The sequence below is a fragment of the Cryptomeria japonica genome, chromosome 11 (assembly GCF_030272615.1).
Source record: "Cryptomeria japonica chromosome 11, Sugi_1.0, whole genome shotgun sequence".
In the NCBI taxonomy this organism is placed as follows: domain Eukaryota; kingdom Viridiplantae; phylum Streptophyta; class Pinopsida; order Cupressales; family Cupressaceae; genus Cryptomeria; species Cryptomeria japonica.
The window spans coordinates 284383690-284455778 of NC_081415.1; the positions used below are offsets into that span (position 1 = coordinate 284383690).

Genomic DNA, 72089 nt, shown 5'->3' on the forward strand with positions numbered 1-72089 from the left:
GCGTTCAACCTTCACCACACGATACCAACAACTTCCTGGCCATTAACAGTTTGGCCAATAAGTGCCAAGGCTGGCTCAAGGGGAGAGCAAATGAGAATCCCAACATCGTTCTCTTTCGCTGGATTCTTCTCTTCAACTAAGTTTCCCTCTTTCTTCCAGTCATCCCACCAATGTATGCGGCGCTTGAAGCATAATTTTACATGAAACATAAAACTGCCATAGAAGTTATAAATTTTACCTTCTCCTTCTTCCTCCATCTCTGCTCAAGCCAACATGGCTCTGATACCAATTGTAAAGATTAGAATGAGCAGAGAAAAATACGATAACATAAAAAGAATAACGCAATAAGAAAAGACAACACACGATTTATCGTGGTTTAGCAAATTTGCCTACATCCACACTCAAAGCAAGGAATCACTTCATTAATCAACTCTCTAAATACATGGGCTGCACACAGCCATTATATAAACATATCAGATACAAATTGAAGAGTCTGGAGAAGTCGAACAGTCATGTATCTGTTGGGCTTCACATTCCCAACAGTATGCACATCGCACCCAACAATCCCACTCTGACTACGCGACACAGATCCTCTTCGCTGCCCTGCACACAACAGATACTAACCATGAGTCATATATCTCCAATTGAGATTTCAAAGAGATTCCCACGTAATAAACACTGCAGTAATCAACGGCTTACCCAGTAATCTTTCATTACCACCAGAGGATATTCCTCTTGCTTCCGCATTTCTTGCCACCTCTCAATCAATTTAGGGCTTTCGTTAATGTATACTAAATAACAGAGCTTTAATTTCACTGTTCTCTCCATTTCTCGATCGTCCAAAGTGAGACATGAACACAACTTTAACTGAGTCAAAGACGCGAAAACTTTTGAAATCATCTGGCAATGTTTCTAGATTCTGACAAAAAATTAAGTCTACAATGTTCCAAACCCTGCCGGAAGATTCAGCAAACATCTACAATTTATCAATGTGAAGGTCATTAAGGTGGGCAGTGCTTGAAATCCATCAGGCAGCTCCTCAAGTTTAGAGCAGCCTCTCACGGTCATCTCCTTCAAGGAACTCAGCTGGCCATAGTCTCTGGGAAGCGCTACAAGCATAATGCAATACGTAATTTCCAAGGTCTCTAAAGAGCTCGACTGCACAAAGCTATTGGGAAGAGTGGTTAATGAGTCATAGGAAATCAATTTCAAGTGAGTAAGACATGGCATATTTCCAGTACTTTTGGGAAGCTCATCTAAATTCATCAGTGATTGGAGAGTAAGCAACTGAATTGGAAGCTTCCCAAAGCTTTCTGGAAGTCGCTGCAAGCTGATGCATCCAGTTAGGTCCAACTTGTGGAGAGAAGACAATTCGCACTCAACTCTCCCATGCTCAGCTCTTCGATCGCACTCAATTTTTTTTCCAAATACACACCAGGAATTCACATGTGTTGTAAATGAACATAGACGTGACCAAAATGATCATATACACGTTGGAAATTGTTAGAGATGCATTTCTAGTGAAAATTAGTTTTTCTAGCTCAATTTTGTTGGAAGTTGAAGTTCAATGGACTCTTTCCTTGTTTGCCACCAAAACTCTTGGCTATTCATATTCTTCTTGCAAGCTCTTTAAGAGCTGATTGTAATTCATTTTCTGAAGTTGATTGCCAAAGCTAGTTGCAGCGGTGTATATGTAAACCAGATTGGTGAATAATAAATTGGTTCCCCTGCTTCAAGTGTGAATGTAGGCAATTGCCGAACCACGATAAATCTGTGTCTCATAGTTTATTGTTGTGTGTGTTATTAATTTTGTTTATCTGATGTTTTCAATTCTATTCTTCACCCTAACAATTGGTATCAGAGCGAGGTTAGATCACTGTTTAGATTTTGGTGTTTGAATTTCCAGAATCATAGAAGAAAGTAAGATAGAGAAGTTCTTCGGTCAGAGCTTTGGATTATGGAAAGTGCAGATGGAGTCTTTGCTGATAAAGCAAGACCTTTCAATCACGCTTGAAGGGAAAGCAAAGAAACCAGCTGGGATGGCTGATGAAGATTTTAAAAAATTGGACTAGAAGGCGAGAGCGACAATCTTTTTCTCGATGTCCAATAATGTTCTCTTCAATGTCACGGGTGATGCAACAACAAAAGATGTATGGGATAGACTCTCAGCCATGTATGAAATGGCTTCGACTACAAATAAATTTTTTATTATGAAGTGCTTGTACAAACTGAAAATGAAGGAAGGTTGTGCTATGCCAAACCACATCAATGAATTCAATACATTGATTAGTCAAACAACTTCGGTGGGGATGACACAAGATGATGAAAGCAAGGTTGTTTTGTTACTATGTTCTTTACCAAGTAGCTGGGATGGTGTTGTAATAGTAGTTAGCACATCTATATCCGGTAAAAATAAATTAGTTTTTAATGATGTAGCAGCTACTCTTCTCAATGAGGATTTGAGAAGGAAGAATGATGAACCTTCATCCGGTGAAGCTTTAACGATGGTCAGCACCGATAATAGAGGTAGAAGTCATAATAGAGGCAGAAATAATTACCATAGACGTTCGAAATCAGCAAAGAGATCGAAGTCTAGAAATAGAAATGGTGAATGTTGGTTTTGTGGCAAAGCTGGTCATGTGAAAAAAGATTTCAAAAATTTAAAAAGAGCACAAGAGAGAGTGCGAGACAGCGAAGCAAATACAGTTTATGATAAAGATGACAGCGTTTTAATCCTTTCAACAATCGACACTACTTTGGATTCATGGGTGCTTGATTCCGGTGCCTCCTATCATGCTACCTCATGTCTTGAAGCATTCATTAACTACCATGAAGGGCACTTTGGCAATGTTTTTTTAGGAGATAACAAAGCTTGTGAAATTACAGGCAAAGGTGATGTATTGCTACCATTAGAAGGTGGTAAAACATGGCTGCTCAAAGATGTTCGCCATGTACCAAAATTGAAACGGAATTTGATATCCGTTGGACAGATCTTTGGTCAAGGTCTTAATGTTAATTTTCTTCCGGATACATGGAAAGTAACACATGGTACCATGCTGATTGCAAATGGTAATAAAGTGAGAAGTCTTTACATTTTTAAGACTCATGGTGAAGTGAGAGCTGCAATGGTGATTGAGGAAAGCAAAGCGGATCTTTGGCATCAAAGACTTGGGCACATTAGCAAGAAAGGTCTCCATGTTATGCATACAAGAAATCAGCTATCGGGCCTCAAGCTTGTGGACTTAGCCTTTTGTGAAAATTGCCTCTATGGCAAACAAAAGAGAGTCAGTTTTTTGAAAAGTGGGCGTGACACAAAGACAACACCGCTGGAGCTTGTATACTCGGATGTTTTTGGACCAACTGAGGTAACCTCCATTGGAGGAGCTAACTAATTTGTAACATTTCTTGATGATTGCACAAGAAAAGCATGGATTTATATGCTTTCTAGGAAATCTGAAGTGTTTTCAAAATTTAAAATTTTCAAGGCATTAGTTGAAAATCAGATTGGGCATAAGATTAAATGCTTACAAACCGATAACGGTGGGGAATTTTGTTCACATGAATTTGATAATTTTTGTGCTGATAATGGGATTAGAAGAATCAAGGTTGTTCCTTTCACTCCTCAAGAAAACGGTGCAGCCGACAGGATGAATAGAACAATCCTTGAGAAGGCACGATGTATGTTGTCTAATGCAAGTTTAGGCAAAGAATTTTGGGCAAAAGCATGTAACATAGCAATGTATTTAATTAACCGAAGTCCATCATCTAAATTGGATTTTGGTATTCCAGAAGAGGAATGGCAAGGGAAGAGGATTTCATACTTGCATCTTCATGTGTTTGGATGCGAAGCCTTCTCGCATATACCCAAGGAAAAACAAACGAAATTGGATCCAAAGTCGCTGAAATGTATCTTTGTGGGGTATGGAAAAGAGCAGTTTGGTTTTAGATTGTGGGATCCAGTTCACAAAAGGATTGTTCGCAGCAGAGATGTAGTCTTTCATGAAACCTCCTTTACCACACTACAAGTTGCAAATAAATCAGAGACAGAATATTTCCCTATGTCTCTATTTCAGAATTCGACTACCAGTGTTCTGCCTTTGGTCTCTCATTCAGTGGGAGCTCCTATGACATCTACATTTGTTGAATACAATTCTCAGTCTGAGAATGAAGAAGGGAGTGATGAAAATGTTTGGTCTTCATGTAATTTTGAAATTGGGGGTCTCCAGAACAGAGTGAATTCTCCCCAAAATACCACTCATGTTGCAGGAAATGTTTGCTTCGTTTATTCCCAATTGGCTGGGCAACCCACTCGGTGGTCTTCAACTCCACCTCAGCCTGCACCATGTGCTTTATCCTCCCCACACCCACCTCCACGGCAGCCTCCCCAATCACGTGCCTCCCCTCACTCCTCGCGTGATCTGCCAATGCTGCAGGATTCTTTCGACCCCCCCCGCAGCTTCCTTCCCCTCTCCGCAGACCCTCTCCCATGAGCTTCCTACAGGCCTTCCACCCCACGGGCCCTCCCTGCTTTGCTCCAAGTGAAATAATAAGTGAAATGTACAAGTTTTAGAAAATTAAACAATAGAAGACAATAAAGAAGATTTTGAAATATTTAAATATTTTAAAATGAATTGAGAGAGAAGGATGCATGTTTTAGAGTGCTAGGTTCAAAAAATTTATGTCAAATATATGATTAATTTAACTAAGAATACCCTTGGTTATCTATGTTAAGACCTTTCCACACTAACACTAGGACCAAACTAGTTTCCTTACAAAGAAAAGTGTTTTTTTTAACTAATATATTGTAGAAAGATCAAAACCACATAAGAAATATCCTAACATGCTTTAATATACTTACAAAATGATTTTTTATTGAATTAAATATAAATATAAGATGAATAATATTTTTTATATAGATATATAATTGATCAACTAAATTTAAAACCATAAAAAATAGAAAAAAGGAACCTAGTACTAGAGTGAGAAGCCCAGCATCCAAGATGCAAGTGTGGTGCATAGATGTTGGCATATTTTGTTGTAATTTTCTATCCAAGAATTGTCATCCACAATATCCATTATAATATTAGAGAAAAAAATAGAAATCTAGGTTGTCCAACCTGCAAATTAATTTTGAACATAATAGAGAAATAGATGAAGAAAAGTAGAAGACTGGGAGATACTAGAATATATGAAAATACTAGAAAAATAATTTGATCTACATGTTTAGAAATAAAATAGGAATGCTAAGGAAAAGGGTGAAAGAAAATAAAACCTCACTATAGTTAAATCTTTCAATGATACTTGTACCTATGAACATGAGAAAGGGTTGTGACTATTTGGAGATTGCAATAAATGGTCATGCGCTTAATTTGTCTTTTTTCTTTCAATTGGCAATTAAATAGAAAGAGAGAAACTGTAAGAAACTAAGAAGAAATTATTGAAATTAAATCTACAAGTGAAATCTCCTTGGTCTATTTGGTTCCACCCTAGTATGTGCATGAATAACTAGAAGTTAAAATGCTCAAATATATTATAAAGTATATATAAAAGATATTGACAAATTTTCAATAATATTCAAACAAGAACAATGAGTTAATGGAACAATATTACCAATGTAATATAGAAGAGAAAAGTGAGCATGTGAAAAAATCAATTAAGGTTTAGTAGCATCCAACCAAGTAATAGTATTCAACAAAAAAAATCTACTCAACAGAGTACAACAAAAAGAACAAAGAACAATATTTTTGATAAGGAACAACAAAGGAGAAAGGGATTGAGTGATTGTAATATACTATTCAAAATGGCATGAGAAGGAAAGTACAAAGGTCCAAGGTTGGAAATAACCACTGGGGTTGGGATTCATAACAAGTTGATTATAAAATTGGAGTGGTTGGAAGAATGTGAAAAAATGTTTAGAAACATCTATTAGTGTGTTACACTTTTGTTTAGGCAAAAGTAGCTTTGAAATTTTGAGTGACAAATGAAAGAATATAGATATAGAAAAAGTCTTGCACAAATGAGACAAAGAAAGATGTATAGGAATATAAACATAAATTTAATACCAATGGTGGAAAAATACTGGGGCAAGGGCCAAAATGAGCCTAAAACATGCTAAGCTCTATAGATGCTAAGCTCTATAGATGCTAAACCAAATCAAAACATAAAATCAAAATTTTAATGGTATGCAATTTAAAGTATTATAAAAAGGAAGATCAAATTTGGTATAGTTTCAATAACACCTAACATCTATCACTTTTATGTTAAGTTAGTGAAAGTTGACTAGACCATCTGGTATGGTTGATTACTTCTACTTGTGGAGAAATCTTCATAACATTTACCACTATAGAGAAGAAATACAATTATTTATTGAATGGATTATATTTTTTTCACTAGTTTAACAATCACCTCAAAAGAAAATGACAAGCTATATTTTTTAGGGTATTATATTTCTCTAGTTATGCTTTCATAGCGGCCTATCATTAAATTTAGTGATTGTGACGCCACCCATGCAAGTATTTAGTAATTTAAACATTAGATGACCACACATAAACACCTTGTTAAGTTGTCCTAGTGACTCTACATCTGACACAATTCTACATCTTACATGAAAAACTCATTCTAGATAGCTATGTTTTTTTTTGTAATGCCCCGCCAAGAAACCCCTAAGGGTTTTAAGTTAAAAACACTCAAATAGAGTGTAAATAATTTTTATTTTTTTTATAATAATAATAATTACGAGAGTTAATAATAAGTTACAACATTAAGATAATTTGGAGTTATCTAAAACTAGATAACACAGCGGAAGGCTAAACGAATCTAAGGAGTTTCCCAACACGATTACGTAACCTTACACTTAACTCATTTCACGACAATCGATCCGATTAAGCTAGATATCTTAATTACAAGATAATGCATAAGACATGGACATATATTTATGTTCAATAAATTGACGTCTTAGAATTTTAGGAAGCGCTCATTGACTTTGGGTGGTTAGGAGGCCATCGTAAGGTTATTTACTCAATGCACATTAACACCTAATCAATTTAAGAGGCCTCCCTTAAGGTTCAATGTGATTAATATAACGAAGTTCATTCATTGGTTTTAAGATAACCACCCACATTTGATATCTTTCTTAAATATTAAAAGTATGGCTAATAAGATGAGATTCGTTCATTAAGGATTAAACTTCCATTAATAGAGTGAGGTTCCATCATTTGAATTCAAGCATAACCAACTAATGAGTCGTAGTTTCTTTATGGAGGATAGAATGCAAGTAGCCATAGAGTTCATTCATTGAAGTTTTAATAATGCTAATAAATGGACTAATTTCATTAAGGTGAAGAGGTATTAGGAGCACATGAGTTCATCCTTTAAATTAAAATATAGCTAGCAAGATGATATTCATTATTATAGGATTAAAATATAAGTTCATAGTGACGTTCTTCCATTAGGATTAGAATATAACTATCTTATTGCATGTCACTCCTTATAGTTAAATGAAGTTAATATGAAAGTATACATTTACTAAGATTAAGATATAAACAGCTATACAAATACTTCCCTTTTTAGTTCAATTTTAGCAATCATAAGAGATTCTTTTATTAGGGTTATAATTATGGATAAATAGTTGAGTCCACCCAATTATCAAATTAATCTGGTGAGGATTATTTGCTAAGATTAAAATATAAATAACTAAACAAATTCATCAAATGTAGTGAAGTAGGATTAACATGGCGATACTCATTTAAGAAGATAAAAAGTAAATACTTATATGATGTTCATCCTTTATATTTCAACTTAGGAATTATGACATTAACTCTAACTTTGTTTTCCATTCACATTCGTTCAATTTACCAACTTAAATCAAGCTAAAACAATAATGGTAACCTAGCGAGATTCTTTCCACTATTACTTCTTTTAACTAACATAATTCAAATACTTTTCCATAATCATAATTTACAATGTCTTATAAATCCGATTACTACATTCCTCAAGATGTCTAGTATTATGCACTTTGATTTAGCTTCATTAAATTCCCATTATACACTTATGAAAAGAAACCATACATGATAACTTAAAGTATGAAATAAAAGAGACAAGGCATCGCATAACACGGATATGATCTCGGAGTTCACCCCTAGATGGCTACATCTCCGGGTCTGCTCAACTGCAAGACCCCTTTGGTATTAATATCGTTAGGAATACATAATTTATAAGTCTTTTACATCTTTGCCACTTAGGCGAACACAACCAATATACAATAGACACCTCGGTCAGAATTTACATAATGATCCCTTTTCAAGCGGATCCAACTGAACACTTCAAGCAATTATAGGTTCTAATGACTGACGATACTCTGACTAGGAACGTAACCGGCCATGACCAACACAAGTAAACAGATGACAGGGTCCAAACAAACCTAGCAAAGCCTTGCCAGTACTTAACACAAGCAAAAACATAAAATAAACTTGCCATCTTTTCCATTATCTATTTCACATCATCGGGGAAGAAATAACTAAACTATTTATTTTACTAAAAGAAGGTATCATTTTCTTCCAAACTTCCAATCGACACATTATTAAGTTTCTGATGATCTTGTTAGCATATTATTTGAGTTTTCAAAATTTCCATGACGAACTTAAAATACTTTAACATTTTCGATTCCTATTTCTAAGTTCACAGAATGCTCAGATAGTATCACTATGTGTTTCTTGAATACTGTATTAATTAAAAATCACCAGTTATTAATTACTATTCAATATATTTATATAAATTTCCTTAAAAATCATATATATTAAAAATATTGTTTACTAACATTCAAATTCCAAATTAATTATTTATTAGCACATATATGAACCTTCACATTAAATATATGCATTAATAAAACAAATTAACTATTGACTAAAAACTATATTTAAAAAAAAACATTGTCATAAAAATCAATTTTTTTCTTATTTTATAGTATTATTATGTTTTGTTTTTTTTAAAACAAACTAATTAAAAAAAAAGGGAGGGGGCACTGCGGGGCCCACCTTCCAACCTGGAAGAGGCGGAAACCCCATAGTCTCCCTCACTGCCTTGCTATAGGCATAGGGACTCACCTTGCGGCCGCCGTGGACGCAGGGTTTACCTATGGCCACTGTGGTCGCAGGTTTTACCCTGCGGCCACAGTGAACGCAGGGATCCCTGCGGGCCACTTAGTGGCTGCAGGTCCCTGCGGCCTTTGGGGAAGAGGGTGCGGGTAGAGCCCTCGGCTCCTCCGCCCTCCAACCCTAGCCGCTAAACTTTTTTTTTATTATTATTATTTTTTTATATACATTTTTTTTTTTAATATTTTTGAAGGATTCACAGTTTAAAACTAAGACAATTTTTTTTTGAATGAGGATACTGAAAGAAAAACCATACACAGTCACAGCCATAGCCATTTATTTGATATTTTTATTTTTTAATTTTTATCCCCTTTTTTTTTTCCAGAATGTTTAAGCAATAGAATGGGGAAGATTTTCTCCTTTCAAAATGTCCAAGAAACCATGACAAATCTTGAATCCAAGAACAACCAAGCTTTCAACAAAACTGAAAACTAAATCTTAAGAACATTCATGGGTAGTATCATTTATGTTTTTCCAGCATTTCATGGAAAACATTCAAACACCAATTTGTTTTTGATTCAACAATAAATAAAAGGGTAGGTTGGAATCCTACCTCATAACGCATTCCGGGCATGACTTGAAAGAGAGCTCCACCTGCAACTCAAAGCAAAACTCCATTTTCTCCCAAAATTCCCCCATCTCCATTCCCAAAAGATCCCAAAAAGAGAACCCCCAAAATATTTCCAAAGACTAGGTTAAATGAGAAACCCCTTTTTTTTTTACCTAATTTTCAATTTCGAATTTAGGCATTTATTTTTAAAATAAAAGAAAATGAAAATGGAAATCATTCCTTTCCACTATTCAATACATCTTATCCGTTTTTTTCTTATTAAAATTAAAATGCTTCTATTTGTTACTTAATTCTAATTTTAATTTCTCCATATTACTTTAGCCAACATTTATATTTTGAACTATTAACAAAGGTAAGGTATTTAGGTTAATTTAACTTTCCAAAAATCAATCCTTTATACTATATCAACTTTACAAGTAAAAAGAATAATTTCCTTTAAATAGTAAAATTTACCCTTTCTTTTCCAAAATGCGAAAATGATTAATTTATTTCTATTTCCCAAATGACTTTAAATCCTTCCTTTCTAAAACGCATAACTCATTGAATTCGTTATTTTTTTTAAAAATTAACTATTAAATTAACTCGCTAAAACATAATAGAGCGACCTTTTTTAATAAATGACTAATCTCATGAAAGAAATCTATTTATTCTAATTTTCTCAACTACTAATGTGTAAATGAACACATTAATTCAAGTTAAATACTTTAAGCTTGCTACAATTATAATTAAAGAGATCTCTTTAAATTAACGATTAATCATATAAAAGAAAACTACCTATTTTAAATTTCTAATTTACAAATGCATACATCCTCACATTAAATTGGATTAAATACTTAGGATAACAAACTCCACTTACCCTGCGCAAGGCACACAAATCGAGGAAGTCCACCAAATCACACAACACGCAACCCAACGAACCACACACGATGCTCACTCGACCATGGCTAAGGCAAGATGAGAGTTTTATGACCCCCAAATCCGAATTCTGAGGATGGAGGAGGTTTACTCAAACCTGTGAATCCCGTAGGAGATGGACCTCGCCCTAGGCGATGTTGTACCTGCAATCTCCTGCACCCATGAATCACGCAAGCATACATATACATATACATATTCAATGAAGGCGTTAGCTCGAGATTTATCACAAGAGTTAGGAAACAATTACATTTACACAAGAATCGATGCAAAAGCACAATAATAGGTATGCACGATTATTTATATTATCTAAACTACACATTGCATCATGGTTAACCTACGATTCAAGAATGCCACATAGGAAGTCAACCAAGGTCAAACAGGTTTTACAAGTCCGACTAGGGTAGGGGCATTACATTCTCCCCCCTAGGCTCCGACTTACTCCTGGAAGTCGCAAGGCTAAGTGGAAATCATACAACATGTATTAGCCCTGAAACTCAATTACAATTATCAATTTGCACAAATAATTATTTTGTCAACAATTTAAAACATTATTTATAAATCCTCTACGAATGTCATTATCCATTAACAGAATGCATCTAAAATCATACACTTCTTAAAATATTCTAGAATTTACACACAATCATAGTAGAGAAACGAGAATTTTTTTTTTTCCTTCCTTTCATTACACCAAATTAAAGCAGTTAAAAGATATAGACAACAGTTACCATACTCATCTATCAAACATAACAAGAAAACATGCCATCAAGATCAAATTCTTTCACCCATACCCCTTTTAGCAAAACTTTATTTCATAGCACTAGCTTCAAATATAAATTTTCTACAACCAAGTTAACTTTCATTAAATGAGAGCAACATAAGAACTCAATTGTTTACACTTTTCAGACATACAAGAACCTTTCCAATGACTATGCCCCATAACATAGTGACAAGTTAATACCATTTAATCCATGATTACACATAATATCCATCCACAAGACTGGTTTGCACAACACAAAAGGCCACATGTGAGCATGTCTAATGCTCAGTCAAAGGTAACATATACGATCCACATCTCTATGCCTGCTCTCAGAACATATACATGATCAACAAATATCCAACATCTCACTCAAGGGCTTGATGGTGCTAGGGTACACCATAGCAGCGCTACCTTCCATACAAGACCCTCATGAATATCCCTTGTTGCGTAAGGTGTTTAGCTTCCAAGAGATAGTCACCGCTCATAGGTAGGTAGTGGATCCTAGTTGTCTCACAGCCTCACATACCTCCATCCTCAAGGTTCCCTACGTCTACTTCCTCGTATACACTCATCCAAGACCGTCTCCTACGTTCTTGGAGAGGAATTCACATTGCAACACAAGACCAGCATACGAAAACAATAAGGATAAACCAGTTTAACCACCAAAGTATAGAATTATAAAGATAATAATTGTCAATTCCAACAGTAACGCAAGAAAATAATTCCGGAATTGCAACATCAAATCAAGTAAGAACAAGATTGCAAGATCGTGGCTAAACCTTCAAGGTCAAAATAAAATAAATTGCTGGCCCACAAGGAAATAAATAAATAATAAATAATAAAAGAAGATCATAAGTGCACATTACATCACTACGTGACTAGCAGCTAGCCACCAACGAGGAAGGAAGGGACAATCGTCTAGCTATCATAGTAGCTCATCATGTGGTGTGCCCAAGTCACACATCCACATGGCATGGTAGTGTGCACCTCGACATCACCCCGCATCACGTCGTCACGCGGCATGGCTCTACCCTATACCTATCGATAGGCCGCATGGAAATGTCTACTACATCCCGCATCGTGTCTCAACATGGCATGGTAATACTCCAAGCAGACAGGGCACGCTATGGACGTATCCCGCATGGTAGTGTACCTCACAGATAAGGCACGCATTGGTCACACCCCACATAGCGATGTTCCTCTCGGGATACTTGCCGTAAGCCAGAGGTATACATGGCTAAGGTCTACCCACAAGTCTACCAACACTAGTCAGTTGGCCACTTATGTAAGAAAAATAACACGCCTCTCATGAAGACAAGGCAACAGATGCTCCAATAAAATCCATCAATATGCTCAAGAACTGTCATCTATATGCTCAAAATAAAGGGTAGGAATTAGGCTGACACACATGAACCTCGTAAATCGATTCATCACAAGGGGAAGTATTGAGTACACCTATGTTACAGTTTCATTACAAAACTATATTTTTCCTCAAAATAGGGAAGCTAAAGTCGCTTCGCATCGACATTACTTGTACGTTGTTCATACCATTCAAGGAATGGTGACTTCTACTACTACCCCTTCACATACTGACTTATCAACAACCCGTGGGTTGGCACTCAGTAAGGAAACAAATAAAAAACATCACATAGATAGGTATGGTTTCCCATACTCATAAGCAAACATATTCCCCATGGTTGATTACTTCACCATCCCATGGGCACACCTAGCAAGTATGGGTTTCTTACAACACACACAGAATAGCACCATTACTGGTTTAGTCACCATTTACGGGGAGTACCTTACACTATGCTAATATGTGCTTAAGGGAAGTCTTAATTATGCTTTTACACATGAATCGCCAAATAAAGTTTACTCTAGATACACGTTCTGAAATTCTTAACAATTCAAATTTACACAAGGAAATAACATCATTCTGATACCTTTCTCAAATCTCACTAAGCATTTTCATTCACATTACTAACTATGCAATTTTCTTTTCCAAGCGAAAAAAAAACTTTACTCTTTCAATTAGAAGCCAAAAGCAAACGTACAATTTCATATGCGTTATAACAAAATTTCTTCTTGAATCACTGCATTCCAAATAGTATTTCAAAAACAACAAATCCTATATTTTAGGCAAGAGGAGGAAGAGAGTTGGAAAATCAACTATTTCCTACGAATACACAAGAACTTCAAGATCACACCCTATGCTCAGATATAAGTCTATCATTTTAGTTGCACGGTTTCCATATCACTATCTTTTAGGAGGATGCCAAAGTAACCTAACATGACATTTCTAATCATTGTTGTTGCACTATAATGTTCTAGTTTTCCGATCAAGAATTCAAGACAAACCCCTCTTTTTTTGTAATACAAGTTTTCTTGAGAACAATCATTATTCGTAATACAATACAATAATACATCAAATCTAGCATCGAAAGTTTATAATACGACAAGAAGGTAAATGAAGAGCTATCTACTAGATATTACACATTTAATGCATACAATTTAACAATTCTTACATTTATTCTTTCTGAAACACAATAAGACAATTATCTATGTCCAAAGCAAGTTAAATGGTGCGTCTCTTAATAGGTCCTAAATCACACTAGTTGAATAAGCACATAAAACCATCTTTCGAGGAACACATTAATACACTCCTGAAGCTACTACAACATGTCCTCTTTGGGTATTCCTTTCACATCAAGCAATTTTCACAAAATCACTATGTGCATTTTAATGCACCTTACTTAAGATGGAATTTAATTATATTACTCCTACCAAGCACATGGAGAACCCTTTAATGCAAACATACCATTTTCTATCATTAACCAAAAATTAACTCCCAAACCAATCCCTTTCACAATCTAAAACACAAAAACGTTATAAGGCTCACACAAGGCTCAAGAAATATCATCCTTTCTCTTGCAATAAGAAAACTTAAATAAGAGATAACTACACATATCAATTCCTTTTAATTTACTAGAGAGAGAAGAGGAAGAGTCATAATCACTCAATTTACTACATAATAAGCATTAATATTTGTCATACTAGTCTTTCAAGTGGACAATCATTAAAATCGATCAATACCATAAACAAGCACATACCGTACTTTTAGATTCAAGATATTAACAACCAACCCAAATGGATTAGTCAAAAGAGTAAAACAAATCAAGAACGAAGGTACATACGACTCTCTTTCAAAGTAAGAGAAATCGTAGACCAAGACTTCAATAAGCAGACAAAACACCTATAGTTATTCGCAAAACACCCACATCAAGGTGGTGTAAACAAAGTGTGAACACACGTGTTACACACAAGTAGAGTTTGTTCAATCACACCCTCACATCAAGAAGGACAAGCATACAACATAAGGTAGACACACACACACCAACTAAGGGCCCAAGTGAAACCAGAGATCCCAATGTTGCAACATGGGCTCTGATATTTTTTTAATGATTTTTCTTAATTATGAAAAATTCAAGTGATCCAAAATTTCTCTTTTTTCTCTTAACTTATCATAAACTAAGTTAATCTATTACCTCATGGTCAAATTTTGTTATAGATAAGAGTAGTTACATCTAAATTCTGAATCTTAAGATCTTCAATCTAATTGATATAATATAATATAACTAATCACATTAGAAACACATTCACTAAAAATCTATGTATACTATTACTATAAATTATAAAACTATTTAACTAAATGCAATTGAATGTAACTTTAAATATAACTTAAATTTTATCCACTCAAACCCTTTACCCTAATCATTTAAATTCATATATTTTTATTAAATATATTTAAAATCCTAATCCTTCGTAATTCACTTCCAATCTCATATTATTAATTATATATTCCCCACAAAACATTATCAATGAACTCTCAACCATTATTTATTCATTATTCTTATAATCCCAGCTAATCTGATTTTTTTACCATCCTATTTTCCCAGCAAATTTTATGTTTTTTACCCCTGCTAATCTGATCTTAATTTTCTTTAGATTCTTTGCCAGTGCTTTTCCAAACCTGGGATTCACGTCTGCCAAATCCTGCAGAATTTTTAAAAGACAAAAGCACTATTGTTTACAACTTTTAAAAGAACAAAGCCAAATAGACTTAGACATAGTATAAGATTATATTCTAAACAGACATCTCGGGTCCGCTTACACTAGCACTCAATTATAAGGCATATGGTATCACTACTAAAACAGCTTGAATTCGCTGCAGATAAGATGTCCGATTTTTATCCTAGTCCAAATTACAACGGGACTACGGATGTTTTAAAAGTGATATTTATGAAGATATTATAAATGTATAAATGTTATTTCTTTTTTGAGGAGAAAGTGTGAGAGGAGAATCTTTTACTTGTCTTTATCTATAGTTAAGGATAAGCCTTGTACTTGACTTTTTACAAACACTTTCCAACATTTTGGACATAGATCCCAATCACATTGGTGACATCTAAATCGTCTTTGTTGGTCCCATCTAAGTACATTAGAAGAACCACATATGTCACAAATATATTCTAATGCTCCTTGTCTACAATCTCTAACCAAACTATGTAAATGTTCTGGATGGTTTATGATTGTATCTTTGAAAAATATCTTCACTATTTCATTACATTTTCCAGTCTTTAGACTTTCCAACAACTCATTTTTCACTATAGCACCCACTCCACCTCTTTTCTCATCATATTTTTTACACATCATCTTCACCATTTCATATCCACTCCTTGTTACTATGCCATCAACATCTAGCACAATTAACCACCTCTTTTCAAAATATAGAAACCTAGGAAGAATTTTGAGTTCTTCAATGTTTGCATTTGATTGGTCCTTCATTTCTTCATATAAATATTTGCAACGATACCAAAATGTAATCATATCTTCAAATGAAAGTTTGGGCCAATCTATTTTTTGTGTCACATTTTCATAATCTTCTTTGAATGTTGATATGTCATCTTTTTCCACAAAATAGCATCCCACGTATATAATTTCAAAATTACCATGGAGTTCTGCTAATTGATCCAACTTAAATTTCATTTCAAAATTTTGACTTGGAGGTTCAGCATATAAGAAAATCAGTTTATTTTGTATTGCTTCTTTATTCACCTGCAACATATAGAAAGAAAATTGTTATTAATTAATATCAATAAATAATATCATTAAAGTATAAAATTATAATTTATTTTAAAAACTATATTAAATTTATGGAAAAAATCATCTTTAACTATACAACTTACCAAATTAATTTTGTGAAAGAGAAAATTTAAGCTGAATTTACTTTGTATAGTAGAGACAATTTCATTAATCTTGCTTTTGCTAAATGGATAGGCTTCTGCACCCCATATCATCATTGGAGATAATGCATGTAGATTTCCAATACTTCCTTCTTCATCAAATATAATAAAATGTGGGTCTGTGTTTTCCAATTTGACCAAATTAGGATTAGGAAGAGCTTTCCAGATCATTTTTTGAAGAGCCCTTGTATAAATACCAATCCCATGAAATTTTTCAGGAGGAATCCAAAGCACTTCAAAATTCAAACCTTTATCCCTGACTTCTTTATAGATCTGTTGCAATTTTGTATACTCAGGAGTGTTTTGATCACATATGAAGATACCCACCACATTTCCCTTTAGTTGATCCAGCTCTACCTGAAACATGCATGTTACAACTAATAGCATCAATTGGACACGTTTGATGTTCATTTTGAACACAGCCAATATTTGTTTTAGCGATATATCTATCCATCAATTTACTTCAAATTTATATTTGTATGCTTGTATAAAAATAATATTTTATAGTTTTATCATATTGTGACCGTACCTTGTTGCGTTTGCTGTCGATGAGGTGATCTGCTTTGTTTTTCTTCAATATTTGAAGGAACTCTGTAAACATACTTTCTTTGGGCGGAGATTGAGATAGCTCTGCTGTTCCTGGAAGCTTCCCTGCACATATACATTCTATAAATTCACCAATGCTATTGGAATTTTCATTTTCTTCGTCTCCTGCAATGTCATCCTGTACATCTGAGCTGTGGAGAGACTGTCCTGAAATGTCATCCTCTCCAATAAAATCACTCAACTCCAAGATTTTATTTCCTTTATAATCTACCCGCATTTTCAGCATGCGGCAAACAAGTTTCTTGGCATCAAAGAGTCTCCTTCGAAAGAGAGTGAAAGTGATGAGACGATGGCACCTGCTGTCATTGGAAGGAATGGCATACGAGCCTTTCGGCGCCGACATTAAAATATGTCGGAAACAAGCTTTTTCTTCTTGTTCTTCTTTTTCTGTTGTTTCGCCCTTGCGTTTTACTTGCTTCACATAAACAATTCGCAGGCGTCCTGCGGAACCCGTCTTTGCTTTTTCCATTGCCATCCCTACAAGTCGTTCTGTAAGCCGATGATGATGATCTTCCAGGTGGACAGGAAGGGCGATCACTGCAACAATTGTGTCCACTTCGAACAAAATGGAAGTCGAGCGCTCCACCAGTTGTTGTGTAGCGCTGTCTAGCTCTATGCACCTCGCGCCCAACAAACCCACTTTCGCTGCGCGACACTCCTCTTCGATGTCCTGCACACAACAGATAGTAACCATGAGTCATATATCTCCAATTGAGATTTCAAAGAGATTCCCGCGTAATAAACACCGCAGTAATCAACGGCTTACCGAGGAACCACCCAGTACCACCAGAGGATATTCCTCTTGCTCCCGCATTTCTTCCCACCTCTCAATCAATTTAGGGCTTTTACCAATGACTACTAAATAACAGAGCTTTAATTTCACTATTTTCTCCATTTCTCGGCCGTCCAAATTGGTACATGAACGAAAACATAACAGAGTCAAAGACGCCAAACTTCCGAAATCATCGGGCAATCTTTCTATATTCCGACAAAAACGTAAGTCTAGCATCTCTAATCTTTTGAGCTTCCCAAATCCATCGGGGAGGTTTGAGATAGGCAAGCCCCTTAGCCATAAGTTTTCCAAACATACGAGTTCTCCAAACCCTGCCGGAAGATTCAGCAAACATCTACAATCAATCAATGTGAAGGTCATTAAGGCGGGCAGTGCTTGAAATCCATCAGGCAGCTCCTCAAGTTTAGAGCAGCGTCTCACGGTCATCTCCTTCAAGGAACTCAGCTGGCCAAAGTCTCTGGGAAGCGCTACAAGCTTATGGCAATCCTCAATTTCCAAGGTCTCTAAACAGCTCAACTGCACAAAGCTATTGGGAAGAGTAGTTAACGCGTTACAGGAAATCAATTTCAATTGAGTAAGACATGGCATGTTTCCAGTACTTTCGGGAAGCTCATCTAAATTCGTCAGTGATTGGAGATTAAGCGACTGAATTGGAAGCTTCCCAAAGCTCTCTGGCAGTCGCTGCAAGCTGATGCATCCAGTTAGGTCCAACTTGTGGAGAGAAGACAATCCGCCAAAGCCTTGAGGCAGCTCCCTCAAATTCCTACACTCTCCCATGCTCAGCTCTTCAATCGCACTCAGCTCCCCCAGGTCAACAGGTAACTTTTCGAGAAGAGTGCATCCATTCAGCCTCAGACTAATCATTGAAGATAGCAGCCCGAGTTCTCCCGGCAGGGAAGTCAAATTTGTGCAGTGTTGCACGCTCAAATACTTCAATTTCTTGAGTTTTCCGAATCCTTGAGGCAAAGACTCCAAGTCACAATTGTCCATACTCAAGCGCTCAAGAGCAGTCAGATTGATGAATTCTTTCGGTAACTGACTGCAACAATTGAATTGGAGATTTTCTAGAGACGAAGGAAGATGCAATTCCTCTGGAAGTTTCACTGATTTCCTCCCTTTCACCATAAAATTTTCCAAAGAAGACAGACTTTGCAAAGGAAGTATTTCAAACGAACGGCAATCAGGATCTGCTACTTCATGAGAGATTACTTTCAGACTCCGTGGAAGCTACACGCAAAAAAAATAACGCTATTACCATCATCGTCACAATGGACTAAAATGAAATGCGGATAACGGCTTCCAAAATCAAGTAAATACCAATTGAAGAAAGCAGTAATTTTATAAACTGCAAATTCTGTATATAAATTTATTTGACTGCTCATATTTTTTAACGTTTTGTCGCGAATTTGATTAAAAAAATAAAAATAACCAGATTATTTCGTTATATCTTATTTAAAGAATTCTCCCTTACCCGATGCAAATTCATGCCACCCTTTGAGCTGTTGATGAAAACCGTGAGCTTCTGCAGTTTGAAAGCATCTTCAAATGGAAAGTCGTTCAAATCCCCTACACTGAGATATCTCAAATTTTTGAAAGCTTTCTTGCAAGGAAGCCCATCGATCATTACCCAGTCTCTTAGCATTAGTACTCTCAACGACTGGCACACCGCATCCAAGTGTCTTGATTCTATCGTTCTTAGCAACTTCTCACTGCCGAGAGAGATGCCTTTCACATCTTTGTTAGTTTTAAGCTTTCCTTCACCATCTTCGAAGACTTCAGAAAACTCCTCATAATTTGAAATCCTTGTCTGTTCGGCCTTTTTCTCTCCCATCAAGCGAAGGATGTCATGAACAATGACTTCACCTGAGTCGCTTTTGTTTATCAACATTCTTCTGTAAAGAGACTCAAGTCTAGAAGGGTCGACAATATTGCCAACTAGATTCCATTCCCAACCATAAAAATATTTGCAAATGTCAAGGAATGCATCTTTTTCTTCTTCGTCCCTAATTTTGTCATAAACAAAAAAGAGCTTTCCACTGATATCTTCGTCTGTGAAGCTATCGAGGTTTCCCTGCCGAAGAGCTTCAAGGGCTTCCCTGTAACTTCGTTCCTCTCTTTCCGCTCTCAAGTGGTTCCCGAAGACGGACAAGATTAGCGGAACACCTCTGCATGCTCGAGCCACAGAAGTGATGAGACTTCTTTCATCAAAGTCGAGACTGAATTGGCCTTGTGATTGGAGGATCGTTTCTCTCAGGAGGAGCTCAGCAGCTTTATCGGGGAAAGCATGCACTTCATATTCCTTGCAGTTGATATTGAATTTGGGTTTCAGATTCTTTTCCCTGGACGTTACCAATATCCTCAGTTTTGTTTTCTGCTCCTCCGAATTCTCCTTGGACATATTTGATTTAGTGAACCACAATAAATCTTTGGGTAAGAGTCGCCCGAGATGTTCTTTGTCAACTACATTGTCGATGTAAAGAAAGCAGAATTTATTTTCCATGACCTTTTGGAGCTTTGTTCGCCCCTCTTCGGAACTTTCCACCTTGATTTTCCTGTCTCCAAAAGCAGTGATTATATTTTGTTGGAGGACGTTGATGTGGGATTCTATATCTGGAGTTTCGTAGTTTATTTTTACCCTGCAATATTTGAAGTCGGGATTAGCCCTGAGTTTTGACCAGTTCAAACTCTGAATAGCTGAAGCAGCAAGTGTACTTTTGCCCACACCTCCGAACCCGCATAAGACAACGGCAAGCGCTGGTTCGCTGCCTTCCATATCCAACAATTCCATCACCTTTTCAACTTTCTCTTGGATACCCACTGTTTTCGATTTTGTGAAAACTAGAAAGGTTAGAAACAACACTGGCATCCCAACTTGTAAAGAAAACGATTTTAAATTACAATCTTCAAAATTCTCATTTCCACAGGAAAAATTCAATGGTTAAGAAGAGGGTGTTACCTGGCTTAAAATCAAGTAGCTCGAAAGGCGATTGGTCATAACGGAAAGTATTTTGTCGAAGAGTTTGCAGACCAACGGCAGAGTCGAGAGAAGCTCTTATATCTATTATACTTTGCTTTGTCTTTTCTAGCTGATCTTTGGCTGCTGCGGCGGACCAATACCTGTACAAGTCAACAAAGAATAACTCCACATCAATATAATTTATTTTTTAAGAAATAAATACTGTTTGCATCATAATGTAATATTTAGTCGAGCTTACAATTAATCTTATTTTAGTCAATATTATATTATTCTGCCGCATTGAGGATTATTTAAGTTTACTCTTGTTTTTTTCAAAAATAGTGAATCTTTGTGGAACTATATATAATAAAATAAAGTAAAGTGTGTCATTAGGATATAATGTCACTTGTTTTCATAAGTTTAGTAAAATTGTATAAGATTTATTTTTTATTTGAAAAAGTGGATATACAAATAATTTCTTTTAAGTTGGATCAAATTACACAAATTGTCAAGGTGTTCTAGAAATAATCAGCTCATTAGTCATGTAGATGAAGCCAAAATATCCGGAGTTCTTAGACTTTCAAGTAAAACAAGAAGCGCAAAAGAGACTATTTAGTTCTCATACCTATGGATGATCAAAGGTTACTATATTAGCATAAAAGTGGGTTGAATCCTTTTGTAAAGGCATTTGGAGTCTTTCCAAAGGGAATGAGCAATAGATCACTATATTCACTATATTAATACAAATGGAATTAATCCACTTTTATACTAATTTCATACAAAAAGTGGTCTTTAAGTATTCAACTTATTGCTCACTCCTAGACAATTAAAAAAGGGTAAGTGTCATTCATAGCTTGACTTAAATCTTTCCTATATAACCTTATTCTTTTAGTGTCTTTTGTGTACTATCTAGTGTCAATAGTTGTGTGTCTCATTTAACAACTTATGCACATGTTTGTTTATAAGCCTCTATATAGGATTATAACTAGAAAACCACTCCATAGTAACAAGTTCCTTGTGGATTAAAATTTTATTTTTAGGAGTAATTATTTATGTGTTTCCAACATCACATTTGTTGATATTGTTTCTTGCCTAGATTGATATCCAATGTTCCATATAAGCTTATTGGCGAAAAATACCCAATTGTTGGATGCCAAATATGTTTTTGGATATTCACAAGGGATACTTTGGATCATTTATATATCATACCATGTTTTATCTATATGTCATATTATCACTTAACTGAGAATGTAATCTATAATAAATTTGGAGTTAAGATGAGTGGATTGTTAAACACTACCGAATGTTGAGAGTGGGGGTGAGGTGAATCAATATATATTAAAACTTGATTATATTAAGAACATTTATTCCATTAAGTCTTCAAGATATTAATTATTGTGCACATACATGAAAGAGAATAACTAAAACAACAAAAACCCCACACAAGAACACCAATATTTTTACGTGGAAACCCAAACTAGGAAAAACCATGGTGAGAATTAAACTCACAATATATGTAATAAGTGTTTACATATATTTAGGCCATAGGTCAAGGATCTCATTGTAGACTTGTAGGATAAGGTGCACAACCTTAGGGAAAGATACAAAAGAGAGACGTGCACGATTAAGGCGCACTGCTTCAAGGAAAGATACAAAACATATGTCTACATACAATAAGAATAATAGATTGAACTACAAATAAGAATAACATCTATCAATATGCAGATAACAGTTCATAACTTAATACTCATATGATCCTACTTCTATCTCTACACAATAACTCATCTGAACCACTATATCACCTCAAACTTGCATCACATTCACATCATGCATCTTACATCCACATCTTCATATCATATATCTTAACACAATTGATATTTCCTTTATATACCAATCAGATCATCAATAATCTCTATTAGGTCGACTTCAAGATGTAACATGTATATGCATCATCGACCCAAAAAAAAATATGCAGAAGGAAAAAGAGACGTGTGAAGATTCACACCATGTCAACAGACCTTCCAATTATCTCCAAAAAGTTTCTACACACAATTGCATGAACCAATGACACATAAGTCAACTCATATCAATCTGTCTTACCCAAATATTAGATCCAAACCCAAAAGTAAGGCATGTTCACCACCACAAAAGAGTTACAACGTGTTATGACTGTAATCCAATGATCCACAACATCCTCAAAGTACTAGCAAGAAAAGGAATGCAAAGCATTCCTCTACAAAATCTTGGAATTGCACAAACTCTTAACACAAACATAGATAGCTTTCAAAGTGAAACCTCTATCCAACTAAAATGTAAGATTATTGATCTTCCATAACCATTCTACTCCAACCCACAAATCCATTTGATACATATCTGATACAACCATACACTAACAGACAAAGATATTATTCACCAAAACAATCACCAGGTTGAGTAGATTCGAATAGATGAACTAGGAAACCCCAAGAAATTTCCTTATCCATGTGCCAAAACAAGAAACCCAACTTGGATTCCCTTTTTGAGGGGTCAAAAGTTTATGAATAGAATGTAACTCCCAATGTGTAAAAGTAATCCCCTAGTCAAATATTACACCTACCAACTTCGACAACCCATTTTTCTTACATTCAATCTATTAAAATATGTGCTTACACTTGCTAATAATATTTTTATCAAAGTTCCTCTTACAAGTAATCCTTTTAGCTACACTCTTACGTGTCCTTACACATCTTACAATGACACACATCATCGATCTGATTATAAGTAGAAAATGAGTGTCACCTTAGGTGGTTCACCACTCTTCATGTGGGTATAATAGTACAGATACTAGTTTATATTAAGTAAATAAAATGTTTTCCTCTATTTGAAATTGAACAAAACACCCTAATTCTAGCATTCACCCACTTGTATGGATTGCAAAAAAGGATAAAAAGGGGAAATAACCAATAACTAATTGTCAAGGGTAGAAATTATCTAGCTAACCTATATATGTGCTTCTATAAGATCATAAGGTTCATCAAAGAATATTCAGAATTTTAAAAAATTTCAACCCTTTTTAACCTTGGCCCTCTTATCCTTTGTCATGTGATGAAAAAAATCATATTACAGATCAAATGACTATACTAAATAAAAATAAAATTTTGATATTTATCATATTTTATATAAATTTTTAAAAATATGGGTATCAATGATAGAAAAAGAAACACGTATATATGATATATGATATGATATCATGATCACATATATATGATATATGATATATGACATATGATATATGATATGATATGATATTGTGACCACATAATTGGAATAGTTGCTATGGCATGTAATTGTTTTTCAATTTGATTGACAATCTATGTTATTGTTGCATTACAAATCAATCAATCAATCATCATTGTTAATCTTAGTGAAGAATCCGTTGTTCTAGGAGGCATGATATCCAAAGCCAAGCCAACGAAAAGATAAAAAATGTGGTCTAGCAAAAACAAGAAAACAAAAAGATAAGAGAGGTTGGGAGAAACAAGCACGCCATATAATGGTCTTCACTTTATGTGGGTTTCCTGTCAAAAGTTACCAGGCGGAAATACAGTCGATTCATGACTTGATAACTCAATGATATCGATGGGACACAAACATGAACCCAATGGAATAATGGTCATAGATTCTTATGATAGAAAAGTTTGTGGACCAGCAAATTCTCGGTTCAATGAAATCTCAACAAGTATGAATCAATCTATTGTCTCTTGTAAATAAATGTATATAATGAGAACACGTTCCATTGTATACATTTATAATGGAACGTGTTCCATTTTAAAAAATTTCAACCCTTTTTAACCTTGGCCCTCTTATCCTTTGTCATGTGATGAAAAAAATCATATTACATATCAACTAATTGCACTATCAAAAATGGTAAACACATGCCCACTAGTTGACCTTTCAATATCCAAATCTTCAACCCAATAAAAATCTACAAATCCCTATGTATTCACTATCGTAAAAAAGTTATATATCCACACATCTTTGAGATACCTGAAGTACACATTCACTATAGCCTAAAGATATTTTCATAGATTGGATATTTATTAATTATGATACCTACTGGTTAGGAAATGTTTGGTCTAGTAAAAACTATAACATAGCTAAGATTGCTAAACTTTGATCTAAGGGGTGTGGATCGCATACTCTTATTTCATCTAGACTCATAAGTAACTAATAAATATAAAGTTCTTTTCTTAGGGACTTGGAACACCCATTAACCCATTATCCTTATTCAACTAAAGAGCCATGTTTTCAATTTAACATACTCAAACATTTGCATCTTTGGAGTTGTTAAAGCCTAATGAGAATTAATTATGGACGAGAGGTTGTGAAGAGAAACCAAGACGGAACTAACTTTTATGAAGAAAAGATTCATCTTAATTGAATTATTGTCTCAAAATTACCATGCCCATTTCCAACACATTGGTAAATAGTTTGAGAATAATGCATCTCCTAGAAGTGAATCCTATTGTGTAGCATTGCATATACATAAGCTTTGTGTTCGCTAATAGTCGAAGATATGTAGAGTAGAAGATAATTAAAGTAGCAAAAACCTTTTTAGACTCTTTAGTTGAATAAGGATAAAAAAAATGCAATTTAACTTACTACATGACATGCATAACACGATTTGGTGTTGTATAAGGAAAGCTAGCAACTTAGATGCTGACCATGTTTAAACTCATCGCCTCATAAAATTTGGTTTCATGATTATTGTTCCCCCTGCAAGTTTGTTCCTGATGACAGGTATTCCATTAAATGCACAAGCATTTTGCACAAATAAGTCAAGCATGAACTATTCATCGCGAAGTATTGGACATAAATTTGGGATACATGATATCGTCAGGAATCTCCATAGCAATATACCACATCCACTCCTGGCCAAATAAAGTGTGTTTGTTGTTCAACCCCGCTACATAATGGATATCATGTTCCATCCCAAGGGTAACAAGTACAATGCACACACAATTAACAATTCTAACGAGTCATGACAATTCATATGTTTACAAATTTGTATGTTTTCAACTTATATGTAGAGTAGAAGATAATTAAAGTAGCAAAAACATTTTTAGATCATTTACATTGTATTACTTTATGTATTAGGTATTTTTTTAATGGCCCTTCTACTCCCCAAGTTTTCACTCACATAAGATAAAGGGATTAGTCATTTGAGTAGAGACTAGACACTGATGCTACATTGTATCTTTTTAGCATGATAGTATTAGATGGTAAATAGTGAGAATGTTAATTATTAAAGCCAATGTTTAGATGCTTTTAAGCATTAATAATCTAATATTGTAATACAGGTAGGATCATAACATATATTTTTTTTCAAACATCATTTTAACTTTTTAATAGCATTCATCGACTATTACCAAACACAAAGCTTATGTATATGCAATGCTACACAATAGGAATCACTTCTAGGAGATGCATTATTCTCAAACCATTTACCAATGTGTTGGAAATGGGCATGGTAATTTTGAGACAATAATTCAATTAAGATGAAGCTTTTCTTCATAAAAGTTAGTTGCGTCTCAGTTTCTCTTCACAACCTCTCGTCCATAATTAATTCTCATTAGGCTTTAACAACTCCAAAGATGCAAATGTTTGAGTATGTTAATATTGAAAACATGGCTCTTTAGTTGAATAAGGATAAAAAAAATGCAATTTAACTTACTACATTGTTAATAAGATGAGAGGGGGGGTGAATCATACAAACTTAATCTTCAATATATTCAACAGATTCAACCTTGATAGCCTTATCAGATATATGTAATCAAAACTGTAAAACATGCAAACTCACAAACAAATAATATCACAACACATATAACACCAGATTTAACGTGGAAACCCAAATAGGGAAAAACCACTGTGGGATTTCGGACCCACTAAGAAATATACCCTTCTAGAGTATGCTCGGTTAAAAGCTAATACTGTTAAAGATTACAAACACATTGCTAGATGTGACCCGGTTAAGGGATTTCCCTCAGATCTGTTAGGACCTTCACTTTGTTAGAAGTGACCTTGTCAAAGGATTTCAAACACTCAATCAGAATGTCACCTTGCTAGAAGATTTACAAATAAGACTGTTAAGTCCACTCGGTTAAGAGATTTTTTGTCACTTACAAAATAAACAACAGTAATAAAATATATCTACAACTTCACATTTAAAATGTTGAAGCAGATTATATGTGCTCAATATACTAAAGATAATCTTGTCATAAGATCTATCTAATCTCTTTGTTGGGCTTCTTAATCTGTTCTTCAATCAGATCTTCAAGCTTTTGTGCTCGGTAATCACCTCTGTAGCATCATTGTGCATATATTTGTCCGCATACATTGTTCATCAACAATTTCTTATTTATAAACAATTTGCTAACAGCTTAATCTTCTTGATCACATTTCCCATGATCAATCATAGCCATTAGATCTTCAATCTTGACTAGGTTCAATGTATCCTTCGATCTGAAAAACGTTTTACTTCGCCTTGGAACTTGCATTCCTTCCTTGGAACTTGTGCTAGGTTATTGCGGTTCAATCTATACTTTAGATCTTCCTCTTGATTTTCCATTGCCATAGATCCTTAACAAACTTCATACACGGCATACCAATCATTTACAAATCTCTAGCTCATTAGCATCCTTCATTTAATAATGCTTTTATTCATCCTATGCGTTCTGTTACATCTCGGTTGTTACTCGGTAAATACTGAACTTCACTCGATAGACATTCTGTCTTCATTAACCGATATCGATAACCTTGGGGTTTACCGACTAGGTTCTCTGCTCGGTAATATAGAACAATATTACACTTGAATATAGGATATCAAAACAATCAAAACAACATGATCTCATCATTGTCTAACTCGATAATAGTTGCCCATTGAATAACTTATTTCTCCCCTTCATTATCACATTCTGTCTGTGTCACTTACTGACATCTTTATACTCATCAAATCATACTTCTTAAGATATGGCAACATCATACTAAGTCAGAAAATCAATTTCTTGACATCAATGACAAAATAATATTATTAAGATAGTAAACATCCTTAATCAGTTATATCCATAATCATCAACAACCTTCACAATATCCTTATTGAAATGCCAACAATCTCTCATTGTAATTGGAATGCCAACAATCTCCCCCTTTGGCATTGATGGCAAAACCAATTGATTTGACCTAATTGATTCGGATTCAAATTGCTGTGAGATTCTGAAATGCTCTCCCCTTGTCATTAGTCTTCTCCCTCTTTCTTTTGGTCTTCTCCATGTAGTCTCCTCCTTCGTTGCTGTGAGATTCTGAAATGCTCTCCCCCTGTCATTATTCTTCTCCCTCTTTGTTTTGGTTTTCTCCATGTAGTCTCCTCCTTCGGTCATTAGTCTTCTCCCCCTTTGACAACAATGTCAAAAAGTAAAAGAACTAATACATGATTTCTTCTTCTAAGAAGTGATTTCTTTGTTGTTATGTATCAACTCAGTCTCGGTCAAAGCATTTTGTCTTCAATTCTTGTTCTCTGTTTTGTTTTCTGCACACCTTTAGAAAACCTCCTAAAGTGTGTAAATCAGCATCAACTCATAAAAAGTATTCTGTCGAGTCATCGAATTGATGTTTTCACTGAATTCTGTCAGTGAGTAAAAGATAGGGGAAGGACCCCTAGCTTGCTTCTGAGATACTCAAAATTGTCCCTGGGCAGTGGCTTGGTGAAGATATATGCTATTTGTTCCTTTGTGTTAACATATTCCAACACCACTTTCTTCTCTTGAACTTCTTCTCTAAGATAATGATACTTGATAGAGATGTGCTTTGTCTTAGAGTGCATTACAGGATTCTTTGAAATGTTAATGGCACTAGTATTATCACAGAATATAGTTACTGGCTCAGTAACTTTCTCATTTATGCCTTCTAACAATTGTTTAATCCATGCTATGTTGGTACAATTCAATGCTGCAGCAACATACTCAGCTTCAGTTGTTGACTGTGAAATGCATCATTGTTTCTTGCTAAGCCAACTCACTAGTCTTTCTCCTAAAAAGAAAGCTCCTCCACTTGTGTTTTTCCTGTCATCAATGTTGCCTGCCCAATCAGCATCAGTATAAACTTTTAAATCAAAATCATTTCTCTTTTGATACACTAAGCCATAATCTTCAGTGCCTCTCAGGTATCTGAAAATTCTCTTGATTGTTGTCATATGGGTTTCTTTGGGATCTGTAGAGAATCTTGCAACAATACCTACTGCATGTGCTATATCCGGCCTGTTGTGAACAACATATTGTAAAGGTTTAGGGTCCTCCATTCCAAATTTCTTCAAGATTTCCTTTATGTACTTGGATTGAGTAATGAAATTTTCATCTTTCATTTGCAGTATCTATAAACCTATAAAATACTTTATTTCACCAATTAATGACATCTCAAATTCTTTGCACATTTCATTTCCAAAGTTCTTGCATAAAGAGTCATTACCATAAAAAATAATATCATCAACAAATATGGCTAAAATCAGTATCCTATTGTCCTCATCATGCTTCATATACATGTTACTGTTTTCACTTGTCCTTATAAATCCAATCTTGATCAAATAAGAGTGCAATCTCTCATACCATGCTCTGGGGGCTTGTTTCAGACCATATAATGCTTTGTTCAATTTACATACCTGATCTTTATTCTCTTCTTCAACAAATCCTTCAGGTTGTTCAATAAAGACTTCTTCTTCTAATATACCATTCAGAAATGCACATTTGACATCCATTTGATATACCTTGAAATTCTTGTAAGAAGCATATGCTAACAATGTTCTTACTCCTTCAAGCCTTGCCACAGGTGCAAAAGTCTCACCATAATCTATTCCTTCTTCTTGAGCATAACCTTTGCAAACTAGTCTTGCTTTATTTCGAATGACCTCTCCTTTTTCATTTAGCTTATTTCTGAAAATCCACTTTGTACCGATTACATTTTTGTCTTTCGGTCTTGGGATCAGTGTCCATGTGTCATTCTTCTTGATTTGATCAATCTCTTCTGTCATAGCATTTACCCAATCTTCACTATTAAATGCTTCTTTTACTATTCTCAGTTCAAATTCAGATATCAGACATGTGTTTTGTCTCAATTTGTTCCTTGTCATCACTGGATCATCCTTATCTCCTATAATTTGACTTGATGCATGATTCCTTCTGACATATCTGGCTAATATAGGCTCGATAGGCTCTGTATGATCTTCTTCATCACTTGGTATTCTCTTCATTTCCTTCAGCAGCTTTCTCGGTAGGACTTCTCGGTTGAACATATAAAAATCCTTCATAATCTTCTAGTTCTTTGGAGTCACCTTCATCATTTCTTTCTGAAAATTCATCAATTTTCACATTTGCACTTTCCACTATTTTGTTAGATGATTTGATCAGACATTTAAATGTTTTGCTTCTAGAAGAATAACCTAGAAATGTTCCCTCTTCACTTTTCTGATCAAACTTTCCATTTCTATCATCTTTGTGAACATAGCATCTACTTCCAAAGATTTTAAAATAACTTACATTAGATTTCTTGTCATACCAGATTTCATACGGTGTCTTCATAGTTCCTTTCTTCAGTTGTACTCGGTTCAGGGTGTAAACTGTTGTGCTGATTGCTTCTCTCCAAAATGTTTGAGGTACCCTCTTTTCTATCATCAGGGTTCTTGCACAATCTACAATAGATCGGTTCCTCCTTTCAACTATCCCATTCTGCTGAGGTGTTCTCGGTGCAGACACTTATCTCTTTATACCATGATCATTGCAAAATAGGTTAAATTCATCAAAAGTGAATTCTCCTCCTCTATCAGATCTTAGACATTTCAGCTGTCTTCTTGTTTCTTTTTCAACTCTAGCCTTATACCATTTGAACATTTGAAAAGCTTCTGATTTTTCTTTTAAAAACATAACTGACATCATTCTTGAGTAATCATCCACAAATAATATGAAGTATCTATCTCCATAATAACTTTGAACTTTCATTGGACCACAAAGATCAGTGTGTACAAGATCTAAAATTCTTTTAGAAGTGTAGGACTTACTTGTAAAGCTTGACCTTGTCATCTTACCCATCTGGCATCCTCGGCATGTTGCATTCACAGGTTTTTCTAGGCTTAGTAGACCTCTTACTTGGTGCTTCTTGCTTATTTTGATTAGGTTATCAAAATTTACATGACAAAACCTTTTATGCCATAACCAGGTATCATCTATTTTAGCATACGGACAATTGTTCTGAGTTGAGTCAAGATGAAATGTATTACCTTTTGTTTGTGTCCCGGTAGCAGTCAGCTTTCCATGTTTTTCATGAACTTTGACACATCCCTTCTGAAATTCTATTCAGTATCCTGTATTGTTTAGCTGTGCTACACTCAACAAATTGTATTTCAAACCTTCAACCCAGTATACATCATCACATTTAGCATTGTCAAGAAGTGTTATGGATCCTTTACCTCTTACTGGACATGGTGCATCATTACCAAATCTTACATAACCTCCATCATAATCTTCTAATTTAACAAACTTGTGTTTATCACCTATCATGTGATGTGAGCATCCACTATCTATGATCCAAGAATCATTAGTATTTATGTGAGATATTAAAGCTTTTTCTTCATACCTTTCTTCATCTGATTTATCTTTGATAGCCACATAAACAACTTCCTCTGTTTCAGTTTCATCAGATTTATCATCATTTGATTCCTCATCAGCTATTAGACATGTCTTTCTATCTCTTCTTCTGAAGTCTCGGTGTCCTCTGTAATGATTATCTTTCTGTTTGTTATCTCGGTATTCTCTCTTTTCAGTAGAATCTTTGTCAAGACAGTTAGAAGCCATGTGTCCTATCTTATCACAATTGAAACATTTCAAAAGTAGCTTTCCTTTATACTTACCTTTGCCTCTTGGTAACCTTTTGGATAATAATGGTTCAAACTCTTCTTGCTTTTTTATTTCTTCATATAGTTTGTGTACCTCTTCCATGTTTTTGTGAAATCTTTCACTTGCTCCACTGTGATTTTCTTCAGTATACTTATACATTCTATCATTGTAATCATCAGATTCACCAATATGAAAAGAACTGAATGCAAATTCAACTTTATTTACCGAAGACCCACTGTTATCAAAATTACTTAACTCAAATGCATGTAGCTTACCAATAGTAGCATCCAAAGAAACTGGCATGTTAGGTACAAACCTTAATTCATTGATTGCAGAGACTCGAATGGCATAAGCAAGTAGAAGTGTTCTAAGCAACTTGTTACATCGTTTTCTTCAATAGTTCCTCTTGCTCCTTTGATTTGATTGACAGTCTCCTTTAACCTTGTATTGTACTAAGTTATGTTCTCACCTTCATTCATTCTCATTTATTCCAGTTGTCCTCTTAGACTATCCACTTTTGCTCTTTGAACATGTTCGTCACCACCATACACAGATATGAGCTTGGTCCACATTGCCTTAGCATCAATACAGTCTTCCAGATCATTAAACTCTGAGTCGGTCAATGCAAATATTATTTCAATCATTGCTTGAATATGTTCTTGTTTTGCCTTTATCTCTTCCATTGTCATCGAGAAGGTGCTCAGTGCAATGTAATCATTCTCCAGATAATATACAACATATTCTCCAATTCCTGATAGGTGCAGCTTCATCCTTTTCTGCCATGTAGAGAAACTTGACTTGTTCAGCTTCTGTGCATCCCTCTTATACATCTTCGGATCTTTTTCTCAAGTGCCTTTAAACTTTTCTTCTGGAGTCCAAAGCTCTGATACCAATTGTTAATAAGATGAGCGCGGGGGGGTGAATCATACAAACTTAATCTTCAATATATTCAATAGATTCAACCTCGGTAGCCTTATCAGATATATGCAATCAAAACTGTAAAACGTGCAAACTCACAAACAGATAACATCACAACACATATAACACTAGATTTAACGTGAAAAATCAAATAGGGAAAAACCACTATGGGATTTCAGACCCACTAAGAAATATACCCTTCTAGAGTATGCTCGGTTAAAAGCTAATCCTGTTAAAGATTACAAACACATTGCTAGATGTGACCCGGTTAAGGGATTTCCCTCAGATCTGTTAGGATCTTCACTTTGTTAGAAGTGACCTTTTCAAAGGATTTCAAACACTCAATCAAAATGTCACCTTGCTAGAGGATTTACAAATAAGACTGTTAAGTCCACTCAGTTAAGAGATTTTCTATCATTTACAAAATAAAAAACAGTAATAAAATATATCTGCAACTTCACATCTAAAATGTTGAAGCAGATTCTATGTGCTCAATATACTAAAGATAATCTTGTAATAAGATCTATCTAATCTCTTTGTTCGGCTTCTTAATCTGTTCTTCAATCAGATCTTCAAGCTTTTGTGCTTGGTAATCACCTCTGTAGCATCACTGTGCATACATTTGCCCGCATACATTGTTCATCAACAATTTCTTATTTATAAACAATTTGCTAACCGCTTAATCTCCTTGATCACATTTCCCATGATCAATCATAGCCATCAAATCTTCAATCTTGACTAGGTTCAAAGTATTCTTCGATCTGAATAACGTTTTACTTCGCCTTGGAACTTGCATTTCTTCCTTGGAACTTGTGCTAGGTTATTGCGGTTCAATCTATGCTTTAGATCTTCCTCTTGATTTTCCATTGCCGTAGATCCTTAACAAACTTCATACACGACATACCAATCATTTACAAATCTCTAGCTCATTAGCATCCTTCATTTAATAATGTTTTTATTCATCCTATGCGTTCTGTTACAACTCGATTGTTACTCGATAAATACTGAACTTCACTCGGTAGACATTCTGTCTTCATTAACCGATATCGATAACCTTAGGGTTTACCGACTAGGTTCTCTGCTCGATAATATAAAACAGTATTACACTTGAATATAGGATATCAAAACAATCAAAACAACATGATCTCATCATTGTCTAGCTCAGTAATAGTTGCCCATTGAATAACTTATTTATCCCCTTCATTATCACATTCTATCTGTGTCACTTACCGACATCTTTATACTCATCAAATCATACTTCTTAAGATATGGCAACATCATACTGAGTCAGAAAATCAATTTCTTGACATCAATGACAAAATAATATTATTAAGACAATAAACATCTTTAATCAGTTATATCCATAATCATCAACAACCTTCACAATATCCTTATTGAAATGCCAACAATCTCTCATTGTAATTGGAATGCCAACATACATGACATGTAGAACATGATTTGGTGTTGTATAAGGAAGCTAGCAACTTAGATGCTAACCATGTTTAAACTCATCGCCTCATAAAATAATAAGTTGACACTTTAAATTTGATGACTAGGAATCTCTTCATAGTTGGCACTGCCCTGTCTTTCAAGCATTCAAAGGTTCAAGCATCATGCTTACTTTAACAAGTGCAAGTGCACAAAATCAGAAAATGTTGTGCTTAGAATTTGTAATTGTCATGACTCATTAGAATTGTTAATTGTGTCTGCATTATACTTGTTACCCCCATGGAACATGATATCCATTATGTAGCGGAGTTGAACAAAAAACACACTTTATTTGGCCAAGAGTGGATGTGGTATAATGCTATGCAGATTCCTGACGATATCATGTATCTCAAATCTATGGCCAATACCTTTGTGATGACTAGTTCCTGCTTGACTTATTTGTGCAAAATGCTTGTACATTGAATGGAATACCTGTCATTAGGAACAAACTTGCAGGGGGAACAGTAATCATGAACCCATGTGCAAGAAGGAAGGCCGCGAGGTGGATCCGAGGTGCAGGAGAGATGTATGTCCAAAATTAGAGTTGTGTTGTAGAAGGTGGTTGGATTGAGTGTGTTTAAATTGAGCTTTAAATTCTTCTAAGGAAAGGACGCATGTGGGGACCCTATGGTTGGACTTGGGAATCCATGGCATATTATTGATAATGTGTAATAATTGCTTAATGAATTGATGAATTCAATAATTTGCTAATAGCAAATCATTTGGAATGAAAATGTGTGTATCAATCTATGATTATGAGTGGGGGCTTATGAGCTGACACACAATGTATTTACTTAAGGAATATCAACTATTTGTTTCATATAATGATTAATCTTATGTTTGTCTCATTTAATGATTAATCTTATGTTTGTTTCATTATTGAATGTATCTTATGAGATAGACCTTAAAGTTTAAAAAATAAAGGAAATTGATATGCTGATATAATCTGACTTTGTTCATATTTACATTTAATGAAATATTCAAATAACTAGTTCAAATCATATATTTCCCACAACATTTAATAGTAAAATTATTCCTAAATTTTCTGATTTATAATTAAGAAAATGCCAATAAATCAAATTTTGTACCCATTACAAACTTCTCCAATTGCAACATTTGCTCATGCTTACAAACAGTTACCAATCACATACATTGGCATCGTCTAAGCAAGGATTATCCATTTCCTATTCAAAGGCAATTATTCTCACAAAATACTTATAATTATATATAAAAATTATAAGATTGTATTATAAATAACTTGTCATCGCAAATACAGTCTATTAATATGTTCAGCAGAGTCCTCGACTCTTCATGTCATAGTTAACCACAACATTTGTCGTTTTATGTACACACCACAACACAAAAATAAAAAAAATATTGCATCCTTTTTGTGCAATGGCAATGAAAACTTGCTTTGGTCTCATGCACTCCACACTAAAAATAAAAAGGCACAGTAAATGACACTCAGTAGCACCATTTTGATCTTAACTTGTCTTTTCTTAGACAGTAACTTTGTAAAAATTATATAGTCGCTCACACATTGAAATGTATAACACTCACATTCATTGCCAACTTCTCAACAAAGCTTATGCATTCCTTTTCACAAGCCATTATTCTCACAAACTACATTTAATTATATATAAAACTTATATTCATAATACAACCTTCATACATTGGACTATCTAAAAAACTATATTATTAGTGACTTCTCATTAGATCTTTTTACAAAGCAGGAAATTGAAAGGGGTATAAAAAAGTTGGGTGTTGGAAAAGCAAAAGACTTGGTTGATCTTCAAGCAGAATATTTGAAATGGGGTTTGAAATCTTTGGCGCCACACATGATGAAATTTTTTAACATCATACAACAGGGTTTTCCCAAAGATTAGACCACTAGTCTTGCCATTCCTCTTTTTAAGAGCAGGGATTTCAATAATCCCTCTAATTACAGGACCATTATGATTAGCCCTTTATTTGCAAAGTTATTCGACAGCATGATAGAGAATAGAATTAGCAAGTGGGCAAAAGAGAATGGTAAGTGAGCAAAAGAGCAAGCTAGTTTTAGACCTAAGCATTCCACAGTTGATCATGGTATCACTTTGAGACATTTAATTGAAAAAAGATAGGAAGAGAAAGAAGAGAGCTTTTGCTGTTTTGTTGATTTCAAAAAGGCTTTTGACATGGTTCTTAGGGTTAAACTTTGGAAAAGAATGGAAGATCTTGGGATTCCCATTCATCTTAAGAGCAATTGTCCATAGGCTTTATGAGGAGGTTAAAGTCAAAATCAAAACCTTTGATGGTCTCTCCAAAAGCTTTAGAAGCGATATCAGGGTCAAGCAAGGGTGTCTGTTATCTCCTACATTGTTTGGTTTATACATTGACAAGTTGGAAGAGTGGTTAAACTCTCATGATGGTGATGGTGTTCGTCTAGGTGAATTTGTGATAAAACTTTTCTTTATGCGGATGACCTCATTGTTATTGCTAAAACAGCTCTTGGTTTGCAAGAGCATTTGTATGCTTTGGAGCACTTTTGCAAAATGGTCAATATGCAAGTCAAAATCAACAGGACATAAATCATGGTTTTTTCTAATAAGAGGAAACAAAACCAACATAAGTTTTACTTTGAAGGCAATATTCTTGAAGAAGTTTCAGACTATAAATATCTTGGGATTGACTTCAACAAAAATCTAAACTAGGATGGTTGCAGGAAGAAAAGAATACTTGGTGGTTGGAAAGCTTGGTATGCTCTTCAAAACATATGTAGAGAAGCAGAGCTTTAGGATTGAAAGGCCTCCCAAACTCTTTTTGGGCTTTTAGTTATCCATGTTATTCTCTATGGTTGTGAATTGTGGGCCAATAGCACTTTAGGTTCACAGTGGAAGCAGATCAAGCAAATCCAAAAGCGCTTGATAACAAGCAAGTTCAAGATTAAAAATACAATTCCTTATGATATCATGTTGAGTGAAACTCAAGCTGCTCCAATTGAAGCGATTGCTATGGTTTGTCTCATTAGTTATCTCAAAAGAATTGGGCAAATGGAGGAAGGAAGGTGGCCTAAAGTGGTTTTCATTGACAACTTGTGCAAAAGAAAGAAGACAATATTCTTAAAGAAGTTTCAGACTATAAATATCTTGGGATTGACTTCAACAAAAATCTAAATTGGGATGGTTGCAGGAAGAAAAGAATCCTCGGTGGTAGGAAAACTTGGTATGCTCTTCAAAACATATGTAAACAAGCAGAGCTTTGGGATTGAAAGGCCTCCCAAACTCTTTTTGGGCTTTTAGTTATTCATGTTATTCTCTATGGTTGTGAATTGTGGGCCAGTAGCACTTCAGGTTCATAGTGGAAGCAGATCGAGCAAATCCAAACGCACTTGATAACAAGCAAGTTCAAGATTAAAAATACAATTCCTTATGATATCATGTTGAATGAAACTGGGGCTGCTCCTATTGAAGCGTTTGCTATGGTTCATCTCATTAGTTATCTCAAAAGAATTGGGCAAATGGAGGAAGGAAGATGGCCTAAAGCGATTTTCATTGACACCTTGTGCAAAAGAAAGAAGACTTGGATGCAACAAAACATTAAATGCTTGAGTAAATGGAATATCTACCTAAATTCGTGTCCCACAAATAGTAAATAAATAAAGGCTTTTGTTATGGATAAGTTTCACAAGTGGGCTTGGGGTAATGAGTTAGCGAGAAAGAAAAAATATTATATCACGGAGTTCAATCCTGCTTATGATCATCATCAAAAAGCTTATATAAGGGCTAATATTTTGTGGAAAGCTAAGTGTATTATTACTCAATTAAGAACTAACTCTCATCAACTCCATATTGAAACTGGTCGTTGGAAAAGAACAAAAAAAACTTGGGAGGAAAGAGTGTATTTTTTGCACATCTGGAAAAGTTGTAACCGAAACACACTTCATTTTTTAGTGCGACGCCTTCAAAGATGTTAGGGACAAGTATAATAAATTATTGATTGTGGGATCTTGGTATGATTTTTTCAACGAGGATTGTGTCGAAAGGTTGGGGCCACTTGTCAGCATTTTACATAGAAAGCGAGCACATTTGCAAAAATCGGTTAGATTTGATGTGTTGTTCCGTAGACTTTGTTAAATCTCGTGGACATTAAAATAAATTTCTTTCTTTCTTTCAATATCATTTTACATTACAAAACAATATATTTAACATTTTCTTTTATTTCAAAAAAACACACCAAAAAAATGCTCCAATCAAAATAACTGCTATCAGCTTATCGTTGCACGTACTTCCCGTGTAACTGTTAGTTATAAATGGTTGATCGTTGAAAAGGTGAGTTTGTTGTTAACAAACATGACATCCCATGGTTGTTATGTTTTGTCGACATGGAAAAACAGTAGGTGGGTCGACGATTTCAATATTTCTACTCTAAAGTCGGTCAACCTATTGTTTTTATCCCAAGCAGGTTTGTTTAAAAGCGATTTCCGCTGACCTTTCGACGGACGGTTCGAAATATCACCCACAAAAGTGACCGTGACCGTGACCGCGACAGTTAATAATAGAGCATAAAATAAACAGTCTAGGAGTGCGTGCAAACATTAAGGTGATAGAGCATAACAAAAATAACAGCGCATAAACGATAAACAGTCTGGCTATGGAACGGTTCAACAAATTTGTAATAGTAGTTAAAATTTAAGACGAGCCACATAAATAAATGTGTTGAATGTAACGAACCTGCTGATTTTTCCCTTGCCGATGTAACTACAGCACATGATTGCCCCCTCCAGTACGATCTGAACCGCTTTGCCTAGTCTATCGCTCTCTCCAGGCATGAGTTCGTTGAACTGCTTCAAATCTTTTGCCAGGAGACTAATTTTTTGTAACAGCTCCATACACTCGGAAACGTTAGATCTGACAGTCACGCACCTCTCCAGTGCATATGCGGCCACAGATAATCCTAAGAATACCCAGTGGGCTTCTCCCACCATCTTCACCCCATTTAGAGCTAGATTTCCCATTTCCGCAAATACCTCCTGACAAGACAAATTTACCTTCTTTTATTAAAATCCTATAATCATCTGTGATATTTTCGAACAAACATTTAAGCTCCTCCTACCTTGCTGTTTTCCACTTGTGTCGAAATTTTATCTATAACGTCAGCACCCAGTCTTGTGTTGGAGACTACGGAATCCAACGGAATGGAGGAGCTGGACTCTTCTCCTGGCGAAGCCTACAATAATGATGACCGATTAAACAACGAATAAAAAGTTAATGATAGAGCGTTGTCTGAATCACTGTAGCTTACCTTGATCTTCTGTAGCAGATAGTCAATGGAGTCGATGAGCTGATCGATCTGCTCAGTTGGATGAAGTAGCTCGAGTTGCTGAATGATTGGCTTCATGGACTCGCTGAAAGGAGTAGGCGAAGATGTGTTGGGTATTGAAGGAGGCGGCAAGGAGTGAGTGACTTCTTCATTGACAGGACTCCTCACCTTATTCTGAGAAGAGCAACACGGCCAACACTTAACCATTTCTCTAGGTTACTTGCAAACAAATCTCCAAACACTGAATAAAAGGGCGAGAACTGAATTTCAGCCCGTTCTTGATAAAAACAACCGAAACACAGAAATACAGAGGAGAAGAGACATGAACGAGCTCTAGAGAAGAGTTAATTGCAAATACATATTTAATGTTTCGAAGACTCGAGAAGAGTTAATTGCAAATTTAATTGCGGATTGGTGTAACAGTGCACGCGTGAACAATGTGGACTGAAGTCTCTAGAAGTTACTCGGTGCATGGTCGATTGGAGACACTGTTTGGTTGGTAGGTGATAATTAATTTATCTGCGAACAGTTCTTCTACATAGGAAATGCAAGTTGGAAATGAAAGCTATGGTTCCGTGGACTAGGGTTTTCTAAAATCTCTAAGCTTTGGTGTTAAGTAAAATTAAAAGGTTTGTGAAAGTACAAGCTTTATCGAGCTTTTTAAAATTAAATGAAAAACAATTATGATTAAAATACGAAACTGTCCATCTCTGAAATGATGGGACACATTACAGTGAGGGTGCAAGAAAAAGCGAAGAGCGTGACAGGTGGCATGTAGTGGAAGTAATAAAGGACCACAAGAAAAGCAAATGGGACCGTTGATCTATTCAACTTGCAAGGACTTCACATATATTTTATGATTTCGTTTTGGACGTTAGCAGATGTTTCAGAAGCAAATGTCTAATCGTGTCCCTCAATCCAGCTCATCGTATTATTGCTCTCCCGATAAATATATATTTCAACACGATGAGCTGGATAACATTATAAAGTCAGCAACAAGTCTTTGTACCATTAGAATCCAATGAAGAGGGGTCGGACTCTTCTTCCGGCGAAGCCTGCAATGAATTAACAGCAAAGAGTACATCTGATCGATTAAACAGATACAAACAAATTAACAACAGAGAGTGCTAGGTGTTATCTATATCGGTGCACTTATATTGGTCAATAGGTAGGGAAACAGTGCCACGTGTTCCTACAGTTAACTTAAATTTCTAAATAATGCAACTTAACTGTCTAATTATATCTTAAAATATATATGGGATCACTCAATAAATATTTCTATTTTTATTGGTGGGCATTATTTTTATATGTGTTGTTAAGGACTTTGGCATCAAATAAAATGTATTTTTTACATGTGTATATATTGCCTTTCCCTCTATAGTGGAGATTGTTTCCCATGCTCTATCCATTCCTACCTTCATTTTCTACTCTACGTTGCTCTCGACCTATTGCTTCTCCATCGTGCAATGTTCTCAGGGTTTCAGGTAACGTCAAGCTGTCATTTCTCCTACATTAGCAGTTGGACCTGACAAAGGTCTAATGTGTAACGCTGATAGCAATTCATCAGATCAAGATGAAGAACATCCTGCCTAAAAGCCACTATTATATCTACAATGGTAGCCTATGAACTTATGAAGAAAAGTCTGATTGCAACCCTCCTTAGTAAAAATACTAAAAAAGGTTGACACGCATTACATAAAGTGGCTTCCAATCCTAGTGAGCATTCAAATAAAATGCATCCAATGAGGTTTCTCATTCTATAAGCATATAGTCACATGGCGAATGACTAAATAGTTACATTGATTAATGCAATTTGTAATTTCTAGAGATTTTTCAAACAAAGTAGTTAAAAATCCATAAAATAAGTTTGATTAAGTTTGTGGCACAGATCTTCAAAAGATCATGGTGCCTTGGTGATGAGGGACAAGAAATCTTTGTTGGGATTGTTGCGTGCTTTGGTGAGCTCCTTTCAGTTGACCCAATGACCTCTACGAAGAGGCCCCTGATGTACAGCCAGAATATGTGTGAATGTTAAACAATCTACTAATTTGCCGAAGGAGGTTGACCTCTTCTCTAAATTAGGTAGATGGGTTCAAAAAGTTGACTATGAATCTATTCCCTTTGCTTGCTTTCATTGTAAAAAAGTTGGTCATTGGGCCAGGGAATGCCCTTCTAAAATGAAAAATGATTGTCGTCTAATTGGTAAATTGTTGTTACATAGGGAACAGACTATGATGAAAAGTGCAATATGTAAAATGAACAACTTGTTTTAATCCTATACTTTTCGTGGAAGTGTTCTAAATAAAAGTGTGTTTAATTTTCATTTGATATTGAATGTGTGCTCAAGGGAGGGAAAGGGGACAAATGTATTTGTAACTAAGAGGTATCAATTTTGAAGAGTCTGTTGGATTTATTGAAACTTGATTAGTCACTAATGGTAAACAAAAGAGGTGACACCGATATGGTCTTCATCGGCAGAGGAAATCACTTTGGCTAGCCCCTTGAACTATCTCTCCGAACATCATTGTCATATCGAAAAACAACTTTATCGCTAATACTAACCCAATGTCTCATTGAAATTGGCTTATCGACCTAACAACATGACCTCGGTAATCCCCTTTGAGTGTCTCATCAAACATTGATCTCACATTGAAATCCTATCATGTCGATAAGACTTTGCAAATGTCTTATCGATATCAAAGAAATCCATCACTTCGGTTATCCGCTCAATTTGTCTCGTTGAACTCTAATGTGACAACAACAAGGGATTACTATTGGCAAGACCAACCAATCGTCACATCGAAATTTTCTTTTCGCCAAGACCACTCCAATGTCTCACCGAATTCAAAAACTCTATTGTTGTGACCTACAAGCTCAATGAGACAAAAATGTGACTTCACCGAGAGCATTTCTCTTCCCGATGTTACCCAAACTACTTCAAAGTTACACTGAACTAATCACTCTATTGCCAAGACTTTGCAAATGTCTTATCGATATCGAATAAATCCATCACTTTGATTATTCACTCAATTTGTCTTGTTGAACTCTAATGTCACAGCGGCAAGGGACTGTTGTCGACAAGATCAACCAATCGTCACATCGAAATGGTCTTTTCACCAAGACCACTCCAATGTCTCGTATCATTGGAAGTTTTTTTTTCATAAAACTTTACAACTATTTAACTTAACATGTACCATTTTTATCTGACAATTGATTTAACCAATAGTGTTACCACTTGTTGGTACCGAACACTCAATTCACAAGCAGTAATTAACATTACGTGTTTGGTAAATACTTATTTATCTTATGTTACTCCTATCAATCCCATGAAATAAAAGACTATCAATCCCATCAACTAAAAGACTATTGTAGATGATTCTAATTTAAATGTATAGATGAGACTCTTTAAGTAGAAAACAAATAATGAATCTCATCAACAATGTAACAATAAAGAATGATTGGCTCAACTCAACCCACTATGATACAATGTTAGAAATTAGGATCACCATTTTTTTTTTTGGATGATTTTTTAGATTACTCAGTAGCTATCATTAAAGAAGAATATTGTTTATGTTATATATGGAACCATTCAAAATTATTAAATATAAATCTAGAATACAATTTGTATAATAAATTTTGGAATTGCAAGGTACATTTTTTTTTTATCTATTATCTATAAATCTATTTGTAAGACGAAAGGGGAGGAGACTTGTATAGAAATAATAAATAACGTAAAGCATTTATTTTTCTCAAACTAACTATATTGTCTCAAATTTGAGTTCTTATATTTTAAAACCAAAAAAATCCAAATTTTGTAATTTATCCCTTCTTTATAGACAAGTACATTGAATATGCCTTCAACAAAGAAAAATAGCATTAGTTCAATATAGAGGTGCAAATTCTAGCACACGCAAATAAATCCAAGCTATTCCATCTATAAAATTAATAAGACAAATATATATTCAAGTGAATGATTTTTCATAAGCATTAAGAAATTTCAGTTGTTTTAATAAGTAAAATAAACATTGATTTTCTACAACTACAAAGATTAACAAAGAAAATAAATGACAAAACAAAATGCCCTCTCAATATTGTGCCTTGATATTAATTGAAGCTACATAATAATTGATAAGAGCATTTCTAACTAAACATAAGAAATTGATAACCAAGCTGATGAGGAGAGAGAAAAAATTCCAAAAAGTATTTGATAGTTAGGGCTACTATTGTTCATGTGCAATCCATGCATGAAACTCATGAAACTCTAACTCATCTTTTTACAACTTCATATTCATAATCGAATCAACACTTGGTATAAAAAATTATTAGTTCAATTCAGTAAATGATAGAACCTTGTGAGAAGGATAAAACATTACAAGAAGGTAAATATAACTCATTGATATGAAACTAAAAGAAAAACCTCCAATCTAATTTTATAAATCGTATAAATTCTTCTAAGACAAGTTTGTAATTATCACCACATTCTCTAACATATTATTTATTATATAATTATATTCAAATTTAATTATCAATCAAATATTCATGAAAACTAAACTAAATAAATATAGCCAATATAAAATAAAATTTGGTAAACCATTACTAAAATAAATATTAAATTTATTTATTTCTAATTTCTAATTCAACAATTAATTAACATAAAATATACATTTTCACCAATTCAAATTTTGAATTTGAAAATACATTAATTACTATAAAAATGCGAGTGAGACATGATAAATTCAACGTCATAAAAAATAAAAAGCCACCATGTTTCCTCTGATTTGTTTGTTTATTTAAGTCTTGAAAAGACAATATAAATCTAGTGTACTGTCTACATGTTTTCCTGTAAACATATTTTTAATTTATTATATGTACAATAATCTCAAAGAGTTCAGTAGCGAAGGTTTAGTGGCTCAACCCTGAAATGGTACATCTGTTTTCCATAAAGTGAACGTGATTGGTACAACAGGGCCTCACTTCCTAAAGCACGTCATATGATAGAGCAAAGCAGAAAGAATATGTGTTATTCATGGTAATCCTAAACATATCACTATCTTTAATATTAGAAGTACCAACTCCAATCCTAATTGAACCCTAATTCTAACCCTATTCATAATTCAATTGTAATCGTAACCCCAACTTGAATCTTAACACTATCTCTAATCATAATTGAACCTTAATACTAACAATAACCCTAACCTAAACTTTATTTTTACATGAAAAATTTAATTGTAACCAAGCCTTAACTTTAACCTTAAGCTATTCTTAACCATACCTTAAACTTTATTTTGGTATATATTATTTAATATTTAATTTAGCTTGAGGATCATAATTTAATTCATAAAAATGGTATTCTACATAAATTGTAATAAAATAATTTTATACATTTCTAATATTTTTATTGCAAAATAATTCTCAAAATATTTAAATTTTCAATATTTAAAAGCTTTTGAATTAATTTTTTTAATTTAATAATTTTATTAAATACAATGTATAAATATAAAGTTTTCTAAAATGACAACAAATGGGACATTTTTCATTATAATAAGTCAAAACTATTATATTAATATTTATTTAGAGTCATAACAATCTCCCAAAATTTGTATAATTTTATCTTACATTTATAATCATATTAATTCCTATCAGAATTATTCCACTATTATAAAGATGAACATAAAACACTTTTACTAATAAGAAAATATATTATATATTTTTTAGTTCTAAAATAATTGTACATTCTTTATGATTTATTACTTTACATATATATTAACAAACAATTTTCTCAACAATGTAATAGATAGCAAGAGTTTTCTACTATGCCATGATAATTTATATCATTAAAGAAAACTGGTTCCTGAAAATTATGTAGGTGATTGTTGTTTACTGCCTATATTCCTTGTGCAACTGATAAGTTAGTATAAAATTATTCATTTCAAATGGAGATTTAACGCCACCAAAATTCCCCATTGTAAAGTATCATTTTTTTAAGTATAAAAACCAGTGTATTATATTTAGCACCAAAGCATGAAAACTAAACATAAACATACAGATTTGCACTGGTACAAGAAGCATATACGCTCTAAAAATCTTCCCATATAAAATAAATGAATGCGTTAAAGCTCTCTCTAATTACTGGCGTCCCAAATCTGTCAGGTGGAGGATTCATTCTAAATTTTCCCTCCTCTCCAAAGCAAGAACCATTTTTTGGAACTCTTAGGGCATTTTCGGGTGTTTTAGGCAGGGCAAAGGTGTGAAAAACAAGCGCCAAATCGGGCCCAAAATATCTCTGTGAGAGCTGAATCAACAGCGTGTCTGAGATCTTTTACGCTCATTTCACCCCATGGAAACATAAATATTTTCAATCTAACAGACAGTACCTCTTTTGCACAACAATCCAAGCAACAGGAACGCTTCCATTCTTCTCCCTTCAAAAGTCTGTAATCTTTAGAAGAAGTTATGTTGATCACATTGATTTTGGCATTGCGCATCATATCTTCCTTTCTCATCGCCTTGGATCTCTCCATACTTTGTCAATCATTTGCCAAGGGTTTGAAGCTGAGAAGTATTTAAAAGTGCCAAGGGTTTGAAGTCAAGAAGTATTTAAAAGGAATTTTGTGCAGATCTTTTAGTTTACCCTTATTATGCATTAATGAGGAGAGTTGATTTTGCTGTGATTTATCCGTGATTTGAATAAAGACTTTGTAGTCGCTTCGTTAATGTGCTCCAAACATAAATACTGGAATGGAAAATGATGTGTCGAATCAATGATGTGCATTTTATAGTCTGCGAGTCGTGCTGGATGTTGATTGGGCGCTTAAATTTATGCGCGAGGACGATGACCATTTTTGCATGCGGAAGGTCGATTTCAAGGCAGTTAATACGTCCTTGGAGAATAGTTTTGACCAGCGATCAGTTTTTTTCCCGACGTGAAAAAGTCCGGCGTGAGACAATTCCGATGGCGATGTACCCCAGAGGGGATAGCCTATCGGCTAATAATTATATAGACAATGATAATCATTAATCTAGTTTGCTCCACTAATAGTTTCTTCTTTGCATCATTGTATGTATATTATATAGGGTATCTTTACCATGATCTCTTCACTTTATACGGTGAAATAAATATTAAATAGATTGTGAAATAATTACAAAATTGTATAGATTTATTCTAAGACCCTCATATATATTCATGAAATTTTCTGGGTAGGGAAATATTTCACACGTTTATATTTGATTTCATAATTTCTTATTGTGCATGCTCTAGAGGTTCAAGGTAACATTGAGTTGCCATTTCTCTTTATATTTTGCAAGCAATAATATTTGTTAATTTAGTTTCCTCCACTAATCTTGTTTGTTTGACATCATTGTTTGTATATCGTCTAGGGTTTCATTACTATGTGATGTAGTGTAAAATTTATGTAATAATCAAATACACAACATCCAATGAAGCATTACATGAAAGAGTAAAAACAAATAAAATAATTAAAGCACTCCCTCAAATCACCCCATTGCTCTCTATTCTTGAGGACCTTGTGTGTTTATATGATGGCTCTCAGATGCGTGATTTTATAAGATGATAACTCAAGAAATGAGAATAATAAAATGAAATGCTAATATTTATGATGCCAAAAAATGCAAATCTAAACTATGATGAAAAATGCAATGAAAGCCATTATGCTAGATGCAAGGGTATTATGATAAGCTAATTATGACGCAAAGAAAGCTATATGCTATTGGAGATGATACAAAGATTGTTGATAATGCTAAGAATGCTCAAAATGCTAAGGGGAGCTCTCATGGCTGAAATGAGGGCCATTTATAGATTTTTCAAGGCCAAGGCTGAGGTGGCACAAATCAACAATTAGGATTTGATCTAGAGATATCAACGGTCGAAATTGAAGAAGTTGGAGAAGAGGTTGAAGGAGAGTACACGTGTCCTTGTTGGAGAGACAAGTGTCAAGGAATCTCCACCAAGTGCCCACAAAGAGGCAAGTGGCAAGGGGAGGAGGATCGAGTGGTAAAGATGCCATGTGTCTCCAAGGGAGAGTGAACAACCCACAAAAGGTTAGGATGAGGAGGTTAGAGAGAATAGGGTTGGTTAACCTATGGTTAGGTTAGGGGGGGTTGGTTAGAGGAAGGTTAGGTTAGGAGGAGGTGGTTAAGAGTTAGGACACATGTGTCCAATTTGAATTAAAAATTCAAATTTAATGGTGGGGAATAATTAAATAAACAAATTAATTAAATACATTTATTTAATTAAGAAAGTAGAAGAAATGAATTAAGGTGGGACGAATTAGGAAAAATGAATTATATAAACAAATCATTAAATTCATTTATAAAGCAGAAGAATAAAGACTTTAATTAATTAAATAACTTCGTATTTAATTAATTTATCTCCAAACCAAATTTTAGTGCATACATTTTGCACCTCTTTGAAGTGATGTTGGACAATGCATCGGTTCAAAGAAAAATTCACTTGATGCCCCAGACACTTCGGATACTGATAAAATGTTGATTTTTTGTCCTAGACTTTGATAATCGTGTGGTGATGCATGTATGCCCCCTGAGGAGATGAATTAGAGAATTTGTTGATTTTTAGGATTTTTTAGCAATTTTTGAAATTTTTAGGATTTTTATTTTTTATTTTTTATTTTGTGACAATTTTTAAATTTTTAAATTTTCATGATCAATTCATCTCTCGATAGAAAGGATAAAATTAAATGGCTTTGAAAAAAAAAATTAATTTGAAAAATAAACAATGCCACTTAATTCACTTTTCCATTTACCTTTTAAAAGGGGTAAAATTAAAATCATTTACCATTTAACTCATTTGCATTTTGAAAATTTAAAATTTTGGGGCTCTAAGACAACATGGTGATCCCTCGGTGAAACCATCAATTTGAGCACGTCTGGCGATCTCAGCGGCCTCCCAAGTACGATCCTCGGTATGTAGATTGGAAAACCCTTCTTGTATGATTTTTTTTGAAATTTTAGCATATTTTTTTGGATTTTCCACACATTTTTAACGATTTAGCATTTCAAAGTACCTTTTTAGCGTTTTAAATTAGGGTTTTAGTGTTTTTTATTCTTAGTGTTCGTGGTCTGTTTTTTGGCATTTTAGGTCTGAGTTTTAGCGTTTTAAGATTTTTTAGTGTTTTAGGCCTCTATGTTAGCGTTTTCAGTCTGTCTTTTAGCGCTTTCGTAGATTTAGCATTTGGTTATAGATTTAGCATTTTCAGGGTTTGTTTCAACGTTTACAAAAGTTTGGCATTTTGAGCAAATATTTTAGCGCTTTCAATCCATAGATCAGCGTTTTCAGCTTTTTAGCGCTATGCCATTGTTTTGGTGTTCTAATAAGGCAACTGGGCGTTTTGGTTGTAAAATGATTAAAAATTGATTTTGTCTTCCTATTTGATTGATTTTAATCAGTTTCAATTATCATGATGTTAATAGATCGATAGGATAGATGATAACGACCTCATGATAAATGAGAGTCAATGATGAAATCTCAATGAGATTGATTGAATCTCACATGAGCTGATTAGGTTCATAGATTGATAACTTAAAAAGTGATATTGTGATTTTGATATGATAATAGATGGACTTAGGTATTCTCCAATCTCGAGAGAGATTCCCAAAGACCTGGCAGTTGATACTACATCTTACACAAGCGAAGCTTGACCATATTGATAGATGTGGACTATCTTCATTGATTGATATGCTCTGGTATATGATCAACTAGGGTTTGTTGACTGTCTTAATCGAGAGTTGGTACAATGAGCATAATACCTTCCACCTTGCTACGGGAAAGATGACAATGACTCCTAAGGATGTGTACAAGATCTTACGCATACTCGTTGTTCGAGATATTATTTTCTATGATTTGTCTGACTAGGGTGGGACGGATGTGCTCGGGCGGATCTTTCATGATGACTAGATTTGCGGTTACAACATCCCTTGGCAGGAGATACTGGACTTATCCTGCACGCCACTACCTTCTATTCATCTCAGATTCGTCAGAGGATTCCTTTGCCTTGATCACAGGTCAAAGGGATTATCAGTTGGCTGGGGTCGATTGTTAGAGCATATGATCACACGGAGCACACGGTTCTCCTAGGGTTACTACATATTAGCTCATTTATATCATGATTTACACAGGGTGGTCTATCTTAGAGCTATGAGTTTATCAGTCGATCTTACATTGTTACAGATATGGGCCTGGGAGCGTATGGCCATCACTAGACCATTGACAAATAGGGATCGACCGGTAGGGAGACCATGTGTCTATGGTTATACAGGTGTTGTTGTACAATGAAATCTCAGAAAACTTGAGTACTAGTGGCAAGTATTAGATGACCTGGATACAGTTATCTGGAGATCCTACCGAGATTGTGAGCCATCACCGGAGGATAGGCTCGAGATGCCTTATGTGTTTTCTTCCTCGTACCTTGTTGGTTCCACTCCATATGTTATTGAGCACTTTATTGTTACACACGTGTTGAGGAAGTATGGCAGAGTACAGGGACTTCTGCAGGACACCGCACACTATGCGCGGAGATGACATGATATGGTCGATTGGGGGCCTACCATTTAATGTGATGTAGCCTATGCAGATTACATGGCACTTGGGGGACATGATTGGGATTATCTGCCACGTACCATTGATCCTCGAAGGACTACTGAGTATGCACAGTGCTCTATCATTCATCCATTCCCTCAATTATCTTGTCCAAATGAGCCAATGCCAACATTTGACAATGAGGAGGATCGATCACCACAACGATTGATCAGACGAAGGAGGGGTGCAGATGAGGGTGGACATGGTGGAGGATAGGGAGGTGGTGGAGATGGGGGAGATGGAGGAGATGGGGGTGATGGAGGAGGATGTGGGGTTGGTGGAGTTGGATCTAGTAGTGAAGTGGTTGTGGTAGGTACATCAAGTGCTAGTAGATTGAGGCCTCATAGAGAGCTACCTACTAATTGGAAGGCATGGGTAGTTCGCAAGATGAGATTTGGTAGTCAGACAAGACAAATACAACAGGCACCCTAGCAAGCAGAGTAGGCACAGGGACCATCCCAACAAATACTCATCAGAGTGTCATCCCAGTAGTAGCAGGCACAAATTAGTAGCCTACAGAGTCAGGTATAAATAGCTAAAAGGGGCAGGTGACACAGTTACAAGCTCAGGTTACTACACTAATAGCTGAGAGGGACACTGCCATACAGAGACATGGGTATGCTCAGGATTTGATACAAACTTTACAACAGACAACCACTTAAGAGCTCACCCGAGACACTATGAGGGATCTTGCATATCACTCTGACTCAATTGATTACTACTAGGGTCTCTACTTTTAGTCTATGCCATAAAAGAGATGAGCAGAGTCATATGCTCAGAGTACCAGGCATGGGGGATCGCAATGGGGTACAAAGAGTTGGGGTGTCATAGGCCCTTGGAGAGATCCAAGTGGTCCTTCAAGTGGTGGTGCTAGACATATAGCATCTGGAGATATTTTTGCTCATCACCCTATCTGATACATTGATACCATGACATGATTCATCTTATTTTGTTCACACTTTTGTTGAGACATTTGATGATTCCCACCATTCATTTTTGTGATGTATCTCTCAAATTTTATGATATCACTATACACTGGACATTGATTATTTTTTATTATATTAGATGTAGCGGAGACTTGATAAGATATCTATATGGTCTATATGCTTTTATGATGTTTTAGGATATCACGAATACACTTATTTACATCATGGATGCATGTACGTTTACATGCTTTATATGGTCTATACGGTTTACATGATGAATGCATGCATTTATATACTTGCCTAGATGGTCCTATGATATGCGATTTATGCGTTTACGATTATGAGATGCATTTTTATGATGATTCTATTTATGATTTTTCTATACTTATGTACATGTTTATGTGATCAATACTTACATCATGCACTCTTATGGTGTTATGATGCTTATATACCATGCAATGCATTTTTGTGATATTGTAATGTGATGAATAATATGCAATAATTATAGGCTTATGAAATGGATGATGAAGAATATATACAACGAAGAATATGCCATGTTTACTAATATGTGATGGTTTATGCATATGTACATGATTATGATACGAATTGTGATGAATGTGATGGAACAAATATGTAATAATGATTATGCTACATTTGATTTTATGTATGAATTTTTTTTGTGTACAATTTTATGTAATGAAATGCAATGTGTAGTGATATGATGTGAAATGCAATATGTTATGAAATGTGATGATATACTAAATTATGAATGGAATGTATGAATTGATTACATGAATGCATTGATCTAATATGAAATTATATGTGATGACTATTCGAATACAATTATATGTAGAATAGTTAATGCAATGCAAAGATTATATGTAGAATGAATCTAATGGTGATGTAATGTTAATGAATGAAATGTTATGCAAATGGAATGATTGTGTTTTGTGGATGTCCAATTTACTCAATCCTTTAATACTCGAGATAACATTATTTGAAACTAGCCTTGGAAAATGATATTTGTCTTGATCGTGTAGCCTAAATGTAACATGAATGCAATCTAGTGTAAGTATGCAAATATGCAGCTAATGCAATGCCATCATCAGACCGATCACTTGATCATGCTTTTTATCATCATTGAGCCTTTTAAAATGTTGTAAGCTAATACAAACATCAACGATATAATTTAACCATTATGACCTGAGTATCACTTACATATATTTTGATATTGCAAGTTAACACAAGCATTGAGGTACGATTGAACCAAGATGACCTGAGTGTTGCTTGCGTGCAAACAGACAAAAATTAATCATCTTCCTATGCAAAGCTGAAATGCCATCAATGATATTTGGTTGATCATATCCCATGAAAAATTTGCACAATAATAATTAACTTACAGACAATAGACAAAGAAAAAAGATCATGCTCCATCCTTGCTCCTCTAGTATGAGACATCCTTGAGTTACTCGAGAGGCATGATGACAAAAATCAAAACACGACAGTTGAACAATCAGACTAAAGTGTTTCAAGCATGATTCAGAAGATATCATCCATTGATGATTGTTTATTTGATGTGGAGTTTAATTTTGATATACGCTCAATGTTTATTGTTGGATTTTGCGATCTTTGTTTTTGTAAGCGTTGCCTGATTGTTGTTTGTCTTTTGCTTTTAAGCTCAATGTAGATTACTGCTGAATAGGTTCAGGATTTTTCCCCCAGTCTGTTTATTATGGGTATATACAATGATCCAAACCATGGTGACGATTTACATTTGATGCCTGATTAGATACAAAAGGCTTTATTGTGGATATGTATAATGGTAGAAAATGGATGCAAGAAGAAAGGCATGTGACTGAATAGATGGAAAAGCTAGCTGATGAATACCACCTATTTCCACATTTTCACTACTATTTTTATTGCACTTTTTCTCATATTTATATTTTTTTTTGTATTTTTCTCTTCTTTTTTCTCTTTTTTTTTTCAGATAGAGAATTTTTTCAGATGCAATCTATTGATGGGTTCCTCAAGCCAATCTCCTTTTGTTATGGATAACTGATAGGAACCTGACCCATAGGAAGTTGTGATGACAAATGGACTCAACTAGTTCGGCTCAAACTTCCCTTTCTTTTCCCGGTCTTGATCATTGCATGGATTCTCCTTCAACACTAGATCACCCACCTGAAACACCCTAGGCTTGACCTTGTGATTGTAGCTCTATGACATTCTTTGTTGGTATGTTGTGGTCAAAGGAATTTTGGCAACATTCTTGTAACAGTTCTATCTCTTGTAGTCTAGACACCCATTGTTCTTCATCTGGAATAAGACCTTTGGCTAATATGTGCAAGGAAGGTATCTCCACCTCAACAGACAATATTGCTTATGATCCATAGACAAGGGAAATGGGGTGGCACCTATGGGTGTGTGGATACTAGTATGATAAGCACGTAGAGTAGGGTTCAGTTGAACATGCCAATCTCTTCCAACATCATTAACCGTCTTTTTTTAGGATTTTCAAAATTGTTTTATTGGATTCTTCTGCTTGACCATTCCCTTGCAGATAGTATGGTGTAGAGAACCTATGGTGGATCTGAATTTTCTCATAGAGCTCTTGCGCATCTTGATTTTTAAAAGGTTCCCCATTGTCAATGATAATGGTCATGGGAATACCATAGAGACATGTGATATAATTCAAAATGAAAGTGGTAATTTGCTTTCCTGTCACATTTGTAAGAGGTACTGCTTCAATCCATTTTGTGAAATACTCGGTAGCTGTGAAGAAAAAATTGTGACCATTGGAAGAAGTCAAATTAATTTTTCCTACTAGGTCAAGACCCCATTGATAAAAAGGCCAAGAAGTTTCTAGAGCATGGATCTCCTGTGCTAGCGCATGTATGAGATTGTCATGGATTTGACACTGGTTGCACTTTTTGGCGAACTAAAAAGAATCTCTCTCCATAGTTGACCAATAATAGCCCAATCGAATGAGTTTCTTCGAGAGAGTAAGACCACTTGAATGAGTGCCACAAATACCGTTATGAACTTCATTTACGGCCTTCTCACATTCTTCCTTCTCGAGGCATTTGAGGAGAGTACCATCTAGACCTCCTCTATAGAGTGTATCTGCAACAATAGTATAATGAGTGGATTGTCAAATGAAATTTCATTTTTGGTTTCTTGATAGGTCAGGAGGAAGGGTACCGTCCTTCGGGAAGGCATAGATTTGGTCACAACAAAAAGAATCAGATCTAACTACGTGGCAGATGATTTTGGTATCAAGCCAATCATAAGCGAGAGAAAACAGTTCTTCCACCAAGAATTCGTAACGATCATGATTTTTCTGTGTTTGGAGAAAATAAGTGATTGTAGCCATGGCATCTGCTACTTTATTGTCATTTCTTGGAATTTGTTCAAAAGTGATTTCCACAAAATACTTTTTTAAGTCATCAATCATCCTTTTGTAAGGAATTAGTTTATCATCTTTGGTTTGGTAATCATCATTGACTTGATTGATTACTGGCTGAGAATCTCCATAAACCTGTAAGTGTGCAATGTTCCATTCTATAGCCATCTTGATCCCTGTGACTAATGACGCGTATTCTTCCATATTGTTGATACAAGGAAAATTCAATCTGTATGATTTTGGGATGGTGTGACCTTGAGGTGTGACAAATAGAAAGCCTGCCCCCGACCCATGTTGTGTATAGAAACCATCAAAATATAATTTACAGGTTGTCTCTATGATTGCAAGGACATCAACATCCAGAAATTCAATGTGTAATGGATGATCATCATAAAGTGGTGCTTCTGCTAGTTGGTCAGCGATCACTTGCCCTTTTATAGTTTTTCGATCAATGTACTCAATATCAAAATCACTCAAAATCATCACCCATTTTGCTAATCTACCTGTTAAGTCTATATTGCTAAGAAGATACTTCAATGGGTCAATTTTAGCTATCAACTTAACTGAATGGGTTAGCATATAGTGTCATAGACTTTGGTATGCAACCACTACCAATAAGCATGCTTTCTCAATAGTAAAGTAGTTGAGCTCATATCCCACCAAGGTCCTACTGATGTAATAGATGACCCATTCTTTTCCTTCATAATATTGTTGTGCAAGAAGAGCTCCAAGTGATATGTCTATAGTTGATATGTAGGTAATAATGGCTTGGCTAAATCATATACTTAAAGATACTGAGAGGGGGGGTGAATCAGTATCTAATCAGTTGAGTGAATTTACTTGATTTAAAACATGTAAAGCATATCAATATAGTGTACTGGTAAACCAGAAATAATGCAGTAAATAGGAATATCAACAACCACATGAAAAACACACCATAACACAATAGTTTAATGAGGAAACCCAGTGTGGGAAAAACCTCAGTGGGATTTGTGACCCACAATATTCGCTTATTGGCCAATAAGTGAATATTACTCTTACAATAGGGGCCTGCACATGCAGGAAGGCCAAGTGCCTAGAGCTCACTGCTCAATTACAAAATGGGAAGTCACATTGACTTACAAAATGGATTATGCAAATCCAATGTCTTGTACTGCTTCAAAATAGCATCTTCTATGCTAGATCCAGTACCGGTTTTAGCTCTTCTTCATACATAAACCCTTAACCTATAATTCGCATATTAGGTCTGCATAATTTTGCCTATCACCTTATTACAAAATGTTCTACAATGATCTCATACATATATGAGTCATATTACAACTCGCCATGTCGTCTTACAATGATTTTACAATTAATTACAAAATATATTATTAACAAAATTCCTGTCAGCCTGGGTGTCGATATCCTTCCTTTTACTGCCGGTGTTCTGTGTGTCGGTGTAGAGTTTGTCGTTGTTGGTGCCGATATATTGTCTTGCCGGTAACATATGATTGCAAGGTTGCCATCAATGACAAAACCTTCAATCACCTACAATATCTCATTGGAGTGTGCATTTGCCAACAATCTCCCCCTTTGGCATTGATGGCAACACTCATGAGAAAAAAAGTGTCATAAAAAAGAATCTGCCAGAATTATCTTACCAAAAATGTGTGATCCCCCTAAGCGGATGATCTCTGCTTCTAGATTTTTCTCATCACACTACTCCCCCTTTGACATCAATGACAAAGGTTGTCAAAGTGTCAACTGAGTGTGGTTTCCAGTTTCAACCCTGTAACCGGTTGGTTACAATCTGAAAAAGGTCTGCCAATACCAGATTCAGTCTCTCAGTGAACTGTTCACTGTCCTTTAATGCGGCCTCTGTCCTCTGAATTGTACCAGTGAGGTGTTGCATTTTCTGTACCGGTGTCTTCTGTCCTTGAATCAATGCCTTAGATATCTCTTTTCTCAAGGATGCGAGGTAGTCCGATTTTGGACTAAGTCTTCATTTCAGATCTTTTGCCTTTCCTTTTATCTTTTCCTTCTCTCTTTTAAATTTCTGAAGTTCCTCCTCAAAGCCTGTTATTTTCTGCTCAAGAACTGATAGTGGTTCGGATGAATTAATGAAATTGTCAGCTAATTTATTTATTTCTTCCTGTACCATACTGATCTTCTTGTCTATATCTATTGTCAAAAAGTTTGTTTTACATGTATCTTTGTACATCATTTTAAACTCTTTTAGTGTTTTACATAGTGCCGATAAAAGAGTGTCAAATTGTCTCATGCACTTCTTTATTTCCTCCTCAAAGAATTTATGTTTTTCTTTCTCAATTTTCTCTTTAAATGCTTCCTCATTTATTTGTTCAACTGTCACAATGTTGTCAGTGATATACTTAGACAATGAGTCAAGTTGATTTAAATAATCTTTATTATCTATATCACACTTGGGTGCTATCATTTTCAAAATTGGGATTGTGTCATCAATAGCTTTGTATGCTTGTGCATTGTACTCTATTATTTTCTTAATTGAATCTAATAGAACTTCTGTCACATTTGTTGGTCTGAATTCTGCCATGGAAGAACCAACAATCTGTATACCATAGGTGTGAGTAACTTCTTTGCTTGTAGTGACCTCTGGTAGGTCAGTTTGTGTTTGCATTTCTCTAATCAAAGGTTTGGGTTCCTCGGCTTTTTCCGGTGGCATTGTCTCTGCATGAACTTGTTCCTGTGAGGGAGCCTGTTGCTCTACCCATTTCTCAGTGTTGTCCACTGCTGATTTCTCTTTTGTGTTGTCTGTTGTTGGTTTCTTAGTAGATGAATCATTGTGTACATTTGTGGTCTTTGTTTTTCTAGTGTCTGGGGTCACTGTAATGTTTTGTGTTGGTGGCTCTTTTGCCACATCTGATTTCCTAGTGGATTCCTTATGTACCACAATATTTACTTTCTGAGTGTCAATGTTCATTATGTATAACACCTCAGAGTCAGGATTTGTATCCTCAAGTGGCGTGTCCACACTCTCAGTTGCTGGTTGATTGTCAGTAGTAACTACCGGTGGAGTATTTAGAGGTGGTGGGGATAAGTTGTCTATTATTTTTATACTGGGTGGTCCACCAACCTTTCCTTTGCCTTTGTCTCTTTCCTTCTGATATACCTTGAAGGTTTTAGGTTTTAGATATTCTTCCTGTTTTTCTTTTTCTACCAAGAATATATTCCATGCATCTGATGTTTCCTCTGTCACCTGATTCACTCTTCCTGCCATCAGTGCTACATGTCGGTGAGCAGTTGAGAATACTGACCAGTTAGCCTCAAAGATTAATTGATCTATCTCATCACGTGAGTTAACAGGATGTACTGCAAGTAGTTTTTCAATCTTTATCTTCTTATCCAGCTCAACAATAGCCACTCTTCTAGCCTCAAGTCTATTATATAGATATGTTGCTATTTCATCAACAACTTGCATCAAAAATTTCTTGTAAATATCTAAGTGTAAGATTACATTATTTTCTACTTTCTCTTTGTCATCAACGGATAGTGTGTCATATAATGTGTTGATGTTCTTCAACTTTCCATCCTCTTTGATTTCACTTAGAAGTTTATCAATAGGAGCAATAGTTTGTTGAGTCTTCTTCTTGGGAGTCATCTTTTTATTTGGAGTTAATTTCTTTGTTGGGGGCCTCACTGCTTGTTGCTTCTGTCTTGTTTTTATAGGAGAAGGTGAGGGTGTTGGTGAGGGTTTTCTTTTCCTCTCAACTCTCTTAAATACAACAGGTATGTCACTTTCAGAAGAAGTTGCAATCGGTGACAGATGGGCTTCCGGTTGAAGTTCTTCCAGTTCATTCTCCTTGATACCGATTTGTCTTAATACATCTTCTTTGATAGCTTTTGCCTATCGGGTACCTCTTCTAACAGTTGCCTCAACCTTCTTAAGCTTTTTCTTTGATTGAATTTGGCTTTCTATAGTTTCAACACTACCAAATACTTTTTCTTCAAGTTCTTTAGGAGCTTCTAGGAGGGCTTTTGCATATGTTTCTATTATGTTATCATCAGTCTCATACCCCATTTCAGTAACCCAGATGGTTCTAGGGATAACTGCCTCCATCCAAATTTCATCTTTCTTTATCACAAAACAGATTTCCTTTTGGTATTTATTCACAATAGCTTGTGACAATCTAACTCTAGTTTTCATTCGGGCCTTCAATTCCTGAAAATACTCATTTATGTTCTTTTCCTTGTTCTCTCCCATGTTGTTCAGTAAATCTGATAGTTGTTTTCCTACCGGTATATCAAAGCCAAAATCTCTAGGACCAATACCGGGCACTTGTTTGGTTATGTACAACATTAGACAAACAAGTAGGTTTCCAAATCTGAATGTACCTTTCTTATCCTTCTTGATCTTCCCTAAATTGTCTATTAGCTCATCTTTAAGCCATTCACATATGTCTATCCTTGCATTATCATTGACCATGTCATAGGCACTCTTAATACATAGGCTAGAAACTGAGTTCAACCTATTTGCATGTGTAGCCTTATAAGCTAAGATCATACTGATAAATCTGACATTTATATCCTTTATATCGTTTACCCTTAAGGATCTCTTATCAAATGTTGCACCGGTTAGGCTTGTTACTAGATCATTTGAGACCTTCTTAGTTTTGTCAGGTTTGTTACCGGTGGAGGGTAACCCTGTTACTACCTTTACTACCTCTTTGGTAATCATGTGAATAGAGTCTAACCAGAAAAATTCACCATGTACCCTACTCAATACAATTCTTATGATATCCTTGGGGAAATCCGAGATACTAAGAATTTCAGTAAAACCTAGGGTTTCAATTATCTTATGTTCAGGCTTGACATTTCCAGATTCATCATAGATTTTAGTTTTATACAGATTTTTAATCTCATCATCATCTAGTTCATCAATATGATAATGAATATACATTCTAGGGTCTTTAGCATAAACTACTCCCTTCGGGATTTTAGAGAATGCACCAATGTTATCATCTTTCTTAGCAATTTCGGGAACCAGTCTGAAGACGGGTCTAGGGTGCTTAACTACCTCAACAACAGTAGGGTTTGCAATGAATTCAGAATAGGTGAAGATGCCATAGCTATAAATACCTTTATCTGCCTTGAGGAATGATTGCTTCACTTCTTTGCTTGGAATACCTTCGCTCGGGAATTTTCACGCTCTCGAAGATTTCAATGCTCGGTGAATGAAAAATGGAGCCAAAACACTTTCTTTATAATGTTTTTTTCACCAACCACCATATTTAATGCTTTCCAGTTAAGTCACAACTTAACTCATTTGCCGGTATAGAAGTGATTTCAACTTCTCACCATCAACCGAGGGAATAATAGCATGTTTTTCAATATGTTGCTAAACCCTCCAAGGAATTTTCTTTAGTTAGATGAAGAGTCTCCTACCGATGAAGTGTTACTCTGTTATGTTGGTGGAGGAGTATTCCTATTAATATTTTGATATGACTTTCTGATCCATTGTTTTGAGAATTCTTGCTTTACCTCTTCAACCTTTTATTTATCTTTCAAACTAGGACCTTTATTATTTGCCGGTGGTGCCTTACTTCTACAAAATTTTGCAGTATGTCCAATCTTGTTACAAGCATAACAAGTCACATTATTTTTCTAAATAGCTTTCCCATATCCTATGCTGGTTTGTGTTGTGCATTGATTAGATAAATATCCAAATCTTCCACAAACATAACATCTTACATTCATTCTACAATTCTTTGAATTATGACCAATTTTATTGCATTTAGAACATTGACTGGTGGGTGCATTAGTGTTCTGATAATTTCTAGGTCTATACTGATTTGCTCTATGACCATACTTGTTACAGTTAAAGCATTTTCCATTAAATTTATAAGCATTTGGTTGTCTTACCGGTTTGTTATGATCATGTGTGTTTGCAGTACTGGAGCTTTCACCAACTTCAAAGCCAAGGCCATTTGTATCACCATTAGGTTTCTGATTCTTCAGCATGTCACCAAGTTCTTTTGAGCTTTTCTTGAATTTCTCCTTATGTTGATTTGTAGCAGCCAGTTCTCTTTCCAAGATTCCTTTTTGTCTCATGAGTTCATTTGAGTCATTTTGTGTATGCATCAGATCTGTCTTCAACATATCATTTTCATGACTAAGTCTTGTATTTGTATTTTCAACATCATTCAATCTTCTAGTCAATTATTTTTCATTTTTCTTCCTATCTTCAATTTCTTTGCAAAATCTCATAGTCATATCCTTCATCTCATTCTTTGTAGTAGTGTTTTCTTGTTTTAGCTTGCTCACCAGATCACTAAGAGTTTCCTTTTCATCATTCTCATTTTGCATCTTTTCACAAAGTTCTCTTCTCTTGTTTCTTGCAATGGTAAGGTTTTCTTGAAGAGCTTGAATAATATCCTATGCAACCTTTAGGTTGTCTTCAAGTTTGATATTCTTCAATTTTTCTGTATCATAGTCTGAAAGAGTTGTTTCCAATTGCTTCATCAAGTTTTCCATCTCTACCGATGTCAATATCTTCCTCAAGCTGTTAGACTTCTGAAACTAGAGGACCAAGCTCTGATACCAATTGTTAGGATTCCCAAAGATACTGAGAGAGGGGGGGGGGTTGGTGAATCAGTATCTAACCGATTGAGTGAATTTACTTGATTTAAAACATGTAAAGCATATCAATATAGTGTACCGGTAAACTAGAAATAATGCAGTAAATAGGAATATCAACAACAACATGAAAAGCACACCATAACATAGTAGTTTAACGAGGAAACCCGATGTGGGAAAAACCTCGGTGGGATTTGTGACCCACAATATTCGCTTACTAGCCAATAAGTGAATATTACTCTTACAATAGGGGCCTGCACGTGCAGGAAGGCCAAGTGCCTAGAGCTCACTGCTCAATTACAAAATGGGAAGTCACACTAACTTACAAAATGGATTATGCAAATACAATGTCTTGTACTTCTTCAAAATAGCATCTGCTATGCCAGATCCAGTACCGGTTTTAGCTCTTCTTCATACATAAACCCTTAACCTATAACTCGCATATTAGGTCTACATAATTTTGCCTATCACCTTATTACAAAATGTTCTACAATGATCTCATACATATATGAGTCATATTACAACTCGCCATGTTGGCTTACAATGATTTTATAATTAATTACAAAATATATTATTAACAAAATTCTTGTCGGCCTGGGTGTCAGTATCCTTCCTTTTACTGTCGGTGTTCTGTGTGTCGGTGTAGAGTTTGTCATTGCCGATGCCAGTATATTTGTCTTGCTGGTAACATATGATTGCAAGGTTGCCATCAATGACAAAACCTTCAATCACCTACAATATCTCATTGGAGTCTGCATTTGCCAACAACGCCTGGGTTCTTGAGTCCAAAAGGCATTAAATTTGAGTAGAAAGTACCCCACGGGCATGTGAAAGCTATCTTCTCTTGATCTTTGAGTTCTATTTTGATTTGATTATAACCTAAGAAACTGTCCATGAGAGAAAACATGGCATGTCCAGTTGTTAAGTCCACAATAATATCTATGTTTGGTAAAGGAAAATAATCTTTCAGACACACTTTAATAAAATCTCTAAGGTCTATGCATACCTCGATGCTTTTGTCTAGTTTTGAAATAGGAACTATATTTGACACCCATTCTGGATATGCTGCAGGCCTAATAAACCCCACATCTAGCAATTTCTTCAATTCTGCTTTGACTAGTAAGGCTATGTGAGGATGCATCTTTCTTAACTTTTGTTTTACAAGTTTTGGAGTTGGTGATACATGTTGGAATCCAAGAACACTAAGAGGGAGGGGGGTGAATCCGTGTTCTACCGATAAATGAATTTTTGAACTTATTACTGATCAACCGGATGACAAAATATAAAATTAAAGTGCATAAACAAATCAACACACAAAGAAATACCATAACACCAATATTTTTACATGGAAAACCCAGTAAAGGGAAAAACCACGGAGGGGTTGAGATCCACAATATCTATATACTTGATGAAGGTATACAAATATTACATAAGGGGTATGCACATGCATACATGCTCACCACCTAGAGCTCACTGCTCAAATGGAAATCTCACTGACTTACACAACATTACATAATGATTTCAAATATAAATGAACTTAAATAGTGCATTTGACCATGTTGGATAAGTTCCAGTTTAAGCTCTGAGAAACCCCACTGAACTAGTGTTTATGTTACCTTGTTTAGCTATGTTTAGCTACCGATTAGGATTGTGCATGCGTGACTATGCACAAATGCTAACACTTGCACACCAATTCACACACTATCAATTTATGACCTTTTCACATCTCAAATTGCATCACTATAATAATGAAATCCATCGCTAAATGATCTCCCTTATATACCCTTGTATCTTGTTCATCATGTCAACCTCATAAAGAAAATATACCTGTAGGCTTCCTCTCGGATCATGAAGTGTATTATGCATTATCCCAATGATCATATTTGATGTCAGCCTACATGCTACCTCCAATTCCATAAATTATTTTACCGTGTCCCATAATATCTTAACCAGGTCCTAAATATAAGTTACTCATACCAAGACTAATCGATTAACAAGAATAAATAATAGGGTGTGTACCGGTTCGCCCAATCTAATCAAAATGATAAAGCAATTTTTTTGGATGAAGAAATACCAACACCGGAAGATGAGTTGCCATCAATGACAACCCAAAATGCAATTTACCTCAGAGTGTCTACTAGATGAGTGTCAATTGCCAACAATCTCCCCCTTTGGCATTGATGGCAACACTCATGTGAAAAATGATATTACCTCTAAATGCTCCCCCTATCTTGTAAATCCATGCAGCTATATACACCTATACACTCCCCCTATGATATACATTATTTTTTCACTATACTCCTCCCCCTTTGACATTAATGACAAAGCGGGGTGCCCACCAAAATTGTTGTACACATATATTCACATACCGGTTCCTATACATGTTTCACATATATTCACATACTAGTTCCTATACATGTTTCAAAATATCTACATACAAAGTCTTAAAAAATTAAAAATAAGTATCCCAATCTTGCTTAAGAAAATCTAGAATGGATTTGAACCCATTCAAGAGATTGGCATAGTACTCAATTGCCTGGGATTCAATCAGATCCTCTTGCTGCATATTAGCTATACACTATTTTATGGCATAGCAGGTTATCTAACTGAGGACCTATATAGTTTCAGAGCTTTGTATCTCTCCTTATTGTATTGTCCCTTTCCTTTTCCAACCTTAAAATCTGATCCATAACTGCCAAAACTTGACCTTCTAAAGAATTGGTTGAGTTTGATGCCAGATTATAAGAATTTGAAATTTGTAGCAATTGGCCTTTGCAATGCAAAATATGCTTGCCTATGGGTGTAGTAAGCTTTGAAAAATCTAGACAAGTCTTATACACTTTACCTCCTTCCGCTAATGCATCATCAATATATTGTAAACAAGTTTGAAGTTTAGCCTTTTCTGATGCAATCATCTGCAAAAATGTCTACTTCCTAGCCTCAACAAATTTATCTTTAGCCTCAAGAGCTGAAAGCTTCACCAAAGAATCATACTACTTAGGGATCTATTCAATGATTTCCTGTAGTTTACTGGATGAGCTTGAGCTCTCCTTATCCTAAAATTCCGGTACCGGCCAGTTCAAAACATCAAAAGCAGTCTATGTCAAATCTCTATCCTTAGATTCTTCCTATGCCAATTCTTGAGTTACCCGTCCCTAAAGTGTTGTTGTAGCCAAAAATTTCTCTGTCGATGACATTAAATGATAAGGCTTGTCAAAACTGATTGAAAACTACGACAATTTCCCTTTAGGTTTTGATAATGAAGTGTCAATTACCAAACTAGAAGGGAAACATTTCTTTGTCTTTTTGTCTTTGTCTATTGGTTTTGATGTTTTGCAAAAAGGATTAGAAAATTTGTTTGATGGCAACACACACAAGAGCACAAGAAACAAACGTTATTGTTAGCAACAAAAGATTATCCTAAACAGGCATATCAAGAGAGATACTAAGCATGAAATAAAAAGCATACAAACATAGAATAGATAAACTATACTCCTCCAAATGCTAATCAAGATGCTCATAGTTGCTCCTCCCTTGTTCCTCCTTTCTCCAAGTTCCACATGAGTGTAGCTCTCAACTTTTAGCACTAGCCATGGATGCCATATGGAGATTCAAGATGGTTGAATATGATAAACAAATGTTATGCAAGTGTAGATAGTGATGCTATAAAAAAGTTCTATGCTAATACAAGTATAACAACAATAATCTAATGCTTCCTTCTTTGCTTGAGGAGAAGGGTTCTATTTATAGAAGAAATGGGGAAATGAAGGGTTAAGATTGAGCAATCTTAACAAGGGTTAGGATTGAAAGATATTCAATCCATGTGAGACTTTCAACCCAATCCCATGTTGACAAGTGTCACCATGAGGAGGCTTGAGAGGAGAGATAAGGGGCATTAAATGCTTGAGGGGACATGATGGTTACCCTAGGGGGTTGGGTTAGGGTTAGGTTAATAGATATTCCTCTTATCCAAGGGATAAATGAATGTGCAAGGGTTAAATGGTTACCTTAGTCAAAGAAATAAATGCTTTGAAGAGACCCATGAGTCAAAAGGATGGTTAAGTTAGAGGAAAGTCTCTAACCAAAGGTAAAAGGTGAGTTAACCATAAATGGTTATGTAAGAGCCTTTAATGGTTTGGAAGACTTTAGAGGTTAACCATTTGAATACATAAAACCATTAATGGTTATTGAAGACTTTGGAGGTTTTTGAGAAGTGACTTCCTTTTATTTAGGAATGTGATAATGATTAGGATAGGATTAGGCTAATTAGGATGAGTTAGAAGAATCTAGAAGGGATTTAAGCATGCAAGTGGATTTTGTAGGAGAATGCAAGTGGGAGGAATTTTGGGATTTTCAATTAAAATAAAATCATTTATTTCAATTAAATGGTGTAATTTGCATTTGGATAGATATTTAAATAAATATTAATTTATTTAAATGTGAATGTGAATTTTGGATTTTATTTAAATAAATCTTAATTTATTTATATGAGCAAAAAAGAAGATAAAACATTAAATGCTTGAAGACTTTGAGGGAAACCATTAAAGGCTTAAGAAGACTCTAGAAAGAAGCCATTAAGTTTGAAGACTTTAAGGGAAACCATTAAAGGCTTAAGAATACTCTAGAAGGAAGCCATTAAGTTTGAAGACTTTAAGGGAAACCATTAAAGGCTTGAGAAGACTCTAGAAGGAAGCCATTAAGTTTGAAGACTTTAAGGGAAGCCATTAAAGGTTTCATGTGGGTGAGGATAAATAGGATTTTAAATAAATAATTTATTTATTTAAAATAGTTGTGCAACTTGCATTTATAGGAAAATACAAGTGGGTGGAGGATAAAGGTGATTTAAATAAATGTTAATTTATTTAAATGTGAGAGATGAGATTTTGGGGATTTAAATAAATATTAATTTATTTAAATGTGAGAGAAGATTTAATTAAACAATTATGATTTATTTATTTAATTAATGGTCTGAATTTGGTTAAGTGAATTAAATCAAATAAATTGAATAATTTATTTAATTAATAGGAGAAGAGGGTTAAGGTAAATTAATTAAATATTAATTTAATTAATTATTGATTGATGGTTAAATAATCAAATAAATACTAAATATTCATTTAACCAAGTGGACAAATTTATGTGACTACATTTGCCCCTCTTTGAGACGGTGCGGTTTTATCGCGTCATTTCAAAGAAAGAAAAATAGGTGTGAAGAAATATGCCCCATAAATGTTAATTTAGTGGGTGGTATGCCCCCTCGAGAGATGGGCTGATTTTTTTTGAAAAATTGGGTGATCTCTCGAAAAAGAACGAGAAGTGGAGGGGAGGTAGAATAGAAAAAATTAGCAATAACGGTGAAAGAATGGAAGAAAATAGAGTGAATACAGAGAAATGGCAAGCCAATGAGTACCCATAGGTTATGCAGGAGATATAGTGCAAATGTGGTGTTGTGCTTTTGATTGATGCTATATAATTGATCAAAATGGTTGGACAATCTGGTGCAATTGGTTAAATTGCCCCAGTCGAGTCAGAGCGTGAGAGTTGATGTCAGTTGTTCACTTGGATAGGATAAAGTCTGAGTAAGTGAATCAAAGTGACATGTTGGTGACTTAGACAATTGATGTAATTGCTCGATGAATTCAAGGTATCTGAAGCAAAATACTCGTTGAGACTTAGACAATTGATGTAATTGTCCGTTGGATTGTGTTTGATTGGTTGATCAATTGATAGTGTGTGCATGAGATGGATGATTGTGGTGAATCATAGCAGCCCCGTTGAGACTAGGTCATTATGATAAATGCCTATTGTAGTCTAGGTTTGCCATGATCGATTACTTGTTGAGACCCAAAGATACTTGATCAGAGTATCTGTTGATAGTCTAGGTGTGTGTGAGTCGATGTACCTATGCAGATAGAGTTTCTTGATATATAGGATGACTTAGGATGGGAAATGATGTAGGGTATGTGATGTTGATTATCAAGATGGGGAGGGTGAGGGGGGGTTCGATGTTAGATAGAAGAAATAGAGGACCTATTACTTATTCCTATGGAAGAAAAGGAAAATAGAGTATCCATTGTCATTACTATGTATGAATGATATGCAACTATTATGAATGTATGGATGGATGGAATGCAACGAAATGCAATATATACATATGAGATGGAATGACAATCCATAGTGCTTTTATTTTGCATCATTGGGCTTTAAAATGTTGTAAGAAAATACAAGCAACTTGACATAATGATTCAAGATGACCTGAGTATTCCTTACATGGATTTTGATATAGAAAGTTAATACAAGCAACTTGGTATAATAGATCAAGTTGACTTGAGTATTGCTTGCAGAACAGACAAGAATTATCTCCTTTCATGCATAACTTGAAACGTCCTCCTTGATCTTTTGCCGATCATATCCTGAGACAAGTTCATACCGTAGTAAGAGATAAACCATTATCGAGCTTGGATGAGGCAGTAGGAACCAAAGATGGAGCTTTGTACCTGCAAGCAAATAGCATATATATAAAGAATAAAGAATAAAGAATATGGACCCTTGATAATGGTTCATGCTCATATGGTCGAGGTATATGCTGTAATCAGTAAGCCGTAGTGATCTATGACTGTATTTTGCATATGATCACGTAACTTAGTGAACTTCCCACATAGACACCATTAGTACATGCCCCAAAACTTCATTGGAATAATTTGCAGAAGATAAACAAACAAAACGATACTTAGGAACCATCCCGACCACTCTAATCACTTGTGGATATCTCGGAGTAGCGTAGGAACCTGATATAAATGATTAAATAACTAACAAACCAACCAAGTACTTGATAGCTTAAACAAAATTTTCTTGTCAAAGAAAATATCATATTGTCTTTGTTTTGGTAAGGAAGGATTCATCCTTGTTAAGGCAGTTTTGTGGGTTGATGTTGATTGTTTGGTTGATTTGATAAGTGGTTATCATTTGAGTATCTTAAAATGTTTGTTTGGGTATCTTCTTGGATGCGTATGTACAAGGCATTGCCATGTTTTTGATTAATTTTTTTTATGTTTTCTGATGTGTTGGATTTTGTGAGATAGTTTTCCAATATTTTTGGTATTTTTGATGATTTGTTTTGAATGTTTTTTGGATTTTTGTGAGATAGTTTTGAATGAAGAACTGAATAAATCACAAGTAATGGAGAATCTACTTCTATCAATAGGTTAAGGGCATTGCTCCCAATTTAGACTTGACTATGAAAAAGTGGGATGCAAGACGCATGAAGTATTATCCTTGATTGCAGATCAATAACAAGTCTAAAAGACAATGGAGCCATAGCCTTTACGAGTGGCGCTTGTTTGCCAGGTTTTCACCATCGCACTTACCCAAGGTACCACCAGAGTGGTTGCTCACTATTTGCATCCATGATTTTTCTTTACTATTTTTTTTTTTGTATTTTCTTCAGGACATTTATCTGAATGTTTTTGGTGTTTTTCTGGTATGTATGGGAGCCTGATGCTCTGTACAACTTATGTATAAAACTATTTGAGATTCATGTTGTTGATTGGATCTGCTAGCGGTTCTCCTTCTGAAGAAGCCAACTGATATGCCCCAGACCCAAATACAATAGTGATAACATATGGACCCAGCCAGTTTGATTCAAACTTTCCCTGATGTTCTCTGTTTGGTTGGTTACGAGGATTCTCCCTGAGAACAAGATCACCTACCTCAAATATACGAGGTCTAACTCGATGAATATAGCTTTTGCTTAGGCACTGCTGATAGGCTTTGAGGTGATTGTATGCAACTTGTCATTTCTCATCAAGTAGTTCCAAGTCTTGAAGATGAGAGAAGCGGTATGCTTCATCATCTATCAGATTATGCAAGGAAACCTATAGAGATGGTATCTCGACCTCAATAGGTAAGATAGCTTCTGCTCCATAGACTAGTGAGTAGGGAGTTGTGCTTGTAGGGGTTCGAATACTAGTTCGATATGCCCATAGTGCTGGATTCAATTGAACATGCCAATGATGACCGACATCATTGACTATCCTCTTGAGGATTCTAAATATGTTTTTTTTAATGCTTCGGCCTGACCATTTCCTTGTGGGTAATAGGGTGTGGAAAAGTGGTGTTGGATGTGAAACTTCTCACAGAGTTCACAGACATCCTAATTTTTGAATGGAAGCCCGTTATCTGTGATGATGGATATGGCTACACCATACCGATAGATGATGTAATTTAGAATGAATGAGGCGATCTGCTTGCTAGTGACTTGGGTAAGTGGAACATCTTTGATCCACTTTGTGAAGTATTCGGTAGCAGTAATAATGAATTTGTGGTCGTTGGATGAAGATGGATGGATTTTACCCACAAGGTCAAGTCCCCATTGGCAAAAAGGCCATGGTGTTGTGATTGGTTGTAATTCCTGTGCTGGTGCATGTATTAGGTCTCCGTGAACTTAGTGTTTCTTGCATTTTCTGACAAAGTAGCAGGAGTCTTTTTCCATGGACAACCAATAGTATCCAACGAGCATGATATTCTTTGCTAGTGAAGGACCACTTGAGTGAGTCCCACAAATTCCTTCATGTACCTCTTCCAAGGCCTTTGTTATCTCATCCTGTTCCAGACATCGAAGGAGAGTACCATCAAGACTGCATCGGTATAGGGTTTCAACAATGTTGGTATATCGAGCGGTTTGGTGAATGAAGGTTTTACGTTGGTTAGGAGGAAGTGTGTGATCGCAGAGGTAGGTATAGAACTCACCATACCATGGGGATTCGGAACCAATAAGGTGACATATAATCTCGGATTCGGGGATATCATAAGCGAGAATCCAAAGTTGTTCGACCAAGAACTCGTAGCGTGTTGAATTCTGTGGAAGATCTAGGAGAGATGCTATGGTAGCCATAGCATCAGCAGCTCGATTATGATCTCTGGGTATCTGCTAAAAGGTGGTAGTAGTAAATGATGCCTTTAAATTGTCCATCATTTTCTTGTACTGCATGAGTTTGTCATCCTTGGTTTGATATTCATCTGTGACTTGTCGAATGACCAGTTCAGAGTTGCCATATATCTATAACTCTTTCAATTTCCATTGTATGGCTACTCTGAGTCCTGTGATAAAGGCATCATACTCTGCTATGTTGTTTGTGCATGGAAATGTGAGCTTGTAAGACTTTGGGATGTTGTCACCTTGAGGTGTGATAAACAAAATGCCTGCCCCCGAGCCATGCCTAGTGTGTGAACCATCAAAGTATAGTTTCCATGGTTGTGCTTCTGTGATCATGAATATCTCTTCATTGGAAAATTGGAAATGAGAGGATGATCGTCTATGAGGGGTGCATCGACCAACTAATCTGCAATAACTTGGCCCTTGATAGCCTTACGGTCCACATACTCGATGTCAAATTCACTCAGAATCATTACCCATTTGGCCAAGTGGCTTGTTAGTGCTGCTTTGTTGAGTAAGTACTTTAGTGGATCTATCTTTACAATGAGCTATACTTTATGTGTTAGCAGATAATGTCTCAGTTTAGTGGCTGCCAAGATTACTGCTAGGCAAGCTCACTCAATAGGTGTGTAATTGAGTTCATAGCCGACCAGTGTGCGAGAGATGTAGTAAACAACACACTCTTTCCCCTCTGCATTATGTTGAGCCAACAACACTCCCAATGTTGTATTTGTTGCTGAGATATAGAGTAATAGAGGTCTACTTGGATCTGGTGGGATCAACAATGGTGTGTTCATGAGATAGTCTTTAAGCATCTGAAATGCTTGCTAGCATTTGGCATCCCATTGAAAATGGATGTTCTTGTGTAACAGGTGTGTAAAGGGATGACACTTATCTACCAGTTGTGCAATGAATCTTTGGATGGACTGTAGCCGCCCTTGTAATGTCCTTAGCTGATTGATGTTCTTGGGGGGTGGCATGTCCATGATTGCTTTGACCTTTGCTGGGTCAACCTCAATGCCTTTGCTTGAGACAATGTACCCTAGAAACTTCTCCGAGGTTACTCCAAAGACACATTTCTTTGTGTTGAGTCAAACATGATATTGTTCCAGTCTATCAAATATTTTCTCTAATATGTCCAGATGACCTTCTCTTGTGAGTGATTTTGCCAGTAAGTCATCAACATAATCTTCCATTATGGTATGCATCATATCATGAAAGATGGTTGTCATTGCTCTTTGATAGGTCGCTCCTACATTCTTTAGACCAAAAGGCATTACATTCCAACAATATGTTCCCCATGGACATGTGAAGGTCGTCTTATGCTGATCCTCTGGTGCGATCTTTATCTAGTTGTACCCTGAAAAGCCATCCATGAGTGAAAGCATGGCATGTTCGGCTGTTAGGTCCACTATCATGTCAATATTTGGTAGGGGGAAGTCATCTTTAGGACATGCCTTGTTCAGATCTCTGAAGTCAGTATAGATATGGATTCCCCCATTTGGTTTACTGATAGGCACAATGTTGGAGATCCAATCTGCATAATCAATTGGTCTAATGAAACCAACATCTAGGAGTTTCTTAAGATCTGCTTTGACTACTACTGCAATCTGGGGATGCATCTTGCGAAGCTTCTATTTGACAGGCTTAGCTCCTTCTGCTACTGTGAGGTGATGCATGACTAAATCAAGATTAAGACCAGGCATGCCTGCATATGACCATGTGAAGTTGATCTGGCATTTCTGGAAGAATTCGACAAACTTGGGTTGTTCCTCTGAAGTCAAAAGAGATGCCAGATGTATGTGGTGAGGAGTTTTAGGAGTCCCTACATTGTATTCTTTTGTTTCCTCGATCAGAATCGTTGATCATTCCTGTTGTGTACTAGAGGGGAGAATGTCAAACCTTTCATCCTCAGGTGCCTTAGATAGGTTTTCACCATTGGATACACTCTT

General features: G+C 35.3%; 1 protein-coding gene across 1 annotated transcript; it reads right to left on the reverse strand.

Moving 5' to 3' along the window:
- Positions 1-15698: 15698 nt before the first annotated feature.
- On the reverse strand, positions 15699-40030 carry LOC131050514 (uncharacterized). The gene is made up of 9 exons (XM_057984712.2): positions 39656-40030; positions 39467-39580; positions 39085-39383; positions 21051-21211; positions 19566-20911; positions 18068-19321; positions 17225-17971; positions 16639-17052; positions 15699-16507 (listed from the first exon to the last, which is right to left on the reverse strand). Exons 1-9 carry the CDS (start codon positions 39878-39880, stop codon positions 15758-15760), a joined length of 5310 nt encoding a protein of 1769 aa, XP_057840695.2. The 5' UTR covers positions 39881-40030; the 3' UTR covers positions 15699-15757.
- Between the last annotated feature and the right edge of the window lie 32059 nt (positions 40031-72089).

What these genes read in the sequence shown, in the direction of transcription:
- LOC131050514 (XM_057984712.2), bottom strand. Translation starts at nt 39,880, where the DNA reads ATGGTTAAGTGTTGGCCGTGTTGCTCTTCTCAGAATAAGGTGAGGAGT. An exon ending in GGCAAGGGAAAAATCAGCAG is followed by an intron (nt 21,212 to 39,084) that starts GTTCGTTACATT and finishes TGACTTGTACAG; the next exon opens with GTATTGGTCCGCCGCAGCAG. An exon ending in GTGGCATGAATTTGCATCGG is followed by an intron (nt 19,322 to 19,565) that starts GTAAGGGAGAAT and finishes TTTTGCGTGTAG; the next exon opens with CTTCCACGGAGTCTGAAAGT.